Consider the following 72,089-nt stretch of genomic DNA (forward strand, 5'->3'; position numbering starts at 1 on the left):
AACTCCACCAAAATCTACGAGATCACCCTTTCATTATCAGGTGACGGAGAGATCATACCATTCAAGTAAATGTATAAATTATTACATAAAATACTATGTAAAACATTGTTATCAAGATCTTATCTAACGAAATCTTTTTATGTCATTGTCTTAATAGATTCTGTTTTACCAAGAAACGCTCACGTAATAATCGAATAAAATATGGAAAGTGGTAAAGTGCTATCCTTTTGACAACTTCATATATGGATTGAATTGTAAGATTCCTCCTTTATATAAAAAGAATTTATACTTCTATATGCTTCTTTCACTTATAATATAGAAAGCCTTATATTCTGGTCTTAATCCGACCGGATGCTAATTTTCTTTGACTTAGTCCAACTTCCAAGCTGGTTAATAAATCGATTCGATTTGGCCCAAAATTCAGTTTTGTGCACCTCTATTTGCTATATACCTAAAAAATGTGTTGGCTAGAAATTCTTTGTTTAGATTTGTAGATAGAAAACATTAGAATTTCTTATGTTTTGTAAGTTATATTCGTGTGTCGAATATAAAAGTGTGACAATGAATACTAAGAGTTTGTACAATGTTGATCAACTTAAGTTATCCACTTATGTTCTAAAAAAACTTTATGTCACAAACTTAAGATTAACTGGGATGATGGCATTTGAGTTGTGTACTTGTGTTAGATTGTCCTTAATTGTTTAGTTGATGGTTCTCCATATTATTTTGGTCCTCAACATTTTCATTGATGTTCTCGTAATTGGAAGCCAAGTCACAAGGTTCTCGTCTCCCTTCGTATCCACTTAATTGAACCGTGATCAAGAAGCTCTTGAAGGTATCAGAGATTGTTGAGACACTTGCGCAGCTCAATCGAGACACTTGTTGTTATAATGCAGGTGTCAACTCACTTTTGCATTGAATTCCGTCCGGGCTACCTTGGTGTCCAAGATTCCCAAGTGGATTATGTGTTTTGGTTGGGTTTTTTTTGTTATATATTTTACCGAGTTTTTGGTCAAACATGCCTATTTTGATATCGTTCACTTTAAAATACGATGTGAAATCCAACCCTACCCCAATCACCATCATCCAGAGTTCAGGCCTACACCTTGCATATGATCAGAACTCATGTCGGATGCCTGGCGTGGCCTCAGTAGGCAGCGTTCATGTCAAAACGAGTTGTTTTAAAAAAAAAGGTATCAGTTTAGTTGAGTCAAAATGGGTTTATAGTCATGTGATACAATTGTTTTCCATTGGATGTGAACAAAACAACAAAAATGATAAATTTTCAATACATAGTTATATACATGTACATGATTTGAAGACACATTATTATCTCCACATGCTCTTTTCTGGCTCTAAGTTGTACATATCCTAGTCACAATATTACCTATATATATTCTGCATAATGCTTTAACCTACATTCTTCTCTAAACCACTGTATATAATCATATTAACACATAGCCTATATCTACACTCCTATAGTATGTATGACATGTTAATATATGGGCTATAACTACTTCTTTAATAAGTCAGAGACATCTTTTCTAGACCTGACTGGAATCGGCGTAGCAGAAAGCCCGTTTTGCCTATCTGAAATAAGTGTGACACCATCTGTTTTACTAGAACCATCAGATGAACTAGGAGAAGAAGCCCCGAATATCTGCACCATTAAACTTCCACCTGCAGACATCAGTTTAAAACTATTATAACTATTACTATTAGTCCATTATTATTATTACTATTTTACTTCAAAAACAAGATAGAAAATGAATGGTGACCTAGTACAAGAGCAGCACCAAACCACCCGGGGAGACCCCATCTTTCACCAAGGAGAAACCATGCAAAACCGGCTCCCCAAACGGGCTCCAACCCGTAAATAAGTGCAGTTTCTGTGGCTGATATATCGCGCATTGCTGTCATCTGTTTCAATTGAGCATAATATATTAGCTCAATATGTAAAGAAGGCATTAACAGGATTTAAAGTTAATACATGTTACCTCTATCCACAAGCATGCACCAGTTGAAAAGGCACCGGTATATAAAGCGGGTATCCAAGGGAACTCCACGACCCAATTCATAAACATTTCCCATGTCCAAGACGATGGATGATACTCGAGGTTACCATCAATCAAATACCAGATAATAGATGACAAAGCAACAACACACACCTATGAATTACAAGGTTAAGCTTTATACTGGTAAGAAAATTGTAAAAATACTTTAGTTATGAGAAACTTTTTCCATGAGTTTCCCATCATTGTGTGTAGACGGTACCCTCAGTTAGGGGTGTGCGTGGTGCAGTTCGGTGCGGTTTTTAACTAAAACCGAACCGAAAACCAAACTTTCGGTTTTATGATTTTTTAAAACCGTTCGGTTCGGTTTAGGATGCGGTTTTTTTGGTTTTGCTAATCAAGCCAAAAGTTTTTGGGTAAACAACAAAACTTGACCCAAGATATTGAAATTGGGCATGATATATTTTTTTTCTTTAAACTAATAATTAATAGAATATTGAATATTTGGACGTCAAATATTAAAAGCTAATAAAAGATGCATTTAAAAACAAAATTCAAAATCAAAACTAAAAATACCAATATTATTAGTTATTAACCATATGCAGAAACTATATATATTTTTTATTAACCATATGTTAACAGTAAACAAATAGTCATTGACAGATTTTGTTTTAATAGTTACGGTTACGATATTTGGGTTATTTTTATTTTGTTATTTCGGTTCGGTTCGGTTCGGTTTTTTTAGTTCTTTACAAAATACAAAACCAACCAAAACCATTATTTCGTTTTTTTCTAAAGTTCAAAACCGAACCGCCGGTTTCTAATTCGGTTTGGTTTTTTCGGTTCGCTTTTTTTGGTTTTTTTCGGTTTCGGTTCGGTCCTTTTGGTTTTGTGCACACCCCTACCCTCAGTCTGGGGCTCTAGGCTGGGTCCATGGGGCTCCAACCCATTAATAATTGACCCGTTATTAGGTTTCGGACCAACCACTTCCCCTATAACATGGACTTAAACCACATAACTTATGAATGAATTAACTGACTGACCTCATATCCAAGGACTGGCAAGAAGTTTGCTTTGTCTGTTTGTCTTGATATATGCTCGGTTCTTAGCATGTGTATGCCAAAGAATAACGCGCTTAGAAAGGTAAACAAATCACCAACCTAACAGATTTAACAAAAGATTCATTAACAATAATAATAATGATAATAAATCTTTGAAAATGAAAATAATTATTACACATGGAGGTGAGCCACTGCATTCCAGCATTCCAACTCCAATAATGGACATGAGTGCACCAAACCAAGTTCTAGCCGGAATCACGGCTCCTAGCATACCATCAATCATTGGAACCACAATTACCTAATTTCATCATATTTTACCATATCAATATAAACACATCTTTATCATAAATAATACTTGTATCAACTATCAAGTACATCTTACAGTAAACATAGAAATAAAGGATGCTCGCCCGGCATCAGAAGTCAACAGCCCAAAAGACTGTGTGATATAGCCCAAACTGACCCAAAATCCCAACTCGATTCCTGAATTGCGCGTTTGAGCATCGCCCCAAGCTCTCCAAGCAAATGGGATAAACGGAATGGCGGAAACAGCGAATCTCACAACCGTGAATGTTGCAGGGTCCATGACTGCTTCAACCTCTTTTAACACCGGTATGTCACTAGCTATAACAATAAAAACAAATTATTTTCTTAGTATAATCAGATCACACGGGCCACATTATTGAAGATAACTTAAGTTAACGAATAATTGAATATAATAGAGCAAATTATATAGCACAATAGGCAGGTGATCATCTCATGGCACACTTGATTGATAGTTTAATCATGAGAAAAAATAAGGTTCAGTATTCTAATTTTTGACAAAAATGTGGACAGTACACTAATACTATAAAGTTATATGTAAAATAACAACCAATACAGCTTCTAACGGAGCCAAAAATCTTCTGATCAGGTGAAAATAACAATAAATTTGAGGCAAAACTACAGAACTCTATGGTTTTAGTCTTTTAGATTAAGATTCTGGTAAGAACACACCAATGCATCTCTTCTACAGGAACCGGAAAACCGCCTCTATTGATGTCGAAAACAGATTAGGAGAAAATATATTGCAGTTTAACAAATACACCTAGAGCTGGCAATATTAACACGACACAACATGACATGGAGATAAACAAGTTTGGATTTGAGCTTAACAGGTTTCGTGTCTTAAACAGGTCAACTTGTGTAAGACTTGTTTAAGTTGTTATCTAAACAGGTTAAAGACATGTTAACCTGTTAATCACCATTTTACACCCGCTTATATTTTAATTTTTATTTAAATAAAATAAATGCTCAACTTAGTGGATTTAATGATTTAATTTTAGACTTTTATGGATTTTTGTTTCAAATATGTTAAGGATTATATGTTATTTATTGAACTTTTATGAACTTTTGGCAACTTTTATTAAACTACATATATGATATTTATTGTGTACTAAAATAGGTCTTCTAAATAGGTTCATGTTCATGTTTGGAAAAAATTACACGGTTATTTATCGTGTCGTGTTCGTGTCTAGCACCGCGGGTAGTTTTGTCTTATTGTGTCGTGTTCGTGTCTAGCACCACATGTAACCGTGTCTTATCGTGCCGTGTCGTTTTCGTGTCTAGTACCACAGGTGATCGTGCCGTGTCATGTCGTGTTTGTGTCTAGCACCACAGGTAATTGTGTCCGGCACCACAGGTAATTGTGTCGTGTCGTGTTCGTGTTCGTGTCTAGCACCACAGGTAATTGTGTCTGGCACACCGTGTCGTGTCGTGTTCGTGTCTAGCACCACAGGTAATTGTATCGTGTCGTGTTTGTGTCTAGCCACACAGGTAATTGTGTCTTATCGCGTCGTGTTTGTGTCTAGCACCTCAGGTAATCATGTCTAGCCGACTAAGGCAAAATCTAATCGTGTCTTACCGTGTCGTCTAATTTAACATATACTCCTAATTTAGCAAAATCTAAGGCAAAAACTAATAACTACACATATCCAATCAGTCAATCATCTAATATCTATCAACACTATTTTATCAATTAACAAAAAAGCTGATAACAAGAGATTTAGATCTACCGTAAACTAGAGTCAGAACATTAAGCAACAAAACACTCCGAACTTTATTCGACGCAAAAAATATCCTCCGCCATAACGATTTATTACACTTCAACAAATCTAATCTCTTCTTCTTCCGCAATTGCTCAATTCTTCCACTTACATTAACATTAACATTAACATTAACATTAACATCATCACTACCAGAAACCTCTCCGATCGGAAGCTGTTTAAGTCTCCGGTTATCGGATTTAGCTCCGGTGTTGGAGATACAGTACGCCGGAGATTGAGGCTGGTGAAGATGAGGAAACGTGAAGGAAGTTCGCCGCCTGTGAACGGAGATCGGAAATGAGATTCCGGTGAAGTTAAACGGTGTCGTTTTGAGGGTTGACATGATCGGGGCTTGAGTTGAGCTAACTAACTGACGACGGTTATTGATTGTTATTGTTATAATATTATTATTAGGCTGAGGGTGTGGGGCTCTAACGGGGCTTTAGTGGGGGCTCCAGCCAATAATATTATGACGTGTGGCAGAGAGAGAAACTAGATAAGGGGGGTGTTGGAGTCCCCGTTGGAGCCCCTGACCCTGGTGTGGAGGGGCTCCAGCAGGGGCTCCAGCGGATTTTTTTTTTTTATTTTTTTATAAATATATTCAAAAAACGTATTATTAAAAAAACTCATAAATTATTAAAAAAACACACATGAATAAAAAAAACACATTAATATCTAAAAATAAAAAAACATTATTCTTATTCTTCGGCTTGGTCTTCTTCGATCAACCTCTTTCGGATACGTTCCTTTTGCTTTTCCATTAGCATTTGATCGACCGGATTTAGCTTACTGAAGTCTCTAGTAAGGAAGTCCAAATCTCTCATTCGACTTTTTTCCTTTTTGTCATTAGAGACCACCTCCATGGTTTTGTTGAATTTATTGAGGGATTCAACAAGATTGGCGATGTTTACGGCTTCCCCCTCAGCCGGTTTTTTCCCCTTGGCGTCCCTTCCCAATTGCCGCCTCCTCGGCGGTGAAGACGTTTCCTCCTCCGCAATGTTTAGGTCGAATCCAACGCGGCAATCCGACCCGATTGAAGTGCTATACGCTCCAGACGAACTAGTTTTAGTCCGTTTCGGCCGTACTTCAGCATCAACGTCCGGCGCCACCAGCTCAACCCACTTGGAACACCTTTTCAACCTCTCCCACAACTTTAAATCGTCTCACGTCTTCACCGTCCCATACCTCCGCAAACACTCCTGCTTCCACTCTTCGACCGTGAAATTGTAAACCGCCAAATCATCACTGCCACTTGGTCTCATACGACCGCTGTTCCTGTTGAAAAGATTAGTAAACAAGCCGACAAATTTTCTGATTTTGGACCACCGACCCGAAATCATATCGGCGTTCCGCTCTGTACTCCCAACGAGCGTATAGAACGTCTCCCTAACCTTTGTCCAAAAGATCTTGCTCTTTTGGTAGTCGGCTGCAAAATGAATAAATAAATTAGATTTCCATTTAACTTTTTTATTAAAAATCATTTTTAAAAACGTTAAAACAATTACCGCAACGTCGATCCTCAGAAATGACTATCCAAGCCCGACACAAGGCTTCCTTTTCATCCGATGACCACGGAGTGGTTTTCCGTTTCGTCCTCGGAGTCGAAGCCGGTCCCGACCCGTCCGTTGCAACTTGTTTTTTCCGGTGGACGCGTCTTCTTGGTCCCGTAGCTTCACCGTGTGATTCTTGTGTCTCCGGAACAACAAAGTTAGGAGACGGTTGTATGTTGGATGGTTGAAAGCCGGATGATTGTTACGGCTCCGAATAAAACATCGGTTGGTGCGGTGACGACCATAAATCGTCGTCAATATAATCTGAATCTAGGTTTGGGTACCAATTTCCAGCCATTTTTTTTTAAAAAAGTTGGGAATATAGGTTGATTTTGGGTTTTATTTTGAAGTTGTGGTGATTGTTTTATGTGAAATGGGTTTTATATAGGAAAAAAAACTTTTTTTTTAATTAAATAAGAGCCCAACTGCTCATTGTATATGTCCAACGGCTAGCAGCACACTCCCCTATGTCACTTTACGCTCTCCTCTGCCGCTAACCCCATCACGCCTGCTTTGTTTTTCGTGCTCACGCCCCGCTAGCGCTCCTCTCGCGCCCCGGTGGTGTGGTGCTAGCACCTGGGGGCGAGAGAGGAGGGGCTCTAGCGCCCCCGTTGAAGCCCCACACCCCTCAGCCTTAGCTATCTGGAGCATGAGTGTGAAAATGAGTGTATTGTCCTTGTATACACGTTTCTTTTGTTTTAAAGACACGTGAAAGATGAACTAGATTTTTTTTTTCTTTTTCCTTTTTAATGGGCTGAAGATTTTTATAAAATAAAACTAGCAAACAAATGGAGAATAAGCATATTTCTTTTATTGTTTTTGGGACTATTAGCATATGTCTTAACCGGGCTATTTGGGTTTTAGAGTTTGGCTTGGGCGTTTCACCAGGAAGTCATACCGTCTGCTACCACTTGATGGTCGTTATGGCACTACAAGAGCAGAACTATCCGGTATAACATATGGTGGGACGAAAACCCAGGTGGGCTCGGTATCCGAACTTACAATCTCGCAAGGTCTAACTCAAATCTTTCATATATCCACCCAAAGTAACATAAGTGGGTATTGAACTTAGGTCTACACTGAAAACCTCAAGTCTTCCTACCACTAGGGCACAAGTGAGAGATACGTTTATTTTGATTTAAGAAGATTTTATTTATTTTTTTTAACGAACCCAATGGCAAATTAGCAATAGACAATTTTATACACTTGCAATCACGGACAATAATGGATAATCTAAGCCCCATCATCTTTTGTTTCACGATAAATTTGTCGTTCAAAAGCCCATTGCAATAAATATAATTGGGATCAAATTCTAACTTTTGATTTTGCCGTTTCCAACTCATATATTCATTTCCTTCCGATGTCATAAGGGACAAGCTCATTAGCTTAAGACAAGTGAAGATGAAATAGATTTTTTTTTATTTGAACGGAGGATATTTTTATGAAATGAAAGTAGCAGATGGAGAATAAGTGTGACAAGTATAGATATTTATTTTTGGATAAACATTATGAAATAGATAAACATTGGGTTGTATTTTGGATTTTAATGGAATAAATTTTACGTTATAATAATTTCGATTCAACTATTGACAAATATTCTCTACCTCACAAAAACACCTATTATTATTGTGTTTTGTTTTTCTTTAACACGTTTATCATAAGGGGCGTGAACCATAACTCGTTGATATGTGTTAATTTAATTGTAATTTGGCACTAGAACGTCAAATCGGCATGCCATTTGCTAACTACTTGCTCTTTTTGCAAAAAATAATTTGGTCACAAATTAACGACTTGTGCAAAACTCAAAGACAAGCTACAACTCGGTAAAAGAAGCCTTAGCATTCCCGTTGTTACAAAATAAGTGGTCCATTGTTTTATAACCTCTAGAGACGGAAATGAAACTAGAACATGATGAGAGAACTTAACATTTGGGACGGATGATTCATGCCGGCATGTCGCATTAAAGTATTGGACGGGTTTGGATTACTTTTGAAATTTTTCATGGGTAATACCCGTTGTATGGGATTTTTAATATGTCTGATTACTCAATAACATTTACATAGCCTCGTTTACTCAATTATATACCCGAGTAACCCAACATAATTTTCATAATTATTATATTGTTATTATTATTATATATGGGTTAAGTTATTCTATAAATAAGAACAAAAATGAGAAAGATGAGAAGAAATTTGTAGCCACAAAAAAAACCCCTCAAAAAAATTAGAAAAAAGTAAATAACAAAATCATAACTTAAAATTTAATAAAAAAACAAAAAAAGTAAAAACAAAAAAATGTTTCCACCGTCTTTTCCGTTCTCATAAAAAAAACACAATGGTAAGTGAAAAAAGTCGTGTCTTTTTGTTTATCATTATATTTTGTGTTTATTTTCGTCATTGATTGTGTCTTTTTTTCCTTATGTTGAGTTATATTTCTCAACATTGTGCTATATTTTGTTCGAAATTGTGTTATATTTTGCGATATATTGTGTCTTTTTTCAGTTATAATTGTGTCTTTTGTTCATTTTCGTCATTGTGTATTTGATTTCGGCATTGTGTCTTTTCGTCAATTTTTTTTTATATTTTTGTAAAAAAAATTTTGAACGGGAATGATGGTGGAAACATTTTAGTTTTTAAATTTTTTTCGTTTTTTATATATATTTTGAGTGATTTTTTATTTTTATTTTTTGAATTTATTTTTAGGGAGTTTTTTATGTCGTCACAAATGCTTCTCACTTCTTATTTTCATCTCCTTTTTTTTTAACTTTACCATATCATATATGTCATTATTTATGTGTCAAAACACAAATTGTAATTGATTAGTTATTTGATATATTTTATATAGATATCGGACGAGTTTTGGGACGGGTATTTTTAAATAACTAACTAATGGGTATACCCAAAACCTGGGGGGGTGTTTATTAGATACTCGACAAGTAATTACTCGATAGAAATCCGATCGGTTTGGAACAAGATTTTGTAATTAGGTATGAGTTTGTATTACCTCTCACAAGTGGAGCGACAATGAACTTCTCCAAAACATGAAAATGATCATCTAATGAAGCTAAATGGGCTTATTCAAAACATAGAAATTGGGCCGGTAAGATCCCCTCCATGGCTCCCTTGCTTGCACCAACAAGGGTTCGTTGGAATAAATTGCTTCCTATCAAAACGAATATATGCTTAACTTAAATTAGAGCTAATCGGTTGGTGTTAATCTTGACGACAAAGGAATTGATGGTTTGACTTAAATTAAATAGATGCTTAACTAGTGATAGAATCAAGTATAGTGTATGGCCGTTAAATGAATCTGTATTGCCGTTTTATTCACGAGTAGCCACAAATCTCTCTCATTCACAACCAATGCACAGAAAACCTGTTGGTGTTAATCTTGATAAAAAGGGAATTGATGGTTGACTTAAACTAAATAGATGCTTAACTAGCTATGAAATCAAGTATAGCATATTATCGTTAAATGAATAAATATTGGCGTTTTATTCACAAGTAGCTAACAAATATCTCTCATTCACAACCAACGTATTGAAAACACGTTGGTGATATTGAGGTCATTCATTTCTTATAAACCCCTAATTTCTCATGTCCACATCTGGGATTTTAGTATGGTGTTACATCAAGAGAAGAAAAAAACCCTCTTGGAGTGATCCAACCATTTGTATGGTCTCATACTAAAATTCAATTTCAACTATTTTGTTTCACGAAACATCTTTGTATGGTATGGTATCACAATCATAAGACTTTATCGTACAAAATATTTTTTTTTCCTTTTAACTCTTTAGAAAGTTGTATATCATGTACACGTAGTTTTAAACAATATCATGGGTTGGCATGCTACTGAAGGGATCACTAAGTTTATCAATTACATTTATTCATAGTCAGAAAAAACATGTTTTTCAACTTTACACAAATGAAATAGATGGTCCATCCGCCATTACTTTTCTATGATACCACACATTTTCGTTGAAAGAACACCAAAACATTCTTCATAAGGAACCATATCAAATCTTTCTTCAAAGGAAATAAGAACCCAAATCATAAGTTTAAAAAACAACCTCTCAATCAATTAATGCTAGCCTTTATAAAGCCCAACCACCTTCTTGTGAGTATATAGGATATACATGTTGTCATCAAGATTCAAAAAGCATGTGAATTCTGGCCTCCAAGCATTAACAAGGTCATGTTTTGGTTGTTGATAGTATGGCTTTTATTTCCTAATGGTACGGCATCATTTTAATTGGACAAAGCCATGGTGGTTGTTGTTATTATTATTATTATTATTATTATTATTATTATTATTATTTCTTTTTTATTTGGATAATTCTAATATGAGTATAAGGTGCTGTTTGTTTTTGCAGACATAAACTGTCTGCAAGCTGATTTCATCTGTTTTCATGTCTGCAACTGAAGATGTGGTCTGAAGATCTGCAAGCTGAAAATATAAGACTGTTTGTTTTTATAAGCTGATACTGTCTGCATAACTGTCAAACTTATCTCACAAGATAGAAGTCATTTATTCAAGTTACATCTAGTTTTTAGTCTTTGCTTGCCATGCCGATTTGGTTTTGGTGGGTGGTGGAAGGTGGTGGTGGTGGATGGTGGTAGTGGCGGCGGACGGTGGGTAGTGGCGGTGGATGGTGGTGGTGGACAATGGGTGGTGGTGATGGATGGTTTTGGTTGGTGGTGGACGGTGGTGGTGATGGATGGTGGTGGTGGTGGGTGATGGATGGTGGTGGTGGCGGTGATGGATGGTGGTGGTGGTGATGGATGGTGGTGGTGATGGATGGTGGGTGGTGGACGGTGGTGGTGATGGATGGTGGTGGTGGTGGCGGACGGTGGTGGTGATGGATGGTGGGTGGTGGACGGTGGTGGTGATGGATGGTGGGTGGTGGACGGTGGTGGTGGCGGTGATGGATGGTGGTGGTGGTGGCGGTGATGGATGGTGGTGGTGGTGGGTGATGGATGGTGGTGGTGGCGGTGATGGATGGTGGTGGTGGTGGCAGACGGTGGTGGTGATGGATGGTGGGTGGTGGACGGTGGTGGTGATGGATGGTGGGTGGTGGACGGTGGTGGTGGCGGTGGATGGTGGTGGACGGTGGCGGCGGGGTACGGGGGTGGTGGTGGCGGCGTACGGTGGGTGGTGGTGTTGGCGGACGGTGGTAGGAGCAGTGGATGAGAGGGTGGCTGCAAAGGTTTTTTTGCGAAGATGTTTTAAGCAAGATTTCCTTGCTTTTCTTTTAAGATGAAAGAAGATAACTTCAGATCTGTTTTAAGAAAAAAAACAAACAGTCTTCAAGGGTAATGTCTGCGCGCCTGCAGACATTAGCTCCCTTGAAGATGTTTGAAGAAAAAACAAACACCCCCTAAGTTCCATCAAAATCAGTTATTAAAAAAAAGTAGCAATAATTTGTTTTTTGAAATAGATATTTTGAATGACAACGGGAAATTGAAAAGGATAGGCATTACTACTGACATGATGGATGGGACCGAATAAATCATGATTTTTATATAATGTGTTTTTGATTAACTTATGATAGAGACTAGCTAGGGAGATTGTGTGTGTGAGAGAGAGGGTAGTTGATATATCATAAAAACACACTATTTTAAGCATGTACTACACAATAACGTAGCTAGCTATCAATCCTATCATAAAAACACACCATTTTTGTTCCTAGGAATTGTGCAAGTCTACACAAATTTAAGTATTAAAGATATAAATCAAAGTGACAATGGGTTGATAGTTAAAATATATGTTAAAACCAATTGGATCATAAACATTTTGGTTTTAGGCTTTCATAAACTATATGAGGTTTGGTTATAAACAATTTAGTTAGTCGACTTATCAGAAAAGATGGTTTAGTTAACTCTTTCAACCGTTGACTTTAAACAGGAGTGAATTCAATTTGAGTTAATAAAAAAAAACTAAATTATCTCTTGAATTAAATAAATATTATTAATCATTTAAATTTATAAACAAAAGCGAGTTTTTATAACTCGTGCATTGTGTTGGGCTTATGACACAAAAAACAAACCAGTATGCATCTGAAAATCTAACGCTACTTGATACACAAATAAAAAGAAAGGACCTCGTCAGTTATGGATTGACCATTAATTGAGCAGAAAGTAGATGTAAATACATTAAACTGGCCACCGGGAATACACGTTAATTCGCCAATATTAAAACGAACTGTTGAACTGACAATTTACAGAGCAACAACAACAACCACTATACCCAGTAGAAATCATACCAATAGCAAAGCCGTCAGCAAGGTCTAGGGAGGGTGGGATGTAGGCAAACCGTACTTCCATCTCAAGAATAGAGAGGTTGTTTCCAGAGTCCAGAGAGACTCCCGGCTCGAAGACCATATGCATGAGACCAAGTAAAAGAAACACAAAGTTCAACACTAAACCTTTAGACAATTTACAGAGCAATAAATTGTTTTCGGCGGGACAGTTAAACCGGCAAAAAAATAAGCGTTAAAACGTTGAACCACATGCTCGCGTTGCGGTGTGTTAACTCGTAAAATTTTAACCGAAGTATTTATGCAAAAGATAAGGATAACCGATTGATTTTTCACTTGATCCTCTTAAAATGAACTTCCTAACTAATTATATTAAAGTAAATAATAAATCATATAATATTGCTCAAAACCGATCTCGACAAGATTCTTTCGATCAAACCGTTCAAATTAATATTTTGGTTCAAGAGTTTGTTTTTACCTAAATTTTCTAATATTTTACAATGGAGTTTATTGGCATGTGGTCATCGAACACAAGTCATTAATTCCAAGGAAGTTTCTACGGCATTTTCTAATACATCGAGATGCATGATCGATCACATGCCTACATCAAATGATAACATTAAAGAAACCTCAATACCTTATTATTGGTTTTATGATATTTGATGTGATTTAACTTTGTTAGTTCTCTAAAATATGTCTTCAAACTATAACCGACCAATAAATGATCACACCTATGAATCATAAAACTTTTGTTTATTGATCTTCAAGCACAATCCTTGAAGTCGTCGCCACCACATCCCCTTGATCGTATATTTCTAAACTTTAAAGGTGTCAAAGAAGCCGTGTTCTTGGGTTTGTAGGTGCAACCCGATATGATCATGGAAATTTGACTCAAACCTGACTACAAATTAACGTGACAAATACCTTGAAAATTTAACACAAACTCAAACAAGACACATAGTAGAGTGTTGACACAAACTTAAACATGATAGTCATCATCATCACGTCCCGTTGATCGCTCTTTTCAAAATTAACGGGGTGTCAAATTGGTCATGTGTGTGGGGTTACAACTCCTCAACTTGACATTAACCCAAAAATTTGACACAAACCTAAACCCCACAAAAATCTCAAAATTTTGACACGAATCCGAACATACACATATTCGAGAATTGACATTTCTGAAGTATATTTTATTTTTGGTTAATTAGACTAATTTAAAATAATAAAATTACAACAATAATCAAAACGCTTATAAAATTACGTTTAACATCTAAAATATGATAAAAGTTCTCTTAACTTCTTAGTTTCGGTGCGAAATAGCTAAACCATGTTTGTGATCCTAACATAAAAAACACATTTAAAAAATTCATAAAAAATAAGCGTTTTGATATGCGTACACATCAGGTTAAACCAAACCCGATCCGCTTAGGTAATCATGCTCATAGACTCAAAACTAACATAAATCTGTTTAAACTAAACTCAAGCACTCAAAACTAACATGAATCCGTTTATACTAAACTCAAACCTATAAACTTTTTATTAATTTCGTATAGTATTTCACTTCGTAAAATTCTCACACCCATAAAGTTTTCCTTTTCATGAGTCAACTCAAAAGGTCCGCAATTATTTTTGTACCAAATATTGACTGTATACGACTGTGTTACTTTTTTTTATTTAATATTTTAATCCATTTTTTGTCATGAAGTGGGGGATTATTATTTTACCTTATTTTGCAAGGGTGAAGCCTTGAGAAAGTGTGCAAATTAATTACGGAGACAGGCATCCCCTATGAGAAAGTTTCGAAGCATTGAAGTCGAGGCAAAACAAGGGAAAAAAAGAATTGGGTGTTTCTAGGAATAAATAATATTCTAAAAGTTGAAAACGATATATCTTATCCATGAAGGTAATAATATTACTTTTTCCCTTTTCTTATAATCTATAGAAGTACTGTAATAACAAAAAACTGTTACCAATCAAACGAATCAAATATAATTTATTTCTGTTATTCAATGTGACGAACTAAAACGATACCGTTCAAACAACTTTAATAGTGGTGTCAGTATTCATTTTTATGGTTTTCGATATAATTAAACATTAAGCTTCGTTCTATTCCAGCCAAACAAAGTTGAAAGCGAAGTTGTCTTCAAAATAAAATGTTTTAATGCATGGTAAGTTATAATAAGTGTCGGTAACTTACATGTGAGTATTTTTTTTTAGTATTTATAATATTGAACCGTCACCGATATTTATTTTAATGATTTTTTGAATGATGTAAATTAAGTAATTGCTAAATCGATACTACTCATTGAACTCTCGCCGCAATGCGCGGTGAAATCCACTATTTAAAGAACAAAAGAAGTTTTTTTTAGTAAAATTCCACTATTTAAAGAACAAAAGAACTTTTTTTGGTAAAAATATTTTTAGAAAGGAATAAGCAGTACAAACTAACTGAACATCAAAAGCTCTAATAACTTCCGCAACTAATGTACATTTAATTGACGGAAACAGACATGAAATATAGAAGGGGTACTGAGAGACGAGGAGAGTAGTAGACACGATGGGAGAGATAATCTTTGATTCATGAAGAGAGAATGTCGGTTTCCGAGAGCTGAGTGAGAGAAAGACAAGTGGCTTTGTGAACAATAGCGTTCGAAGAAGGGATTTGGTAGGGGACTCGTGAATCCCTCGATTGATATATGCTCTTACAATTGTAACTCGTAACTCCTACATTTCTTCAGATTCATCAATTAAACCGGTGTCCACATTTGGCAGTTGTTTATCATTTTAATCTATTTGTTTTCCAGTTTTCGCTTACTTAGATGACTTTTTATGATTTATGAAAATACACATGTACATAAAAGTATTTTCTTTGTAAAAAGCGTAGGAAAGATGTAAGTATGTGTAGAAAAGATGTAAGTATGTGAATGCATATGTAAGTTCAGGGAGATGGGTATTTTATCGGATTAGACATGCCATTGTTAAGATAGCGTTGGTACTCATATGAACTAAAACTCATTACAATAGCGATTTAGATATAGAAAGTTGGACATTGTTGTAATGGGTTGGTCTAGAACCGGTAATTTATAACATATCTCAACATAAAGTTAACTGAATTTGGTTTTGAGGTAAGCGAGTTCAGGTAAAAGACAGGTGACACGTTAATGACGTAGTTATAAACGTGTCCAAATGGACCCGCAAGACTCACCTTGAAGAGGGACGTCTGCGCAAGGACCAACTGGTTCCGCAGGACCCACCATGCTCAGAGATGAAGACCTTACGCGCAGTACGCCAGCTGTTCCCGCAGGGAAAGCCTCCCAATGGTGAAGTACCCCGCCTGTCCCCGCAGCTGCGGATACAAGCCATCAGGGAATGCTACCCGCACTAATAGCAAGGCTACACGCACAAGGCACTAACTCAATAATTCAGTGTCACCTGAAGGAATGAGCAAGGCGGGAATACTCCCGCCCAAATGAGCCAGTCCGTATGCTTCTGGAAGATCTTTTGTACTATACCTGCCAAGGTATGGACAAAATAGACAAGATCTGACCAAAGCAGCCCATGAACCAAACACAGGGTGACAGCTCACCGACAACAGTACGAGGAGGAGCATGCTCTAGTACTGTTTGTCACTATTAGCCGCTGCCTACTCACCAACCCTTGTCGTGGCACGCCCATAGCCTGCAGTTGGTGGAAAGGGAACAGTACACAGCCGGCCTTGTCACTATCAGCCGCTGCCTACCCACCAACCAGCATGGCACGTGCGTAGCCCATAGTTGGTAGAACAGGAATATTATACAGTTGGCTGCACCTGCTTGGAAACCTACCTTCGGCTATAAATACTCCAACACCTTGGAACGGTATGATCATCTTGTATCTTACCTTCATTAGCTATTTCTCTCAATATACACTTATATTCAGAGCAATCTAGTCTGATTCTCACGCCGGAGGGTGGTCACAAGGAGGAACCCCCCCCCCCTTCTCAGTGACGAGCTCACGGTGTCTGTTTTGCAGGTCATCTGAAGAGCATCCTTCTTTGCCGGACCTAACCCTCGTGGGAAACATTACTTAACCCCCAGATTATCCATAATCTGCCCGGGGTCACTTAGTGTTTCTTCAAATGGGTTGGTCTAGAACCGGTAATTTATAACATATCTCAACATAAAGTTAACTGAATTTGGTTTTGAGGTAAGCGAGTTCAGGTAAAAGACAGGTGACACGTTAATGACGTAGTTATAAACGTGTCCAAATGGATTCAACTAATTTGTGAGACATAAATGAACTCATCTTGTTAATAACATGTCTAAGAGTTTTGCATAACAAACTCAACTGATATCTTATTAAAACCAAAAATTTTCAATTAGTATATACTTGTGAATTAATAAGTTGAAACAATAAAAGAACTATTACTCCAAACACTAACCATCATTTGGAAAGTGATATAGGATTTGCCATATTTGACTTCCATCCATGTTTCTTTTTTAGTTCTTAAAAAGCACCTGCATGAATTAAATGGCAGTGTAGGGATTTAGGGTGTATTGCTTTTAGCAACCAAAAAGTATGCTCTCCCTTTGACAATATACAAAAGTATAGCAAAACCCTAAAGACTCCAAACTAAAAAAACAACAAACATGTCATTCAAAACCCAAATTTACCCCTAAAATAGGTCACAACAACATCAACCTACATATGATAATGTAAAGGATTAAAGTGTCTTTACACACAGTAACTTCAGGTCAATGCTATTTTTAGCTAAAAAAACTGAGCCACATAAAAGTAAAGCCAGTAATTGACAGCCATGTAACAACATAGAATTTAATGCACAACACAATAAATTCTTTGGCAGAAGGTTTCAGAGGGAACAACATGTTAATATAGATGTAAATCCTTGTAATCACTTGTACACTATGCATTACAACTTGTACATAGATTTTGACATTTCAGCCCTAGTAAACTCCTCTATAGAAACAACAGCAGTAAATTCCCTCTCTGAAAAAGCTAAAAGCTTTGCTACCATTAATTCTAATTCAGAAACCATCCAACAAAAAATTACAAAAATAAAAAATAATAATAAAAAAAAATACAAATAAGAATCAACATTAGCAAAGCTTGAATCTTGATGTATCTTGATGAATCTTGATGAAGAACCACTTTCATTAACTTCAACTTTTTATTATTAATTGTGAAGAGGATTTGGTCCTGTGTGAATTATTCTTTTATCTTCATCAAACACATTATTATTATTTTTATTATTATTATTACCTTCTTCTCCACTTACTCCTTGTGCATGTGTTGCTTTTAAGAACATGGCTTTCCTGCTAGAAGACACTGAACTATAGTGGTTATGGTGGTGGTGGTGATGGTTGCAAGATGACAATGGTAAATGAGCAAGAATTAACATGACCCATATGAAAAAGATACAAAATTTCTTATTAAAATGACAAGTTTTACTTCTTCTTCCATGTGAACTTGATGGTTTCTTTGAAGAACATGAAGCCATTTGAGAACTTGTTGTAGAAGACCAAGTGTAAAGTGAAGAGTGAGATCTTTGACTTGCACAAAGTGAGCAAAATGGGTGTCTTATTATTATGGGTCTAAGTCACATGATAATGACCCTTGTGAGGAGTGTGTGTTTTGAGGGTGGTTTGGTGTAAAGTGTAAACTGTAAAGCTTTGTATTTGTTCTTGTCTTCCTTATCTTATGGGTCTAAGTCACATGATAATGACCCTTGATTCCTGGAACCTTCTTATATATCTTATGTCTGGTTCTGAATCTTTGAACTTTGCACCTTTTATTGACCTGGTTAATAAATACACTACCTAAACTATTGTAGCAAAGTGGTTTGGCACTTTGGCATCTTTTAACTACAATTTAATATCATTAAGTTTAAGTTAGGGTTAAACTTGGTTAGGAGTTGGACTTTATAGGTGCTTTAACTATTATAAGTAATTAAAGTATTACATGATCAGTTCAACTTGATAAGTTGATATTCAAATTATATAACACTATTCAAATATTAATTTAGGTTTATAAAACTAACTCTATAAAAAAATATTTTCAAAACATTGTTAAATGAAAAATATCATTGAGAACTAAATACTAGTCTTCTAGGAACACGGAAATCAAAATGCACAAAGGTCATCTGTTGTGGCGGTGTAAAACGTGGAAAACAAAAGGTGTTGTCACGTAGGCGTCATGTGTACAGTAAGTGGTTTTACATTTCACACTTAAGAACATGTGTTGTGGTAGTGTAAACGTAAAATATGGTATGGATTGAGGTAACGCTAATGATTGTTTTGTATATTAAGTATTAATTAAAAGAACTAAAAAAGTGATCGTGAGCCCTTGTGCCCGGGAAGAACACCGCCCTCTTGAAGGCGACGCCCGTTACACTCATATATATTATATTTAAAATAAAGTACTTTTTGTACCATAAGATAGTGATATTTTTATTAAGTACCAGGGCTAATTATAGCGAACCAATACCAACCGAATGAAATTCGTATTCTTACCCGTATCCGTATGGTTGATTAAACATTATTTAGATAAAGTTTTTAATTCTATCTATTTTTAATTACAATTTTATGCATAAAAAACCTTCTTTGGGTGGAGTGGGCTGTACAATATTTAAAAAACAATATATAGCTCATGTCCACATGGAATATTAGAAAACCTGTAAAATATTTTAGTGATGTTTCTAAATGATATAATATTACCAAAAATTTTGAATCAGTGTACGAGTTTCAACTTTCAATACATTGATATCAGTTACTAGACGACCCATTTATTGTTGTAATTTCACAAACTTACAAATAATCTGTTTTATTTGGGTTTTTTTATCCTTCAACTATCAATACTTTACCATTAAATTCGAATACGATTACAATAAAGTGACAGGCAAACGGACAACAACGTGTGTCGTAACTCCGTTTTGAATAGTAAAGTCAATCCTACTAAAATCGAAGCTTTGGGACCTAGGAGCCGAAGAGGTACCATGTACGACACGCTTAACCCTACTCAAAAAACCCTCAGCCTGTGGGACCAGAAAACCAAATATATCAAAAGCAAATGTGAGAAACACATGTTGATTCAGCGTTGTCCGATTCAGCCTTCAACGCAGCCTGACCCACAATAAACCCACAGTCACTGAGCCCAACAAGAGAAGATACTCCTGTAAGATCCACATAGACGTATTTCTCCCATGCCCACCCGAACACAAGAATATCAGTTGGCCGTAAAGTAAACCTCCCTACAAGGACATCACACATAACAACCCTAATCAAATTGTGTCTGTATTTAAAGCTAGGCGATTCTTTACAAGGCACTGCATGGTCTCCGAAAGAATCCAAACAGACATTGCGACAAATTGGGATTTGGGATTCTCTCGTATTAGAGATAAGTCAAGCTTATCGAATGATATGCCAGGACGATGTACCTTGTTGATAGTGTTGGGGCTTGGGATTAAACAAGAATTCAAACGTTTATCTTACGGTAATCTACGTAACAATCAAATTCTATGAGTGAAAAAAATGTGTAATTTAAGCCGCTACAAAAAGAGGGAAAAAAACTAACGCTACCAATGTTTTTAAAATATCTAGAAAAAAAAATAATTTTCATTAATGGTGATTCAATCAAGAAAAAACAACAATTCTTGGATTTTAGCATCAAGGCAACCCAAAACCAATGTTTTAAAAACCGGTATTTTACTTGTACCGGATTAAGTTAAAAAATGGTACAATCGGTTGAACCGGGTTATGCCGGAAGGTTCAACCGGTTGAATAATTTACTTATAATTTTCTATAACTGTAACTTTAATCCAAAAGTAACCCAAAACTAAATGAATTCAGAACAAAAAATAATCAAAAAGTTAATCCATACTAAAAAATAATGCAAATACACTCAATTTTTTAAAAATAGTCAAACTTTACACGTTTGAATGTTAATTGTTGGGTTAAAAGTAATTTTGAAAAATATGGGCTGCGAATATAAAAAAATTCTCGGACTTAAAACCGGTTTGCTGGTAAAAACCGGTATTTTAGACAAAAACCGCCGGTACAATGTTCTAGCAAACCGGCCAAAAATACCGGACTCAAAATACCGGCCTGCTGTACGAAATCCGGTTTAACCGGTTCAACCGTCCGGTTTGAACCGGTTTTTAAAACACTGCCCAAAACACTATTTGTTTACAAATTTCATTTTGAGATGGTGTCATGATCTATGGCCATTGTGTTTCACAATTTTAATGGTTAATGATGAACAAATAAAAATTTGAAAATTGTTGTAAATATACAACTTCCACAAATATATAATTCTACTACACTAGCTGTTTTTTCCTCTGTCAAGTCAGTAATCCCCCAAGCTGCCTACATACAACTGCCCATACAAATCAATAGTCAAAAGATTGACTGGGCCCAATTGGTTTTTAAGAACACGAGGATATATACATATGAGAAAATAATAAAATCAATTTGAAAATAAATTGTAATACAATTATACACAGGGAGTAAAATAAAACTGAACCGGAATAATCAAACTGAATTTGAAATCGATAGGAAATTAAGAAGCAAGACTGAGTGACGGGGTTGATCTTCGGTAATTACCAATGGATCAACGACAAAACCCACCAAACTAAAAACATGAAAATAAAAAATACTCATCTATAAACACTGACCCGTGAAGTAGAGATTATTATTTATGGATTCTCAATAGACCATTGACGTGGGTAGGTCCAAACTTGGTCGTTGTGTGTTGGAATTTATCTCCAAGACTCCTAACGGACTATTTATTGGTAATTCGTATGTGTAAGATGAGAAAAGTTTCCGACGTTGATAACTATTGATGATCATACTTTTCATTCGATTGTAGGTTGGATCATTTGTAATGGGTAAATATATTGTTAATCCTTTAAATAATTTGTCCTACAAATAGCAACGAAAACTATGATCATAAATGGTAATGGAGCATCAACTTATTCAAGGCTATAATGTAACCAAAATACGAGTCTTTTGTTATCATTTGATACCTTTGATTTCTTCTTCTTTCATTATGATAACAGGCTTTAATGGCTCAGTTATTAACTTATTAGTCTATGTGTATAAATAACCAAATTCATCAAACCGATATCAAATGGAACGGTTCTCGAACTGATACTAAATTAGTGGTTCGGTTCGGTTTCAAACCAGTCTTTGCAACGGTTCATTCTTGCCTTGGTTTCGATTCAACAACCTGTTTGTTTTCACAACTATTAACCAGTAGAGGTGCAAAAAAAACTAGAACCCGGAACCGGATTCGGATCCGAAAACAAACCCGGAACCGTATCCGCTGGGTTATTTTATACCCGGATTTTTACTACCCGAACCCGTATCCAACCTTACCCGTGTAGGGTACGGATATGGTATGCATTTCAGTATTAAAACCCGTACCCGTAACTAGACCCGATTTATACCTGGTAATGCCCGAAAATCATAATCAAGTTTTCCCAATACCTGAAACCTTATTTTCAAATACCTGATATATATCCGCAATTTTTGAAAAAAAACCCAAAAAATATCCCAAAAAAGTGTAGTCCCTTAAAAAGCCCTATCTATACCCTGAAAAAAATCGAGAGAAAAAGCCCGAGAAAACTTAAAAGTATGGTTTTTTAAATGCCTGGAATTCGGGTATTCAAATACTCGGTTTTAGAGTCTTGTTCTATACCCGACCCGAACCCGATGCATAAGTATGGTTTTTACTTTTTAGAAACAATATTCGGACCCGAACCTGACCCGGGTATTCCCAATACCTGCTTTTAATACCTAGTTATACCCCAACCCGGTTCCATACCCAGAACCGGTATCCAAACAATTTGTGCACCTCTACTGACCAGTGTAACAAAAAAAAAGCCCTGTTAAAGTTTATTGGGCCAAAATTCGGGCTTTGACTTATAATCATATCACTAACAAAAGCCCAATCATCAATTAACAAGCCATTCAATAATATCAATTGTGGGCCCATGAAACATAACATGCCAACATCTTTTGACTGTCCTGGAAAACCAGACATCACATAATAAGCTCAATCAAAGTGCCAACTAATATGCCAAGATTCGTGTTTTAATTCAACTCTTACATCTTCTTGATTCATACCCACATAAGGTCTTCTAGTTCCAACAACAATTTGCAGGTAAATATGTGATTTTTAATATTTTTAATTGGATTTAAGCTTTAGAATTTGAGTTTATATGTGATTAGCTGATCAGATGCTTAAAGTTTAATACTTTAATGTTTATTACTTCTTTTGTTAACTGTAATTTAATATTTCTTGATAAATTTCAAGTTAATATTATAGAACACTACATGATCTAGGGTGTTGCACAGTTCGGTTTGGGTCGGTTTTGGGATAAAACCAAGTTTTTTTTAAAAAAAAAACGTTTGTTTTAATTTTTTCGGTTTTTGTTTGGGTTGGGTTCGGTTTTTTTAGCTTTGCCATTTTTGCGTGAAATTTTTGGGCCGAAAAAAAATTGGCCCAAAGCCCCAAAATAATAAATTTTGGTGTAATATTTTTTTTGTTAATTAATCTTTAGTTAATTATTATACATTTGAACTAAAATATTTCGGTTTGACTATTTATAAATTCTTATAAATTACTTAAAATTCGAAATAAAAATAAAATCTATAAATTCGGTTCGGTTTTTAAGGTTTCTGTTACATTCAATACCAAAACCGAACCAAAAGTTCAGTTTTTACAAAAATATAAAACCAAACTGTCGGTTTTTGTCTCGGTTCGGTTTTTAAGGTTTTATATTACACGGAAAGCCAAAAACCGAACCAAAAGATCTGTTTTTACAAAAACGTAAAACCAAACCGTCTGTTTTTGTTTTAGATCGGTTTTTTTCAGTTTTTATTACAAGCAAAAAAAAAACATAACCAAAAGTTCAGTTTTTACAAAAACATAAAACCAAACCGTCTGTTCAGTTTTTTCAGTTTCGGATCGTGTTTTTTTTTTTTGTTTCATGCACACCCCTAAGTCATGTTCCACCAAATACTCTAGTTCTCATGTTAATTAAAGATTGTTTTTTATAATAAAACTTTGATTTGATTTCAGGTTAATATTACAACTGCTATAACATTGTTGGCAATCAGTCAAGTGTTGACTGATTGCCTGTTGACTTATGGGACAACAAACTCAAGTCAACACAACAACAACTCTAGAACATGTTCATGGAGTTCATATTATTCAACATTCACCATTTGAGTTACAAGAACTCTCTCAAAACGGTAACTTTGACCAGCCAACGCACGGACGGTTGACCATAGGCATTACTCAGCTCTTAAGAGTCCATACTGTCCAGTTAGTAGCCTATAAACTTATTATCTTGTCACTAATATTATTAATGAATGTAAAATATTATTAACATTTTTTCTTGTTTTGTTAGGAGAGTGTGGGAGCAGAGACCGTCGTGTTTGAGACCGATTCATGGTTGTATGCATGGTATAAACAATTTATACAACAATGTATTTGTTTAATTAGTTATCGATGGACTTTAGCTAGGGGTGGTAAATGTGACCTATTGGGTTGAATGAGTTGTATTAAAATGTATATAATGTGTTAGAATGGGTCAAACTAAGAAAAGATAATGATTGAAATGAGTCAAAACGGGTTGACATTTCTCAAGGTTTTTTTTTTATTTTTTTATTTTATGGAACGAGAAAAACGAAGGAAACTTTTTAGTACTTTTACTTTTTTAGTTTTTGATTTATATATCGAGTTATGATTTTTTAATTATTTTTTTTTTGAATTTTTTAATGAAGGGTTTTTGAAATGGGTCAAAATGTGTTGAGATTTCAAAAACCCTTCATTAAAAAATTCAATAAAAATAATTAAAAAATTATAACTCAAAATATAAATCAAAATTTAAAAAGTAAAAATACTAAAAAGTTTTCTGCGTTTTTTCTCGTTCCATAGAAAAAAAACTCGAGAAATGTCAACCCGTTTTGACCCGTTTCAATCAAATTATTTTTTTAGTTTGACCCATTCTGACCCATTATATACATTTTAATACAACTCATTCAACCCAATTGGTCACATTTACCACCCCTAACTATAGTGTTTAACGTTTATTTTTTGTTTTAAATGTGGTAGGAGATAGACATCTTGGTGAGAGAATTGCAAATGTAGTTACTTCCATTCCTTTTATTGCTGTTGGTATCCAAGCTCCAAGGTATGTTGAATATAAAGTAGAAAAACGGACGGGTTGGCCCGTTTGGGTGACCGGTCAAATGGGTCATGGTCAGACAGTTATTTTGTATAGGTCTTTGATGAATTTTTATGAGGTTTTATTTATCAAAAGTATGCTTGGTTGAATTTTGACCTATTTGACCTATTTCTTTTTTATCTATATTTTTTGATTTTACGCGTTTACTTATACTCATGAATTATTAGGCCTGTAAACGAATCGAATGCACGCGAACGATGCATGTTCCTGTTCTTATTCATGATGTTCATTCAGAAAATGAATGTATTTGTGTTCATTTATGTTCGTTCGCTAATAGTACAAATGAACGGTTCACGAACGAACATAACTAAACATGGATGAACAAACATAAACAAATATAACTGAGCGAACACCAACAAAAGTAAACATGAACATCACTCTGTTGGGCCTAAAAAAATGAAACTAGAATAGCTTTTAAACTACTATTCATATTTTAATGTATATATAAACGTAGAAACTTAAATAAGCATAAACTAACGAACGCTCACGAACATAAATGAACTTACGAGGGATGTGCTCATGTTCGTTTATTTGTTTATTAAATAAATGAACTTCCCACCAAACAAATCATAAAGACTTCACTGAACGTTTGGTCCGTTTACAGAAAGAATTTAAATTCTAAGCTTTATGCGAATTCGTTGATCGGAGTCGGTATCACTTCGAGTTTGTACCATTCTTCTAAAGGGAGGTGGAGAAAGTATTTAAGATGGGCCGATTACACGATGATAGCTGCCGCCACAGTGGTTAGTTAAAAACTTAAAACACATTTATGTTACTACTAGACTGATATATATATATATATATATATATATCTGAACTTACTTCATTTGCTTTGAAATTTATTTATATTTAGTTATCCCTCATTTAGAGGATAATCTGTTGTACATTCTGTTTATATATATTGTACCAGTTTCAAACGAAACTAACTAACCATTTACCATGGTGTCATGAATCACATCGATGGCACTAGAGAGCCGGCTAAAACCGATCCTGCATACGCGTCATGGTCCTAAATTGATGCAGCCGTCCTTCTATGGATCTACGGGACGTTGTCAGATGACTTATAAGTTATAGGTACATATTTTAGATATGTATCTAAAACACGTACCAGTAAGTCATCCGTCAACGTTCCGTAGATCCATAGAAGGACGGCTGGGTCAATTTAGGACCATGACGCGTATGCAGGATCGGTTTTAGCCGGCTCTCTAGTGCCATCGATGTGATTCATGACACCATGGTAAATGGTTAGTTAGTTTCGTTTGAGACTGGTACAATATATATAAACAGAATGTACAACAGATTATCCTCTAAATGTTAAATAATTGTTGTTTTATTTTTGTTTGAAGTGCTTATCAAGGGCTCTTAGTGACGAAAACCCGAAACTATTAATGGCTGCATCCGCTTTGTGTCTTCCGATTCAACCGCTCATGGTTTCAGCTGTTCATACCGGGATGATGGAGGTAGGCTTGTAAACAAACCGAATGAACATTAATGGAGGATGTCCGTGCTTGTTCTTTAAGTTTAACCGAGCAAAGACGCACAGGGTTTTCTTATTTGTGTTGGTTCATTAAGAAAACGAGCATGGTCGTGTTCGATGATGTTTGTTCGTTTATAAACGAACGTTTCACGAACGGAAAAACATAACTAAATATAGATGAACAAGCATAATTGCGCTAAAACTGGTTTAAAGTAATGTGAGGAACAATGTGGTGGGACTAAATTGTTATTAAAACCATTCTAAGTTGTAATGCAACAAAAAGATATAAATGAATATATTCACGAGAACATAAACGAATAACTTAAACAAATGTCAACTAACAAATGAACATAAACAAGCGTTCACGAACATAAATGAACAAATGAGACATGTATTTATGTTTGTTCGTTTAACTAAATGAAGAAAAAATTTTATTCATGTTCATTCATTTTTTAAAGAGTAAACTGCAGTTTTCGTCAATGTGATTTGTCCAAACCTGCAGTTTTAGTCCAATAGTTTCAAATTTGCGATTTTCGTCCCTGTAGTTTCATTTCACTTGTAATTAAACCCAAGCCCACCAGCGTCGTTAAGTCTGGTCATTAAACTCATCAGTGTGCCCTCACGTGAGGGTCAGTTTTGTCCTTTTTTTTTCCAAATACACCCCAGCCCCTCACGTGAGGAGGGCTTGCGAATTAGGTTTGGGGTTTATTTGGAGAGAGAAAGGACAAAACTGCCCATCATGTGAGGGGCACGCTGATAGGTTTAACGACCATACTTAACGGGGTTAGTGGAGTCGGGTTTAATTGCAAGTGAAATGAAACCACATGGTCGAAAATCGCAAATTTGAAACTGTTGAACTAAAACCGCAGATTTGAACAAACCACAAGGACGAAAACTGCAGTTCACTCTTTTTTAAATTAGCAAACATAAACGAACTTCCTGCTGAACAGTTGACGAACCGTAACACTTTTTGGGCAATTTTTAAACCGTTTGTTAAAAGGAATTAGGGTCTTGAATTTGATAACGAAATAATATTATTTCAATAATAATTTTATTTTTCAGGTTGCATTTGCAAGGAGAGCGGTTAAAAATCCTGAACTTAAACTCGTGCATAACGTTCACAAAATGTCGGTCCTTTTAGGTGGTGCGTTTTTTGTGGCTGATGATTTGTTTCCTGAAATACCATATCTTCATGCTGGTTGGCATCTAGCCGCTGCTATAGGTGTTGGTGCTTGTAGCAAGCTTCTCGAGTAGCAGTATAATATCCTAATTTGTCGAAATGGCTCGTTTTCGTTTGTTATTTTTAGAGATGTTTTTCTCACTTATCGGTGGATCTGTAATGTTGATTTGCTACAGTGGTTTATCAGTGTGATTATGTTACCTAAATTTAGGTTTATAAGTGTAATTATGTTGTTAAATGCCAATGTAATACAATTGGATCCTTTTTATGTTACATTGACATGTCAGCATAGTGTGAGTGGCTAAGTTTACTTGTTGCTTTTGAATACTTGAATGCTACTATAAGATAGTTGATTTGCTATAATATGAAGCTTGTTATTCGTAGATAACTGTTATTCATTATTTAGTGTTTTACATATTATTGCAATTTATTTTGCATAAATGATATGGTATTCTTTCTTGCAACTTATAGAAAATTGAGGTTCAATTATTCATAAAATCAAGAACACAAACTTGATTAAGCTGGCTAACCTGTCAAACCCACAAATTTGTTTGATAAACAAGTCAATTTGGATTGACTTCAAACCCAATTAACACGTTTACAACTTGATTGCTATCCACCAACCCGTTATAAATAGTTTGTGATAACTTTTACACGATTTAATTGATGTTTTTGCTTAAATCAAGTCGTGTTCAAAGTTAACCCATCAACCAAGCAAAAATGACACCTCCACCAATTATTATTTAACAAAGTTGATCTACTTGAATATTTTGGTCAAAATCTAACCAAAATGATATCTCATGATTACATGATCAAGATCATTTTCATATGAAAACAGAGATCCTTAAAAACATTTAGACTTTTAGACTGAGTGTAGTAGGCGTTGAGCCCACTCCACATAAACTTGTATAGCGCTAAACACCAAAAAGGTTGAAGGTGGGGCGCCACAGGGCATCAACGCGGGCATCAACACTTTATGCGCTCTATTATTGATAAGCCCATCAATCATTACATGGTTTTGATTTTTAGACTTTTTAATTCGTTAGTTAAACCATGACATATGTTTACACATGACGTAACATACTTTTTGTTATTGTTAGTTAAAACGCCTTCACTACATATTGTCAAGACGAAATAAACATGGGCATAAAACAGAATGGATTGTAAATAATATATATAAGATGAAGTTTAATTTTTCACAAACAACAAATTTAAATGGTGTGTAAATAAATAAGATAGAAGTTTAATTTTTCACAAACAAAATGCTAAAGTTTTAATTCAATTCTAGACGTACAGGTATAGTAAAAAGAGACATGACAAAAGATGCAAACAAATTTAAATAGTTAGTATGGCACAAGAAACAAGCAAATATCTCATGTAAATGTTATTGCATTGCAATTATGAACTTGGAATATAACTATTTGTCAACAAAAGTTTAAGCTCATCAATCAGTCTAATATCTTAAACATAACATCAGAACATCCAGACATCAAGCAAAGCTTTCTCTTTGTGAATAATTAGTCATGCAAAGTTCCCAAAATGTCCTCATCCCTGAACAGATGATACCTGCATCAAACATTAAATCTTGTCAAACTAAAATTTTTAGCAAAAACAAAGCGAAGTCATAGTCAACTGCTTCGGTCAGGTAATAACCGAAAATGTAATAAAATGTAATGGCGTATGGAGGCGGGAATGTGAAGAAGAATACGAATCAAAGGTTGAAGAAAAGCGGAACTAAAAGTTCATACTTTCCTACAAACCGAGATTCGGAAAGCACAAGCCCGTACTATGAAGCCATCATTTATGTTCAATAAACATGAATATGTTCAAAATAAACATGAAAATTGATGTGAAGGGCGGTGAATGATAGGGCACCTTACAGAAAACCTGTAAGTATTTCAGAACCATTGATGCAAGATTCTCCCCTGTATGATATTCATGCCCAATTCAAACACGAAATTTACGTAAAGTACAGAATTAGGTATAGATATTGTTTATAAAAACACGACTAATTATCAACTTATACGGGTTAAAACTTAAAACCATCGTTTTGGATGCCATCTTTTGCGATAAATTCACAACCTTGATGAATTTTCAGCTTTCACGAGCAATTCAACACAAGATCAAATCTTTTAGCTCTCGGACAACAACTAGAACTTTTGTTCTCATGGAATCATGACACGAAACGACCTAACTTACTAACATTGACCCCAAATGTCTCTTTATTACCAAAACTAGGTTATTTACCACTTAGTTACACACTCACATTAATACTACAATACAGTTTTTCAAGGATTTTTTTAATTCATATTAACTTAACTACACAAATCTATCATCAATCAATTATGCAGTCAATATCAACGATATATCGGTTATCGGTCCCTTGGTGAAATATCAGTCAAAATATTCGTACCAATAATATCGGCGATATTAACCGATATATCACCGATATTGTCTTAAATTATCAACTTTTAATGTTCAATGTTAGTGTTTTAAATTCCTACTTGCTACGATTGTTAGTGTTTTGAGTAAACAGATATATTAGTGTAATTTTGCTATATATGAATTTTACATGATATTAACAGCATGTTTGGAATTAAAGTTGAAAAATGTTTATTGGCTTATTGGTGTCTTCAAAAAGCCAATAAGTTAAAATGTGTTTGGCAATCACAAAAATCTTTTTCATTTTAGCTTTTTAATAAAAGTGTTAAAAATATAGTTTTTCGAAAGCCGCAAATCCTGGCTTTTCAAAATGGCTTTTTGAAAAAGCCAATAGCCAATAAGCATTTTTCAAACTCAATCTCAAACATGCTCTAAAAATACCAACATCTCAACATAATAACCAATATCTCAAATATCGGTCATTGACCAATATCCAATATTTTCCCGCATTAACTACTTATCTCGGTTATCGGTCCTCATATGAAATATCAGTCATATATCACCAATATTCCTGGTATCAGTGTTTTAAGCATTAATTTTCAACTTTTAGCGTTTAATGTTGGTGTTCCTTGTCTTAATCAGTTCATACTTGCTACAACTGTTAGCGTTTTACAAGTTGCAAAAGAATAATAACTTGTCGTATACTGATTTGTTGTTACCGATATCCGATATTTTTCCGCATTTATATCTTATTTCTAGCAAAGTAAATAATAATATAAAAACACATACTCTTTTTCACCAAGCTTAACTTGAGTGCCACCATACTCCGGCAACAAAACAGTATCACCTTCCTTAACTCCCACCGGAACCATACCACCTTTAATATCACGACTTCCGGGACCCACCGCAATAACTTTAGCTGAATTCAACTACACAGTAAACAACTCAAATCAACTAACCAATCAAAACCCACATCCAAAACAAAACTAATATATGATGAATATTAATATTACCTTTGATGATGTTTCTGGTAAGAGGATACCGGCGGTGGTTTTGGACGGAGCTACGATCTTCTTGACTAGTACTCTGTTGAGGGTTGGGATTAAACGCTTCGCCATTGCTATTATTATTATTATTATTACTCCGGTGGGTTTTGGATTGTGTGTGCTGGAGATTTAATTTAAATTTAATAAAATGGTGGTGGTGGAAGGTTCTAGGCTAGGCTTGTGTTTGAGGGTTTAGGGTTTTTCAGTAAACTGTGGCCAATGGTGGAAGCCCAGCCCACTCTTGATTTGCAGGACTACTAGGCCCATGTAGAGGTGCTAAGAAAAACTAGTTCCGGACCCGACCCTACCCGACCCAGTAATCGATGATGAATGATCCCTACTTTGTATCAATCATTGTTACTAGTGGTGCAAACAAGTCAAGCTGCTCACAAGCTACTCAAGCTCGGATCAGTAAAAGGCTCGAAACAAGCCAAGTTTTTTTTTAGCTGGAGCCCAACCCGAGCCTCAAATAAAACTCGTTTAGTTATCGAGCATTATCTCAAGCCTTATGTAATTTTAAGTTTCGATTCTTTTGGACTTTTATGTATTAAGTTAACACTTCACAAGTTAGCTTAAGTTCGTTTAAGATTTTTCTCAATGTATACAAATAATTAAAAGAATGTATATAAATGAACTAATAAATGATAATTGAGCCAAAGTCCGAGCTTGCAAAACAACTATCAAGCTTTAGAAAAAGTGCTTGAAATAAGCCGAGCTCGAGCTCAAGTCTTTGTAAGTCAAAACTGTGGTTTTTCAAATAGCTCACCGTTCGAATCTCTGGGCTCGTTCGATAAAAACTCGAATAAAACTAGCAAAAATAAACTTGGTTTGAAACAACATGAGCTGCTGAGCTGACTCATTTTTGTTACTGAGTCAAACACGTCCCAAGATCGGATAGGGCCATGGCGTAGCTCGTTTAACTTCAAAATCAAGCTCGAGCCTACCTGAGCCGTCACGTTTAATTTCGAGCTCGATCTTGAACTCACCCTGACTCGACCGGTCAACAACCGTAGTCAAAACGAGCCGTGGGCTCGGAAATCCCTACTTTTTACTTTTTAACTAGTCTAAAAAAACTAGTAATCTAATTACTATTACTGCTATATATAAATAAAAACTTTGGTATCACAAGTGCCCTATTGGGTCACTTGGCGGCACTGTATTTGTAACACCCCGACCAAAGGCGGATTATACATCGGGGCGCCACATATTGTTTCATTACTCGTGACACTATTGGGTGTCAATATTTAATAAATACATTCACTCGCGCACACGCAAAGTAGACAGAAGATAACATAAATCAACATAAATCATTATATTATAAGGCAAAATATTCGAACAACAATAACATGTCTTGATACATTTTAATCTAGGTCCAAAAGTAAAAACGTCCTACGTGTCCACAAGCTCCAAATGTAGCTACAGCAAACCTGAACATGTGTTAAAATAAAACGTCAAACACTTGCGTGTTGGTGAGAAATCAAGTTTATTAGATAATAGATAACAATAAACACTGCGCGCAACACGTGTATGTCTGGTGTTTAACAAGGGTGCAATCAGATTGTGATCAAGCCTAAATAGATCATAGCTCATAGTTCATAGTTCAATCCGTGCTCCCAAATGAGCACAAAAACAAGAAAACATCTGTGCAAGTGTAAACAAAGAAAACCGTAAACGATAGGTCTCCCGTGTTCATCTAATGGATCCATGAAAACTTCGGAATAGGCCGAACAAAGCGGTTAATGATACACACATACAAATAAACAGCCAAGTAAACGTCCTCAACACATGGGATACTGCGCGACTAAAGTTCATAAACAAGTTTAAGACTCAAGTTTGTACGAACACATGAACATCCCAAAACATTAAAAATAAAAAGGGATTAGATACGAGATTACTCACTTGATAAACGGTGCGGTGTAAGATAAAGCAAGAACCAACTTTAAACAAGCACAAGTTAACCTATAATTAAAGATTATTGTTTTAACGATTGGTTTTAAGTCTTGAATATAAGTTAGCATAATTAATAAGTAAATTATTATATATAATATATATTACCGAAAAAGCAGGGCAGAACAGGGAGGAAGACGGAGGCAGAGAGGGAGGCGACAGAGGATCAACGGCAGAGAGCAAGGAAGAACAGGAGAGTTTAAGTGCTTTGTGTGTGTAGTGTTAGGAAATTAACATTATTATTTATAGGGAAACCCTAGGGAACACAATCCCTAGAAAAGGGGAAAAGATCTCAAAAAGCAAAAGATTCCAAAAGTAAAAGATATCAAAAGATATGGCAGCTGCAGGAAACAAGGAAAAGCTGACAGGTAACAGTAAACAGGCATGGGCGGGTCAGATAAAGGTACTGGTCAAGCATGGAAAAGCAGATCTCAAAAGATAATGTCAGTCACTTTTTCTGTCAACCAATGGGGTTGGTGCGCATGCTGCGCCAAAAGTGGCTTTTCAGACATAAAATAGGTCAGGTCAACAGCACAGAAGATAAGACAACACAAAAGCAAACAGGCTGGATAAAACAGAAGAAAAGATAAGTCTAGCGCGAGAAAGCTGCGCGCGAGAAGGCTAAGGCGCGCCGCGGGAAGAATCACATTTCTTAGCGCGCCGCGGGAAGAATCACATTTCTTAGCGCGCCGCGGGAGGAACTACAATTCCTAGCGCGCCGCGGGAAGAACTATAATTCTTCGCGCGTCGAGGGATGAACTACGATTCTTAGCGCGCTGCGAGAAGAACTACAAATCCTTAGCGCGTCGCGGGAAGAACTACCGTTCTTAGCGCGCTGCGAGAAGAATTAAAATTCTTAGCGTGCTGCGAGAAGAGTTCGTCTCGCGAATCGCTGGAACAGCTGGTCATCACGCAGGCTTCCTTGTAAGGAGTCTGGCGCGTGGAGCTGCGCAGACAACCTTAGGCGGGAAGAAACAAAGGACAAGGAGAGTTAGGAGAAAAAGAGGGAAACAAGGCTTAAGGGGTTAAACAGGAGGGCGGGACGGCGACAAGATAAAAGGAAGGCGAAAAGAAAGAGAGAGAGAGGCGGGAAGGAAAAATATATTATTATTATTAAAAGTAAAATATAAGTATAAATAAATATTAAATCATAAAAGAAAGAGATCGGATAAGGGAAACGGGTACCTGGGTCGGGTCGGATCGGGGCAGATGTCACAGTCTCCCCTACTTTAAGAAATTTCGTCCCGAAATTTATCTCGAAGTAGGTTGCGCAGAGAACAGGTGCGGGTACTTGATCTTCATTTGATCTTCCCTTTCCCATGTAAACTCGGCTCCGCGCTTGGACTCCCAGCGAACTTTCACGATAGGGATACGACCGCGCTTGGTTTGCTTAACCTCGCGATCCATAATCTCAATAGGCTTCTCAACGAAATGCATAGATTCGTCAACTTGAACTTCATCAAGTGGAATGTGAAGGTTCTCGTCAGCTAAACATTTCTTGAGATTGGAAACATGGAACGTTGGATGCACATTGCTGAGCGCGGGCGGCAGGTCAAGTCTGTAGGCAACTTTTCCCACACGCGCGAGAATCTTAAATGGTCCAACATATCGAGGAGCAAGCTTACCTTTCTTCCCAAAGCGGACAACACCTTTCCAGGGCGACACTTTGAGGAGAACAAGATCACCAACTTGAAATTCGAGAGGCTTTCGCCTGCGATCTGCGTAACTCTTCTGTCGGCTTCTGGCAGTCAGCAGATGATCACGGATCTTGGCGATTTTATCGGTTGTCTCTTGAACAAGTTCGGGTCCTGTGATTTGAGCTTCACCCACTTCGCTCCAACAAATCGGGGAGCGGCACTTACGACCGTAAAGTGCTTCAAATGGGGCCATACCAATACTGGAATGATAGCTGTTATTATAAGAGAACTCGATCAAAGGCAGGTGCGAATCCCAATTACCTCCAAAATCAAGAACACAAGATCGGAGCATATCCTCAAGAGTTTGAATAGTTCGCTCAGACTGACCGTCAGTCTGAGGATGATATGCCGTACTCATGTCCAAGCGAGTTCCTAGCGCAGATTGGAGAGATTTTCAAAAGCGAGATATAAAACGGCCATCGCGATCGGATATGATGCTCAAAGGAGTACCATGACGGCAGACAATTTCCTTGACATAAAGCTGCGCGAGTTGCTCAACACGGTAGTTTTCACGAATGGGCAGGAAGTGAGCAGACTTAGTCAAACGATCCACTATTACCCAAATGCTATCATGTTTGCTTGCTGTCAAAGGTAACTTGGTAATGAAGTCCATCGCTATACCTTCCCATTTCCACGTAGGAATTTCTGGTTGTTCGAGCAAACCAGATGGGCGTTGGTGTTCAGCTTTTACCTTAGAACAAGTCAGGCATCTAGCTACGAACACAGCAATATCCTTCTTCATACCGGGCCACCAATAAGTAATGCGCAAATCCTTGTACATCTTATCAGCGCCAGGATGAACGGAATACCGAGATTTGTGCGCTTCACTTAGGATATCAGCGCGAAGATTCTCATCAAAGGGAATCCAGATGCGATTAAGATAACAGACAATTCCACTCAAATTGGTCACAAAATGCGCTTCCGCGCCACACGCTAACTCGGCGCGAAGGTTACCATCACTGATGGATGCGCGCTGCGCGTCACGAATGCGCGATTCAAGGTTGCTTTGGATCGGCGCGAAGTGAAGCTGCGTGCGCGGCAAGATACAGTTAAGCTGGCTGGGTTTTCGGCTGAGCGCATCGGCTACCACATTAGCCTTACCAGGATGATACCGGATCTCACAATCGTAATCGCTGATGAGTTCGTTCCATCGGCGTTGCCTCATGTTGAGTTCCTTTTGATCAAAGATATGCTGAAGGCTTTTATGGTCAGTGTAGAGGATACACTTAGTACCATAAAGGTAGTGTCTCCAGATCTTCAAGGCAAAAACAACTGCACCTAGTTCGAGGTCGTGAGTTATATAATTCTTTTCATGATCCTTAAGTTGCCTTGATGCGTAAGCGATAACTTTGCCTCGTTGCATAAGAACACAACCGAGACCTTGGTTAGATGCATCGCAATACACGACAAAATCTTCATTACCCTCAGGTAGCGCAAGAACAGGAGCTTCACACAACAATCGCTTGAGCGTCAGAAAGGCTTCTTCTTGCTTCGAGCCCCAAATATACGGTTTACCTTTGTGCGTTAGAGCTGTTAAAGGCAATGCGATCTTTGAGAAGTTCGAAATGAATCGCCGGTAGTAACCAGCTAAGCCTAAAAAGGAACGGATTTCGGTAGGAGTGGATGGCGTAATCCAGTTCTTGATTGCTTCAATCTTGGATGGGTCGACATGGATACCCATCTTGTTAACAACATGACCAAGAAACTGTACTTCATCCGACCAAAATTCACACTTGGAGAGCTTGGCAAAGAGCTGCTCGGCTCTAAGCTTTTGCAACACCAACTGAAGATGTTGCTCATGCTCGGCCTTGGTCTTAGAATAAATCAGAACGTCATCGATAAATACAATCACGAATTTATCCAAGAAAGGCCTACACACCCGATTCATTAGATCCATGAAAACGGCGGGTGCGTTGGTTAAACCGAAGGACATGACCAAGAATTCAAAATGGCCATAACGAGTTCGAAAAGCAGTCTTGGGAATATCTTCATCGCGGATGCGCAACTGGTGATAGCCAGAGCGGAGATCAATCTTGGAGAAACAAGAGGCATCTTGGAGTTGATCAAAGAGGTCGTCAATACGCGGTAAGGGATACCGGTTCTTAATGGTGAGTTTGTTCAACTCGCGGTAATCAATACACATGCGAAACGATCCATCTTTCTTTTTAACGAACAACACCGGAGCACCCCAGGGCGAAGAGCTAGGGCGAATGAATCCTTTAGCAGTCAACTCTTGAAGTTGGCTTGCCAATTCTTGCATCTCAGCGGGTGCAAGACGGTAAGGAGATTTAGCTACGGGGGAAGCACCAGGGACAAGATCAATACGGAACTCGACTTCACGAGCGGGAGGGATACCAGGAAGATCATCAGGAAAAACTTCAGGGAAATCACGCACAACAGGGATATCGCGAAGCTTCTTCTTTCCTTCATCGGGTTTGACCACATGGGCTAAAAATGCAATACACTTCTTCCGCATGAGTCTTTGGGCTTCGGCGCAAGACATAAGTTTAAGACCGCGGGAGGGTTTCTCGCCGTAGATGTGAAGATCACCATTTTCTCGAGGTATGCGAATCATCTTCTTGGCGCAAATAACTTCGGCGCGATTATGCGTAAGCCAGTCCATACCAATGATAACATCAAAACTTCCAAGAGGCATGGGGATGAGGTCGATTAGAAAATCGTTTTCGTTAAGGTTAAGCGTGCAATATTTAATCACTGAGTTAATTAAAACAGTTTCGCCATTAGCCAATTCAACTGAAAAATTTTCTTTTAAATCGTTGCGCGGTCGCGCAAGCTTCTGCTCAAACGCGCGAGAAATAAAACTTCGATCGGCGCCAGTATCAAAAAGTACAGAAGCATAAAATCCGTTAAGCAAAAATGTACCATTAACTACGTCATTATTCGCTTGCGCTTGGTGCGCGGTTATGTTAAAAGCTCGTCCGCGTGTCACTTGGTTCGAAATCTGGTTCACCGGATTCGCTTGCGTGATTTGCACTTGTAGTCTCGGGCACGCGTTCCGGAAATGACTGGGATCACCGCAGTTGAAGCACGATCTGGGTCGTGGGTTTTGGTAGGTTAGTTGTGGGTTCTGCGGGTAGACTGGTGGTGTTGGCGCGATTGGGTTGGCGGAAGGGACTCTACAGAACTCGGCAGAGTGACCAACGCGGCCACACCGGCTACATTGTCGACACGGAGTTTGGGTTGGGTGGTGAAGTCTACAGGTTGGGCAAAAGGGTTGGGTTCCTGTGTAAGGTTTCTTAGGTGGCGGGGCAGGGAGTGCGGGATTGGTTAGGGCATAGTTGTGGACTATAGGGGGAGTTGGGTAGGCTGATAGTGGGTTAAGCGTGTAAACTGGAGGTTGGTAGATGGGTTGCTGGACAATGGGCGGGTTGGTAAGCGCATAGGCTTTGCGCCTGCGCTTGAGGTTGTTACGGTTAGAGGGTTCAGGTTTGGTTTCTGTTGGTTCTGGGACAGTCTTGGTGGGTTTGGTCTTTTCTGTTCCCCGCAGGAACAGGGTTCCTGCTCTGACATGGTTGTCGCTGAGCACAGCGGCCAACTCAATGGCGTCAGAGAGGGTTACTGGGTTTCTGGCCCAAACAGAATCTTGAATTTCCATGGGGAGACCCCCAAGGAATTTCTCTATGGCTCGGCGGGAAGGGGTAACAAGGTGAGGGACAAGCAGGCTTAGTTCATGGAAGCGCGTCGCGTACTCGCGCGCTTCGCCACTGTACTGCTTAAGATTCCAAAATTCTTCCTCCAGGCGCTTAACTTCGTTGGGAGGGCAGAATTCTCGCGTCAAGAGATCCTTAAATTCCTCCAGAGCATGCTGGAAGCAGCTTCTGCGCCACGCGCATGAGCTACTACATTCCACCATGTAAGCGCTCTAGATTCCAGGACACTGGAAGCATATAGGGTTCGTCTGTCAGGAGGGCATTGGGTGTGGAGGAAAGTGTTTTCTATTTTCTCAAGCCACTGGAGCATCACGGTGGCTCCTTCAAGACCTGTAAACTTTGGAGGGTTACCCGCGTTAAAGGACTTAATGTTGTAGCCGGAGGTATTGTTTTGACTCAAAGCTTGGGCTATTACGGCGGCCATTTCCTGGGAACGTTGCTGCGATCGTCTGCGCGAGGCTTCTCTCCTCTGATGGCGACGGGATAACGGAGGCATTCTATAAAAGTTTTAATTTTAGTTAACATCTTAGCGCAAAGTATAACCTCGAAAAGCTTGGTTTCGCGGAGTCAGTTACTGTCAAAAGTTAAAGTAAAATAAATGACCCTAAATGCAGACTTAATAAAGGTAACAAATTCGAATCAAGAATCGACAATTCATGTATCACCATGACTTTCCGAATTCCCAATTTAAAATATACGAGCAAACGAGTATTGGGGATTGACGATTCATGTATCACCATGACTTTTCAATCTTCAATATAAAATATACAAGAAAATGAGTATTGGAGGTTGACAATTCATGTATCACCATGACTTTTCAAGTCTCCAACCTCAGAACATAATCGTAAATGGAAATTGAAAATCAACTAATCATGTATCACCATGACTTTTCGGATTTTCAAATCAAACAAACGAATATGTAAGAAAAATCAATAAAAATCGAAATTCAACAAAAATCGAAATATCGCGGAATAAAACATAAAATCATATACTGCGTCTGCGCAAGCATATTTATAAACAACGAGTAATTAACAATAAGCGCGCAAACATGAGATTTCCCTCATGCGCGAGAAGGGACTCTTAGGTATTCTAGGCCGTTACGTCTAACCACCTATCCTAAAGTCAACGAGCTCTGATACCAATCTGTAACACCCCGACCAAAGGCGGATTATACATCGGGGTGCCACATATTGTTTCATTACTCGTGACACTATTGGGTGTCAATATTTAATAAATACATTCACTCGCGCACACGCAAAGTAGACAGAAGATAACATAAATCAACATAAATCATTATATTATAAGGCAAAATATTCGAACAACAATAACATGTCTTGATACATTTTAATCTAGGTCCAAAAGTAAAAACGTCCTACGTGTCCACAAGCTCCAAATGTAGCTACAGCAAACCTGAACATGTGTTAAAATAAAACGTCAAACACTTGCGTGTTGGTGAGAAATCAAGTTTATTAGATAATAGATAACAATAAACACTGCGCGCAACACGTGTATGTCTGGTGTTTAACAAGGGTGCAATCAGATTGTGATCAAGCCTAAATAGATCATAGCTCATAGTTCATAGTTCAATCCGTGCTCCCAAATGAGCACAAAAACAAGAAAACATCTGTGCAAGTGTAAACAAAGAAAACCGTAAACGATAGGTCTCCCGTGTTCATCTAATGGATCCATGAAAACTTCGGAATAGGCCGAACAAAGCGGTTAATGATACACACATACAAATAAACAGCCAAGTAAACGTCCTCAACACATGGGATACTGCGCGACTAAAGTTCATAAACAAGTTTAAGACTCAAGTTTGTACGAACACATGAACATCCCAAAACATTAAAAATAAAAAGGGATTAGATACGAGATTACTCACTTGATAAACGGTGCGGTGTAAGATAAAGCAAGAACCAACTTTAAACAAGCACAAGTTAACCTATAATTAAAGATTATTGTTTTAACGATTGGTTTTAAGTCTTGAATATAAGTTAGCATAATTAATAAGTAAATTATTATATATAATATATATTACCGGAAAAGCAGGGCAGAACAGGGAGGAAGACGGAGGCAGAGAGGGAGGCGACAGAGGATCAACGGCAGAGAGCAAGGAAGAACAGGAGAGTTTAAGTGCTTTGTGTGTGTAGTGTTAGGAAATTAACATTATTATTTATAGGGAAACCCTAGGGAACACAATCCCTAGAAAAGGGGAAAAGATCTCAAAAAGCAAAAGATTCCAAAAGTAAAAGATATCAAAAGATATGGCAGCTGCAGGAAACAAGGAAAAGCTGACAGGTAACAGTAAACAGGCATGGGCGGGTCAGATAAAGGTACTGGTCAAGCATGGAAAAGCAGATCTCAAAAGATAATGTCAGTCACTTTTTCTGTCAACCAATGGGGTTGGTGCGCATGCTGCGCCAAAAGTGGCTTTTCAGACATAAAATAGGTCAGGTCAACAGCACAGAAGATAAGACAACACAAAAGCAAACAGGCTGGATAAAACAGAAGAAAAGATAAGTCTAGCGCGAGAAAGCTGCGCGCAAGAAGGCTAAGGCGCGCCGCGGGAAGAATCACATTTCTTAGCGCGCCGCGGGAAGAATCACATTTCTTAGCGCGCCGCGGGAGGAACTACAATTCCTAGCGCGCCGCGGGAAGAACTATAATTCTTCGCGCGTCGAGGGATGAACTACGATTCTTAGCGCGCTGCGAGAAGAACTACAAATCCTTAGCGCGTCGCGGGAAGAACTACCGTTCTTAGCGCGCTGCGAGAAGAATTAAAATTCTTAGCGTGCTGCGAGAAGAGTTCGTCTCGCGAATCGCTGGAACAGCTGGTCATCACGCAGGTTTCCTTGTAAGGAGTCTGGCGCGTGGAGCTGCGCAGACAACCTTAGGCGGGAAGAAACAAAGGACAAGGAGAGTTAGGAGAAAAAGAGGGAAACAAGGCTTAAGGGGTTAAACAGGAGGGCGGGACGGCGACAAGATAAAAGGAAGGCGGAAAGAAAGAGAGAGAGAGGCGGGAAGGAAAAATATATTATTATTATTAAAAGTAAAATATAAGTATAAATAAATATTAAATCATAAAAGAAAGAGATTGGATAAGGGAAACGGGTACCTGGGTCGGGTCGGATCGGGGCAGATGTCACAGTATTAATCTTTGAATTTGTTTTTTTTTATTTAGTTCGATTACCATCCGAACGTAAGGGAAACCAACCAAATGTAAATTTTTTATTGTTTTAGTTTCGGTACCATAACAGAACTGACGGAAACCAACCAAATTCAAGTAGACTCGTAGCTTCAACGCCTATGACGAACAACGTTCGGGTTTTACCAACGAGCAAGCTTATTGTCTTAAATATTTTGTTTTGAAATATTTTAATTTGACGAATATATTTTTTGGGCTTTAACGCTCAAACTTTACTAACGATGTCTATACCCTCAACGAACGTAACCTATACTGACTGAATTCGCGTCGACTAATCATCGTAATGCACGGGTTTTACCAACGCAAGAGTTTTGTTAGCTACCCGGTAGAAGTATTAGTTCTAAACAAAAACCGGAAATAACATTTTGCACACTCCGATCTCCGTTAGTTTACCGGAGACTCAGAACAGCCGGTTGTTTTCTGGTAAGTGATAATATCTCGATTATTAAACTCATCTAACTGCCAGTTGCTTTTAGGGTTTAATATTACTATCAACTTATTATCAAATTCTAGAACATATACACGCTTCAAATCAATTAATTTATAATCTCAATTTTCAATTCAACGTGCAATTGCAAATTAAGAACCTTTAGTTATCAATTTATTATTTCAATTCTTCAATTTGAAGATAATAAAAACCCTAAATTTGTTGTTTAAATGCCAAATCACTTACATTTGTTTATTCTTGTGATATGAATCTGGGTATATGACAAAACTTGCAAATGGGTTTTTTTTATTTATTTTTACCTAATCTTGTTGTGCACACCAAGTGTTCGATGAAATGCCTGACTGGGATTTGTTTGAGTTTACAGGAAATTTGGTAACTGTTTTATGATCAGTCGTCGAAGATGAGTAGGCTGTATGAAGGCTGGAATGAAATTCTAAAGATTCAGAAGTTTCGTAGAGCGGTCGGGAAAACAATATTTTTTTCGTTCTCAGCTCTCATTAGCTATGCGTACAACTCAAATACGTACGTTTACTGTTATCTGTTTTATATTTATTGTAATTACGGGTGTGCATGATACCGAAAAAAGTCAAAAAACCGAACCGTAACAAGAACCGGTGGTTTGGTTTTATGTTATTGTAGAAACCGAACTTACGATTCGGTTTCGGTTTTGCATGTAATGAAGGCCGAAAAACCAAACCGAAACACGAACCAGTGATCTGGTTTTATGTTTTTGTAAAAGCCAAACTTACGGTTCGGTTTTGGTTTCGCGTGTATTAAAAACTGAAAAAAACGAACTGAACCGAATTTATAGATTTTCAATTTTTTTTAGTTTAAGTAATTTATAAAATATTAATTAATATTTAACTCAAATAATTTAGCTCAGATGTATAATAATTAGTTATTTATTAATTAACAAAATGATTTAGGCCCAAAATCATTATTTTGGGCCATTTTTTTATGCGGCCCAAAATTTTCACGCTCAAATGGTAAAACCGAAAAAACATAAACTAAACGGTTTTCAAAAATTAAAAAATCGAAGTTTCAGTTTTTGGCTTGGTTTAAGCCCAAAACCGACCAAACCATGCACAGTCCACACTCTATTTATTATTATTATTATTATTATTATTATTATTATTATTATTATTATTATTATTATGTTTTTAATAAATTTGTTATTGCAGGACCCGAGCTGGTTACTCAAGAGGTGATCAGTTTTTCGCTTCATATCCTGCAGGGAGTGAGCTTTTGACTGATACCACTAAGGTGAGATTATGCAAAAGGGCTAAATGTTAATTGTTTGTTAATTGAAGTTATGAATAAAGGACTGAGCTTTCGGTTTGCTTTTAGTTGTATAAATCTGCACTCGGGAATTGCTTTGAAGTAGAAGAATGGGGCCCGATCGAGTGGTCGATAATGGCTAAGCATTTTGAGCGTCAAGGGAAATCACCATACGCGTATCATGCTGTAAGTTGAGCTACCTTGACAAGTAACAACAACAACAATAATAATACCTGTAATAATAATATTAAGAGTAAATTGCGGTTTTCGTCCCCGTGGTTTGTCCAAACCTGCGGTTTTAGTCCAATAGTTTTATATTTGCGATTTTCATCCTTGTGGTTTCAATTTACTTGCAATTAAACCCGAATTCAGTAACCCCGTTAAGTCTTGTCGTTAAAACCATCAACGTGCCCCTCACGTGAGGGGCAGTCTTGTCCTTTTTCTCCCAAAATAAACCCCAGTCCTAATTCACAAGCCCCCTCACGTGAGGGGTTTGGTTGTATTTGGGGAGAAAAAGGACAAAATTGCCCCTCACGTGAGGGGCATGCTGATGGGTTTTAACAACCAAAGTTAACGGGTTAGTGAAATGAAACCACAGGGACGAAAATCACAAATTTAAAATGAAACCACAGGGACGAAAATCACAAATTTAAAACTATTTGACTAAAACCGTAAATTTAGACAAACCACAGGGACGAAAACCGCAGTTTACTCTAATAATAATAATGTTGATGATGATGATTCTATTGTGTTTTTGCAGCAATATCAGGCTCACCTTGCCTCTAATGGAAATTGAAGAAACACTAAGTGAACCCTGGACAGATTATAGATAATCTGGGGGTTAAGTAATGTTTCCCACGAGAATGAGGTCCAACAGAGACGGTTGTTCTTCAGGGGACCTGCAAAACAAACACCGTAAGCTCGTCACTGAGAAGGGGGGGTTCCTCCTTGTGACCACCCTCCGGCGTGAGAATCAGACTAGATTGCTCTGAATATAAGTGTATATTAAGAGATTGCTAGATAACAGGATAGCAGATGATCTTACCATTCCAAGATGTTGGAGTATTTATAGCCGAAGGTAAGTTTCCAAGCAGGTACAGCCGGCTGAATAGTATTCCTGTTCTACCAACAGTGGACTATGCACAGGCCATACTGGTTGGTGGATAGGTCACTGCCAACAGTAACAAAGTCGGCTGCACTATTCCACCAACTGTAGATTATGCACGTCCCACCTACTGTGGATTATACGCAGGCCATGCTGGTTGGTGAATAGATTACGAACAATAGTAACACTATTCTACCAACTGTAGGCTGCGCACGCCCCTCAGTAAGAGTTGGTGAGTAGGCAGCGGCTAATAGTGACAAACAGTACTAGAGGGTGCTCCTCCTCGTACTGTTGTCGGTGAGCTGTCACCCTGTGATTGGCTCACGGGCTGTTCTGGTCAGATTGTCTGTCCTATCCATACCTTGGTAGGTATAGTACAAAAGATCTTTCAGAATCATACGGACTGGCTCATTTTGGCGGGATTGTTCCCGCCTTGCTCATTCCTTCATGTGACTACTGAAGTAGCTATTGTCTTGTGCGTGTAGCCCTGCTGTCTGCGGGTAGCCTTCCCTGATGGCTTGTATCCGCAACTGCGGGAACAGGCGGGGTACTTCACCATTGGGAGGCTTTCCCTGCGTGTACAGCTTGCGTACTGCGCGTAAGGTTCTCTGAGCATGGTGGGTCCTGCGGGAGCAGATGGCCTTTGCGCAGACGTCCCTTTTCAAGGTGAGTCTTGCGGGACCAACTGGGCTCTGCTGGGACCTACCTCTTCAAGTCCCCCCAGTCCAATGTTTTTCTCATGAATGTTTAATAAATTGAGGTGAACTTTTGGACTTTAAGCAAGGGGTTTTGAAAAAGGTTTTTAATTTTAAGGTTCTCCGTGGGGATTCTTCCCGCGGGTTTCCTAATGTCACTTGCAAAAATTCCCGATTTTTTTGCTTGATCTTTGGGTATGATGCGGGTAGGTATGTAACCTTCTCGCAAGTCAGGAGCGTTGAGTCTTACTTGTATATAGTCTTTATGGGGTTCTGGTGGTTTTCAACATAGTGATCAATTATGCTAAGACCACCAATTCCATCACGGAGTTTCAAACAATATAATTCTCGACGTTCCCGTTATGCGGGGGTGTTACTCCTCTATCCGCAAGCATTGCCCAGAAGATCCTTCTTGGTTTCAATTCTCTGCGGGGCGCTAGGTATGTGAAGGGTTTTGCCTTAACACCACCCGCGCTCGTCTTACGGTTACTTTACTTCCAAGGTATTGTTGGCTTCAATTCCCTGCGGGTGCTAGGTATGTGAAGGGTTTTGCCTTAACACTGTACCCGCACCCGGCTTATGGTTACTTGGTTGCCAAGGTATTCTTGGCTTTCAATTCCCTGCGGGTGCTAGGTATGTGAAGGGTTTTGCCTTAACACTGTACCCGCACCCGGCTTATGGTTACTTGTTTGCCAAGGTAAGGGGTGTTTTCCCGCTTACTTTTGAATCTTCTTTTTTTTTTTTAATTTTGAATTTCGAAATTCGAAGAGTTGGTGGAAAGATAGGAACAGTCCAAACATCTGAAACGTCGTGCGACGGTTTCTTCTGACTGTGTCAGGACGTGCAGGAAGTTATGGTGACGTGACAGTATATGGTCATTCCAGACGCTTTTTCAGGCGCGTGGGCGCGATTTTTCGGGCGCGTGGCTGCGAAATTAATGGTACGCGTCCTGTCAACAGCTGTTGCCAGCCTGCTTTTTGCCACGTGTCATAGTTTCATTGCACCTTCGATTTCTCTCTCCTCCGCATTAAATTCATCGCATTAATTGCGATTAGTATATAAAGGGGGAGAGGGCTCTTTGCAATCCACACCTTCACCCTTCTCTTCTTCTTCTTAGCGATTTCCGGCAAATACTCCCCTTTTCAGGCAAGCATTTTCCCGAAATCGCTTTCTTTCTGCAAAATGTCTTCTCGTGATCTTGAGTCTTCGGCCGATGATAAGAGTACTGCTGGTGAGTGCCAGTGTGCTCTGCCCGGCGATCAGTACCGGTATGTTGTTAGGAAGTTCATGCTCGATCCTTTCGAGCCTGAGTTTCCTGAACCCCATCAGACCGTGTACGATGCCCCCAAAGGCAAGATCGGGGTTTATGCAGCATTCTTTGTCTATGGGAATCTTAGGTTCCCATTGACAAAGTTTGTTTACCGTGTCCTTGAGAGGCATGGTGTTCATCTGACCGAGTTGCACCCCATGGCAGTCGCCAAGATTCGCCATTTCGAGTGGGTGTGCCGGATTCTGGGCATTGAGCCCTATGTGGACCGCCTGATGACCTTCTATACTTGGAGGTGCATCCAGGGGTGGTACACCCTGACAACCCGGATCAAGGGTTTGAAGATTTGCACGACTGAGCGCAGTCTCCGATCGTGGAAGCGGGAGTTCTTCTACATTTCTGCCCGCGCCATCCCCATTGCCATGAAGTTTAAAAATGGCCAAGCAATTCTGAGCCACCACGCCACCAACTACCAGGAGGCGGAATGGTTTGCGAAGATATCCCGGGTCCAATCTTCGGTTTACCGGTTTGCGGAGTCCGGGATGGTGATCCTGGGGATGAGCCGGGTATGGAAGGAGGCGTCTCAGGTTCCCATCCTTCTCGAATACGGTTTGAACTCTACTCCTTATGGTATGTCTTGTCTTTCTTGCTGATATGAGTTTGTCTTCTAACTGTTTCTTTTTTTCAGAGGGGAACGATTTGGAGTCGCTCCTGTACCCGCGGGAAGCTGACGGTCCCGTGCGGGTGGGTACTCGTGCTCTTGACGAGAACGAGTTGCCCATCCTGGAGCAAACAGCGGATCGGTTTGTGGAGGTCTATCCGCTGGGCCACGAGATCCTGAGCCACCGGCGGCCAGGTAAGGCGTTATTCTCTCCTCCCCCCCTCAGTGCTGTACCCGCTGCTGGAATTCCTGACATCCTGTCTTCTTCTGAGGAATCCGCAGATGGTCCTCCGTTAGTGCGGAAGAAGAGGGCTGCCGGCGGGAAAGGTAAGGAGAAGGCGGCCTCCACAGCCGATCCAGTGCTCCTATCTGACACTGAATCAAATAGTGAAGAGGTGGCGGGGAGTCCCGGTGGTGAGAAGACCACTGTTCCGGAGGCTACGACTGTTACCTCCGGAGGACCAATGACGACGACGGTGACCGGCATCAAGAGACCGGCTCCATCGGGTTCGTCCCCTCCCGTCCGTACGTTCAAGCTCAAGAAAACCCGTAAGTACAGCTCTCTTAGCTTTTATCTTCGTAGTTTAATCCTTGTCCTTTAACACTTTTCTTCTTTACGCAGGCGTGGATGTTGGCGCATTCCAGGGTCAGGGGCCGAGTATTACCTCTCCGCCGATGACGGTAGGCTTGGTCAGCCTACCTGAGGCGTCGACCCAGGCGCCTGCGCCTGCTTCCGCTGGTTCAGTTGCTCACTCCTTTGAGCCGACTGTTCCAGCCGAGATGACTTCGCCGCCGGTAGTAAGTGCGATTTTTACAGCATCTTTCACCGAGCCGGCGGTTACGATTGCCGCAGATTCTGCGGCGGCGACCGCAACGGCGACCACGGCGGCCGCTACTATGCCTCCGCCACCGGCAACGACGGCCGACCCATCAGGTACGCGTGGGGCTTCTCGCGTCTCTCCGCCACCTTCCCATCTGCCTGACCTCTTGGATGGATTTCCATTGGGTTCAGGTGATGGGTTCGGCGGCTATCGGCCTGTAATTGACCCTACAGGTGCGTAGGGTTCTTTTGGCCCATTTTTCTACATATATTTTTTTTATCATCTTTTCCTAACTGCTTTTTGTTTTCTGCAGTGTCGGATTCCAATGAAGTGTTTGTTCCGCGATGGAACATACGCCGAGGAACAACCCTTCGTACCCCTGTGGAGTGCGTGGAATGGGCTCGCCACGCTGCTCCCCATGGTGCGTTGGGGGAAGCCATGGCTAGCTACCAGGAGGTTAGGCTAACCAACGAGCTTCGGGTTCTCCAAGCCCGGATGCAGCCGCGCGTCGAGCTGCTTTGTCGTGAAAACGACAAGTTGAAAGCAGCTCGCGCCAAGGAAGTATCTCAAGCGCGGGCTCTTCGGGAGGAGAACCAAAAGCTGTCCGCAGCTGCTGCGGAGAAGGAGAAGGCCTTCAAGGCCCTCGAGGTTGAGGTTCAAGCGCGACTCGAGGCCCGCTCCAAGGCTGCCCAAGCTGTTAACGAACAGCTTCGGCTGGCTAAGGAGACTGCGAGGAACGCAACCGAGAGGGCCACCAAGGCTGAAGCCGTTGCTGAGCCTTTACGCGTGGAGAATGAGGAGCTCAAGGGCAAATTAGAGGCTCTCCAACGTGCTCATGATGCCTTGGCGATGGAAGATGCCAAGAAGGTCCAGGAGATCTTGGACCAGAGGGGCGTGCTTGACCATACCGAGCGGAAGCTTAAGGGCGTCGAAGAGGCTGCCGCAAAGGAAGTGCTACTTGCCAACCTTAACAAAAGCGAAGCCGAACGCGCCTGCACCCAAGCTCAAGCCGCCCTTAAAGAAGCTCTGGTTGCCAAGGAATGGCTTCTTCGAGAAGCGTTGTCTCAGGTATGTCTATCTTCATGTCTTCACGCTTTTCTTTGTAAATAAGGTGTTAACATTTGTATATTTTCTTATGTAGGTTGTGCATCGGGTCTTCTCAGAGACATCTTACGACGATGCAATGAGCGCAGCCCTCAACGCTTCTCACGAGGATGGGGAACGGGTCGGCTTCCTGCTTGGTCTAGGGTTTGTTGAGAAAGGCGTCCCGCCATCCAACTTCCCTTTGTACAATGTAGATACCGAAGCCATATATGACCAAGCAGTAAATCAATACGCCGCCTTCCCGCATCCGGTGGTGGAGAAGGTGAATGAAATTGCTGCTGCTGATGATGGGCTACCTATCCTTAAGGCTTACCTTGAACAGCCACGCTCTACTGACGGCGCTGGTCCAAGTGGAAGTGGCCCTGAAGCCTGATCCTGAAGATCCCTTCCCACTGCCAGGATAGATTTAGTTTGTATAGATTTACTTTCTTGTAGGCGGGTAGTTACCCGGTCATTCTTGTAACGAATATTTTTGAAATGTAATTCTTTGCGCGGCTAAGACCGCTTGATTCATTGGATTCCTTGCTTTATAAACGTTATATGACTCACATACTTTAGTTTAAATTAGCAATTTTCCAAGTGTTTAGAATAAGTTAACCTTTTAACGTGGTAGATAGGTGTGAAGTTTTGCTTCCTCCTTCGTGATTGTGCGGGTAGGACCGTCACTTGCACGTAGTAGGATGGCTAAACTTTACCATCTGACCTGCGTGTAGGTCTACCTTATCTTTGAAGATAAGTTAACCTTTGAACGTGGTAGATAATAGGTGTGAAGTTTTGCTTATCTTTCGTGATTGTGCGGGTATGACCGTCACTTGCACTTAGTAGGATGGCTAAACTTTACCCATATCTGACCTGCGTGTAGGTTTTCCTCATCTTTTTTTTTTTTTTTTTTTTTTTTAGGATAACCTTTGAACGTGGTAGATGATAGGTTGTAGTTTTGCTTCCTTGTTTGTGATTGTGCGGGTAAGACCGTCACTTGCACTTACAAGGATGGCTAAACTTTACTTACATCTGACCTGCGTGTAGGTTTCCCTTATTTTTAACGTTGTGTTTATGCGGGTTTTGCCGCCTTCCACACGTAACGACTTACTTCTTCCCGTTGATGCGGTAAATACCGGCACCAGTGGGAAGTTCATAAGTATAAAGGTAAACACATTATGAAAGGAGAATCATTTCCATTAGAAGTGGCTCTAGGCCTTTTCTTTACAAGTTTTGGAATTGATCTACATATAACATTTGCGTAATTGAGCTCCATTCCATGTTCTTGGGATGGGAGTGCCATCGAGCCTTTCGAGCCGGTATGCGCCCTTTCCCAGGACTTCTTTGATAATGTATGGCCCTTCCCAGACCGGGGCCAGTTTTCCAGGGCGTTCTTGGTTCGAAGCCTCGTTGTTACGCAGTATGTAGTCTCCTACATTGAAGTTGCAGAGTTTTACCCGCGTGTTGTAGTACTTTTGCATTTGTCGTTTGTAGTTCTCTTCACGCACTGCGGCTAAGTCTCTGCGTTCCTCGGTTAGCATAAGATCCAACCGTCTTTCCGCATCATTGTCTTCTGGCTGAATCAAGACCCTTGGTGAGGGTAAACCAATTTCGACCGGGACCATGGCTTCAGTGCCATAAGTGAGGCTGAACGGGGTTTCTCCCGTACTGGCCTTCTTCAGCGTTCTGTTTGCCCAAAGGACGTGCGGAAGCTCGTCCACCCAGCCGGATCTGTGTTCCAATAGTCTTTTCTTGATGCCTTCAACGATGCTCTTGTTTGCTCTTTCCACCTCACCATTACCTTGCGGGTGTGCCACTGAGGTAAAGGTGTGGGTGATTTGAAGTTCTTTCAGCCACTGTTGTAGCTTCCTGTCAGCAAAGTTGGTGCCGTTATCGCTTACCAAATTCTGTGGAAGTCCAAAACGACAAATAATAAATTCCCAAATAATTTTTTTGATATGTTTCGCGGTTGTTTGGGCTAAAGGTTTTGCTTCTATCCACTTGGTGAAGTAGTCGATGGCTACCACTAGGAACTGAACATTTCCTGCTGCCGTATGAAATGGGCCTGTCACGTCGATGGCCCACTTCTGAAATGGCCATGAAGAAGTGACTGGAACAAGTTCGTTCTTCGGGCGGTGCGTGTTGGGTGTGTAAAGCTGGCAAGATCTACATTTTCTGATGTATGCCAGTGCATCCGTATGCATCCCCGGCCAAAAGTATCCCGCGTTGTTTAGCTTGGCTACAACAGCGCGGGGTCCTGCGTGTACTCCACAGATGCCTTCGTGTACTTCCCTTAGGAGGTAGTCAGCATCTTGGTTGTCCACGCATCTTAAGAGTGGGCCAAGAAAGTTACGTCTGTAAAGGATGTCATTGACGAGTTGATAATTCAGTGCTTTACAGCGTAGTTTTCTTGCCTGCGTTTTTGACTCTGGTAGTGTTCCTGCTGCAAGGTAATTTATTATTGGTGTCATCCACGTTTCTGTACCGGTTTGGATGACACAAATTTCCTTGTGCGGGACTGATGGTGCTTCGAGGAGTTCAATGCGGATGTCCTTTCCCAAGTGGGTGAAGGCTAGTGATGCAAGCTTGCTTAACGCATCCGCAGATTTGTTTTCGCTGCGCTTGACGTGTATGACTTTACAATCATTAAAATCACGCATAAGGGTTTTTGCTTGTGCGAGGTACAGGGCCATTGTGTCGTTCACGGCCGTGTACACCCCGTTGATTTGGTTGGCCACCAGCATGGAATCCACGTGGGCTTCCAAGTTTTTCACTCCCATCTTACGCGCAATTCTCAATCCGGCCAAGAATGCTTCATATTCGGCTTCGTTATTCGTACTTGGAAAATCCAACCGAATAGCGTAAGTATATTCTTGGCCTGCTGGGCTGGTTAATTTTAACCCTGCGCCTGAACCCTCGTTACCGGCTGCTCCATCAGTGTAGAGTCGCCAGACATCATTGATGTCTTGTGCTGGGGAGGGTTGAGCCTCCTCCTGGCACTCTTTCTCCCGCGAAGCGGGGACTTCTGCAATAAAATCGGCCAGTACCTGGCCTTTTATGGCTGGTCTTGGCTTGTATTTAATTGCATATTCTCCCAATTCAATTGCCCATTTGGCTAGACGTCCCGATAATTCGGGTTTGCCTAGAACGTTTGAGAGTTTGAAGTTGGTGAGAATAGTGATTGGGTGGCCCTGGAAATATCGTCTTAACCTGCGTGAAGCGTGTATAAGTGCTAAGACTAATTTTTCGAGGGTAGAGTACCAGGTTTCTACGTCTGTTAGGACACGGCTAACATAGTAGATTGGCATCTGGATGCCTTTTCGTTCTACTAACAGGACTGCCCCGGTTGCTCTATCTGTTGCGGAAAGGTATAGAATTAACTCCTCTCCCGCTTGTGGTGCTGTAAGTGTTGGGAATTCGATCAGGCGTGACCGAATCTCTTGAAAAGCTGCTTCCGCTTCTGGTGTCCAGCGGAAGTGCGTTTTCTTTAAGCAGTTTCTCAATGTTGACACGAAAGGAAACGACTTATCCGCATGGTTTGCCAAAAAGCGATTAAGTGCGACTAGTCGTCCATTCAGTGTCTGAGCCTGTTTGATGGTGGTAGGTGATTCCATTTTAATAATGGCTTCGACCTTTTCAGGGTTCGCTCTGAAGCCATCTTTAGTTACAATGACTCCCAAGAACTTCCCTTCTTCCATCCCAAATGAACACTTGCTCGGGTTGAGCTTCATGTTTATCTTTCTTAGCGTGTTGAAAGTTTCTTCAATGTCTTTCAACATCGCTTCTGGCTCGGGGCTTTTGATGACCAAATCATCCATATAGACTTCCAAGTTTCTCCCAATTTGGGTATGAAACTCTTTGTCCATCAGTCGTTGGTACGTGGACCCTGCATTCTTAAGTCCGAATGGCATCATTTTATTACAAAATTTTCCATCGGGCGTCCGAAATGCGGTTTTGTCCTGGTCATCTACGGCCATGTGGATTTGATGGTACCCCTTATACGCATCCAAGAAGCATTTAAGGCGAAATGGTGCCAACGAATCCACCTTAAGATCAATTTCTGGTAACGGATAACAATCTTTGGGGCATGCTTTGTTCAAATCTTTGAAATCTATGCACATGCGCCATTGTTTGTCATTCTTCGGTACCATTACGGGATTTGCAACCCATGTTTGATATCTACTAACGCGTACGATGCCTGCGTCAAGGAGTTCCTTGACTTGGGTTCTACACGCGTTAGTTTGTTCAGGCCCCATTACTCTGCGCTTTTGTACGACTGGCGTAACAGCCGGATCGCACTTGAGCTTATGCTCCGCCTTACTTCGGGGTACACCAGTCATGTCAGCTGGTGCCCACGCAAAGATGTCAGCGTTTTTCTGCAGTAAGCGTTTGAGTAGGGTGCGGGTGGGATCAACGATTGTTGGTCCAATGGTAACGGCCTGGTCGGGGTATTTGCCATTGAAGGCCCATTTTTCCGGTTCGGTGATGGTTGGTTTAGCCATTTTCGGTTTGGGTTTAGATGAGACAGATGCGATGCATACCTGGGGAATGCCAGTGATCATCGCTACACCTCAGCTGTTGGCCATCCCATCATGCCGTGGACTGAAGATACCACGGCGTTGAATCTTGCCATCCCGTCTCTTCCGAATAGGATGTCGTACGTGTGGTGTGGCTTTCTCATCACGACAAAATCCACGTCTTCTGTGCGTGAATGATTCCCATCGGTAAGAGTAACGGGGAAAGATAGGATACCCAGGGGGGTTTCTGTACTGCCGTCAAACCCTTCCATTGAAGCGTAGACCGTTTCCAAGCATTCTTTGTCTTCATCATCCAGCTTGTCAAAGAACTGTCTGTACATCACTGTCGACGAAGCGCCGTTGTCAGCAAGAGTGCGGGAAGTGATGTAATGCCCCAGCTGGCTTTTGATGACGATGGGGCCTTCTTTGCTGGGGCCTCCTGGCACTCGCGGGAAGCGCACCTCAGCTTCCTTCCACGCGCATGGTTCTGTCACTCGTCTTTTTCTTCCTCTGACCTTGCCGTGAACCATGTTGATGCTGATGTCGACGGGCTTTCGTCCGTTACCTCTGTACCGGTTGTCATTCCTTCCTCCCTTCTTGATTGATGCCACGAGATGTGCAAGTCTTCCATCCTTGACAAATGTCTCAACAATATCCTTCAAGGATGTGCACTCTTCAGTACTATGACCCTTTGTCCCGTGGAAATCACAGGATTTGCTTTGATCCGCATTAGGTTTCTGCCGGATCAATGGGGCTTTTGGCCATGGCAATTTTTCCGTTGCAATTATCTCCGTGACGCTCTTGGTGAGTGGCGTCCACCGGTGTTTCCGGTTTGAAGGGTGTGTGTTGTCCCTTCCGCCAACAAGAGGGCGAGAGCTGGATGAGGTGTCAAAGTTTATCCTTGACTGCCAAATACCTAGCCGCCTCTTTTTGTTCTGCCGGGCGGTTCTAACGTTGTTCTCCCTTGTTCTCTGCGTGTTGAGGTGTGTACTCTGGGGAAGATCTCTTCCCAACTGCTTCTCCGTCTCGGCAAAGCGCTTGGCTGCCGTCATGATGGCATCCCATGTGGATGGCATGCCGTCCTTACCCGTCAATGTGCGGATAAGCTCTGGGTATTCGGCGCCCTGGATGAAAGCGGCGCGAACAAGATCTTCACTTATGTTGCCCAGACTCAGCTTCTTGGAGTTGAAGCGGGTGATGAAGTCTAGTAAAGATTCATCCTCCTCTCTAACGCAGTTGAGGATCGTCCACTGCTCTTCAGTATACTTCCTCTGCTGGCTGAAGTGCTGGCTGAACTTGTTCTGAAAGTCCGCCCAGTCATATATGCGGTGGACCGGTAAATGATCGAACCATGCCCTGGCTGCTCCGACCAGAGTCATCTGGAACATGTAACACCACGTGGGTTCCGTCCAGTTACTGACGGTAGCCCCCGCAATGAACCTGTTCAAATGGTCGTCTGGGTCGGATAGACCATCATAAGTGCCAATGTTGGACATTTGTTTGGCACTTCTCGGGGCGATTGCTTCCGCAATGTCCCTTGCAAATTTTGACTTTCCTGCATTCGTAGCAGTTGGTCTAAAGGTTTTGGAGAAGTCACGCGGGTTTCTCTCCGTATTTGTTGGTTTAAAGGCTTCCCCAAAATTTCTTTTTGGCTGGGAGTCCGTTTCCTTACGCTTCCCTTTCGCCTTATAGCGAGGGTTTGCGTCGGTATCGGACTCCTCCCTCTCGTCGTCTGAGTACTCGCCCTCGCTGTTCATAATGAGGTGTTGGCGAGTACTGCCGAATTCGTCAGCCTGTTGAACTGAACGCAAGCGTTCGTCCAATTCAGCTTGGAACTCTTTCTGACGTGCTTCGGCCCACGCCTTCACTTGATCTAGTGTTTGGCGAGGGACCCTCGTTCGTTTTTCCAGCTGGGTATCGGTGAACCCCAGTGGAATATTTACTGCACTTGCCCCGGCTTGGGTAGTCGGGGTAGTGTTCGTAAGGATTGTATAACCACCGGTGTCCCCCCCAGTTGCTGGGGTTGTTACCGGGGTTTCTTGGTCGGTTACTGGCCTTTGGACCGGAGTAACGTTAACCATTTCTTCAGAAGATTTGAAAAAACTAAATTAGTTCCAGCTTTTATGCACGGATGGCGCCAATGAAGAAACATTAAGTGAACCCTGGACAGATTATAGATAATCTGGGGGTTAAGTAATGTTTCCCACGAGAATGAGGTCCAACAGAGACGGTTGTTCTTCAGGGGACCTGCAAAACAAACACCGTAAGCTCGTCACTGAGAAGGGGGGGTTCCTCCTTGTGACCACCCTCCGGCGTGAGAATCAGACTAGATTGCTCTGAATATAAGTGTATATTAAGAGATTGCTAGATAACAGGATAGCAGATGATCTTACCATTCCAAGATGTTGGAGTATTTATAGCCGAAGGTAAGTTTCCAAGCAGGTACAGCCAGCTGAATAGTATTCCTGTTCTACCAACAGTGGACTATGCACAGGCCATACTGGTTGGTGGATAGGTCACTGCCAACAGTAACAAAGTCGGCTGCACTATTCCACCAACTGTAGATTATGCACGTCCCACCTACTATGGATTATACGCAGGCCATGCTGGTTGGTGAATAGGTTACGGCCAATAGTAACACTATTCTACCAACTGTAGGCTGCGCACGCCCCTCAATAAGAGTTGGTGAGTAGGCAGCGGCTAATAGTGACAAACAGTACTAGAGGGTGCTCCTCCTCGTACTGTTGTCGGTGAGCTGTCACCCTGTGATTGGCTCACGGGCTGTTCTGGTCAGATTGTCTGTCCTATCCATACCTTGGTAGGTATAGTACAAAAGATCTTTCAGAATCATACGGACTGGCTCATTTTGGCGGGATTGTTCCCGCCTTGCTCATTCCTTCATGTGACTACTGAAGTAGCTATTGTCTTGTGCGTGTAGCCCTGCTGTCTGCGGGTAGCCTTCCCTGATGGCTTGTATCCGCAACTGCGGGAACAGGCGGGGTACTTCACCATTGGGAGGCTTTCCCTGCGTGTACAGCTTGCGTACTGCGCGTAAGGTTCTCTGAGCATGGTGGGTCCTGCGGGAGCAGATGGCCTTTGCGCAGACGTCCCTTTTCAAGGTGAGTCTTGCGGGACCAACTGGGCTCTGCTGGGACCTACCTCTTCAGAAATCTTGACGGAAGTGGCTGATATTTGGATGGATATGATATGTTTTGCAGGTGAGTGTTAATTCATTATAGGTGTTATGTGATGTTGTAGGTGAACTGATTGATATTGTATGGACAAAATAAATACTTTTTTTTCTATAGAATGTAATTTAATGTTGAATGTTATGAGTTTAATTACTAGGGGTGTAAATTGTGTTGGGTTGTGAGGATGAAATGTTCCACCCAAACGTGAAACATATTTTTATTCGTGTATAAAGCATCATCTCTAACTATTATATACTTAAATCTGTGTAACCAAAACACGATTGCTTAACTTGTTATCTAAATGATTCAAACAGATTGACGTGTAATAATCAAGCTGTAAACATGTTATAAACATTGATGAGTTGTAAAGCTTCATTAAACGGGTTGGTTGTTTTAATTGACCGAGTTAAAAAGGTCAGATTGAATACAATTAGATATGACAACTTGGAACCTGATTAAACGGGTTAAAGTGACATTCCACCTGTTTTCTATCTTTAGAAATATTAAACATAAAAATTTCATGTTTGATTCTAAAAATTAAATGATATTATGTGGACTAATAAATAGCTCCTTTTATGCTGAATGTTACAAAGAAGGGCAATGCAAAGTTAGGGGTGCGAATTGTGTCACAGGTTGACCGGTTGGAATGTTTAAACCGGACACGACACATATTTTATTCGTGTAAAAAGCATTAACTCTAACTCACACAGACTTAAAGTCGTGTAACCTGAACACGATTTGTTTAACTATTTATCTAAACGTATTAAACGGATTGACTTGTAATAGTCGAGTGGTAAACATGTTAATTGTGTTGGTGAGTTGTAAAAACTGGATTAAATGGGTTAAAGTGACATTTTCAACCTGCTTTTAATCTTTAGAAATATTGTACATAAAATTTGGTGAGACTCTGAAGATAGAAAGAAAGTGGCATACTAACATATGTCACTTTACTGGCCCAACATGAACTTAAGCCCATTATACATTTAATGGGTTAATAGTTTACAGTGTTTACTGTCTTAACTAGAGGTGCACAAATCGGGTTTTCTAAATACCCGGGTTCGGGTATGACCGGGTACGGGTATGACCAGGAATTGGTAATAGTCGTGTAGGGTTCGGGTCGGGTATTGTCTCTAAAAATCATACCCTATGCATCGGGTTCGGGTAGGGTATAGAACCAGGTATTCTAAAACTGGGTATTTGAATACCCTATTATCGGGTATTGAAAAAACTCTATTTACGGGTTTTTTTCCGGTATTTTTTTTATATAGATTGGATTTTTTAAAAGTTGACACTTTTTAGGGTATTATTCGGGTATTTTTAAGGTATTTTTCGGGTATACATCGGGTATTTGAAATACCCGGTTTCGGGTATTGGAAAACCTCGGTTCCGGGTTCGGGTATTACCAGGTACAAATCGGGTTTTCGGGTATTACCGGGTACAAATCGGGTCCGGTTCGGGTTCGGGTTCGGGTTCGGGTTTTAGTGACAAAATGCATACCCTATCCGTACCCTACGGGTAGGGTCGGGTTCGGGTATTAAAAGCCCAGGTATTAGAAAAACCGGTTCTAGGTATTTATTTCGGGTCCGGTTCCAGGTTCGGGTTTTTTGTGCACCTCTAGTCTTAACCATTAACAGGCCCATCAATTATAGCCTATTTTTCTAACTTGAAGCCCACATAAGAGGAAAATCGAACTGAAGTGAAGATGACTCATTAAAAAAACTAATATATATAATTAAAGAATTAGGATAAAAACTCAAAATAAGTGTTTTGTAAAGTTTTTTATATTTTGGACGGCAAAATAATACATGAAATATAAATAAAAAGTAAATATCTTGCACTATTAGCAACTCCGAGAGAGTAAATATTTTTTTTAAACAACGAATTTATTTCAATTAATTCTGTTTCTGAGACTTTAATTTAAGACCTTTTAACTCAAAGTGTTCAAATGCTTTGTTTTTCTAATGAATCTAAACCCATTGGTCCAAGAGTAAATATTTAATGTGCAAGTAATATTAATTCATATAAAGGAAAATCCGTAAATTGAAAAGATTACTTTTTGTTTGAACGACATCAATCTCAAAGGAATGTTCATGTTTATCACATGGACGACTCCTTGAAACTCACATTCACACGTATTTCTATAGCCCATTTATATATTATTAGTTTTTGTTGTATTCTATATATTTTATTTTTTTATATATATATTTTTAATATTTCTTTTTATATATAACACAAATCGAGATACATCTGGATAATGGGTAAACGAGCAACAAGGCGCAGCTATCCCCTTTTGAATCGCAAAGCATATTCTACTAAATATAAATCCTTGGTTCATCGGGCTCTGCGAGTCACTATGGACCACCTTCTGCACCCGCTTCAAGAAGTGAACCGCCTCGGGAGCTAGGGATCCAAAAGTGTCGAAGGCAAATGGAATGAACACGTGCTGATTCTCCAAACACGCTGTCTCATGCTTAGCAACCTTCTTAAATTCCGCTCTCAAAACCGCTTGTCCCGGTACGAAGCCACTATCTCTCAGCCCCACCAACGAGGACACCCCGGTGAGGTCAACACATGCATGCTTACCCCCTGCCCAGCCAAACACAAGAACATCCGCAGGACGCAGGGTAGATCTTCCCTCTCGCGGATCAGTCAAAAAGTTGACAGGTGCCTCTTTCTTGGCTGAGATCCTGGCACGTCTAAGCACATCCCATAAGACATCTCTAACCCAGTTATGACAATACTTGAATCCCGACAATTCCTTACAGTGGAAGGCATGCTCACCAAATCTATCCAAACAAGCTTTTTTACAAATGGGACATGATTCATCTGGAAGGAAAAGAGGAATCATAAGCCGGTATTTAAGGATGACTCTGTATTCAACTGCCGACATCCGTTGCCCAAGACTTTCAATGGGCACAACAGTCCAAAAATCCTGGGCATGAGCCACCTTGAGACAAGCTAAAACTGTCTTTTGTCTCGGGGTCGTATCGAATCGTTCCTCCAAATCATGTACGTGTTTACCATAAAGAACACTCGCCAAGGTTTGTTGAGGTTTCTTAGGGGCGGTCTCCTTATCAGTAAAACCGCCTATATCAAGGTCCGGGAGAGTTGTTCCAATATTACCAAGTGCAAAAGAGTAGTCCGGATCTACCCCCATAACACCAGCGTTTCGCAGGATGTGGTCCTTCAATTTCCACGACTGAGACCTGGAAGTCACAAAGGCATATGCGGAGACGTCCTCAGCCGAGAAAATTCCTAAGCCTCCGCAACGCATAGGGAAGGAAGCCAACCTCCACTGGAGGTCCCCAAAATGCGGTCCTCCACACACAACAATATCTTCAATTGCCCCTCGCATGCCCGCATCAAAGATGGACACAGCCTTTTTGACATGTTCAGGTTGACAGGTCCGGAGCCCAAACACTAACTTAGAAACCCCCATGCACGAGCGCAATAAAAGGAGCTCACTTTGGGGGTCCCTTAGGTCCGGCAGGCGTTTCATAAGTTCAACCGCCCTCAAAGCTCTTTTAGTTGCCAAAGACCGAATAAACCCTGCATCTCGACTAACCGCTCCCCCCAGGAGTTTAACTCCCGTCACAGGCCTGCTAATCTCTCCAGGGAATAAACCCGACACTTTATTCGAATCATCACATGACGGCCAAAAAATCTCTGTTTTTCGAATATTAAGCCTAAGCCCTAGAGACACCCCCTTTGAGCGAATAATGCCCAACGCTCTAGCGACCTCCTCAGCCTTACCAATGATAGCGCCATCGTCTAAATACCAAGCATGGAAGGGCAAGGAACAGGTCCCCTGCACCCTAAGGATGAGCAGATGAAGGACCAACGCAAAAAGAAGAGGGCCAATGTGGTCCCCTTGCTGCACTCCAGTAAAAAGCCCCAATATGAGTATCCCCCACATATAAACGGGCAGGGCGGGCATATAAAAACTGGACCCATGGGAAGATGGATGGACATATGCAGCTAACTTTCCTAAGAAGGGTCGTCCGATCCACCTCGTTGAAGGCGTTAGAAAAATCAACAGTGAGCATAGCTAGGGACCCGTCAGAATGAAACGTGCTCAAAAATCTGTTAGCACTATGCAATACCGCTTCTGCCCCATTAGGGATCCCAAACCCAAATTGGAAATCCCCTAGATAAGCAGCCACCTTTTCCCCTATTTTATGCATAGCGACTTTCGACACAAATCTTCTGCAAATGGCCCCCACTGCGATGGGTCTAATTCCATTTTCAGGCTTCAACATGGGGGTCAACGGTGCCGAAGCAATGAACTCCGCTAGAACTTTTGGACAAAGCCCCCCAAGCCACAAGTTGACAACATCAGTGATGGCCTTTAAGAGCCCGGAGGCGGTCGGAGACCCCTGGCCACAGGAAGCGTCTAAAATATGTTGGGCCCGCAAACCATTCCTCCCACAAGATGTACCTTTCGGGAAGGTTTTAATACATTCCAGCACACAATCACCGTCCACCTGCAAGGCTGGTTCCGATGGCACGATGGAGGGCATAGTCGGGGGGTCCACCACAGGATGTTTATCTATCAATGCTCTCAATGTATCCCCCCCAGCAGGCGCGACCCCGGATGAACACAGGACTTTGATCGCCGCTGTGTAATGGCCATCCGCTACCTTCCGGAGGCACTGCTTGATATTGGCCCCTCCCTCTTCTTTATGTTGGCAATCCCACATCACAGGAAGTTCAAGGAGCGGTAGCACTAACTAAAATAATAGTTATTATGATATTCTTACTTTGATGAGATGGTAAGGTAGTTAAAGTATGAAATAAGATGTCATAAGTTTAATTTATGTTTATGTAACAATTAGCACTTTGATAGGGTGGTAAGATGGTTGAAGTGTGAAATAGCCGAATAAGATGTCATGAAATTAAACCCCAGAAAATATAGCATTTAACTAAAATGTTAAAAGAAAGGTACTAGGTTAAAAAAAATTAAATGACATAAAATATAAGTGAATTAAAGCATGAATATCCGAATTTATATATTTTACTTAAAAATAATCTATATAGGTAATATAACTATAGTACTAACACTTGAATATAGTTATTTGTATTTAAAAAATATATTTACGACATCTTATCTGCTATCATCAGGACATGTGTTATATTTTGTGAGTAATCTTCTGTCGATAAGGCAAGTGCTATACCTAATGAGTGATGAGAAATGAACATCGCCTCACACCCATTACATAAGAGGGAAGACACCGATACACTCACCATGCGTCACATCTATTGAGTAGTGAGTGGGTTTTTTCAACACGAATAATATTACCGAACTTTTAATAATTACTAAACTCATATTAAACAATTAATATTTTTTTAAATGAACGCCTCTAAGTTTGTGAGCACACTTACGAGTGTCAGATCGCCACTCATCGCTCACTACCACATTGTAGAGTTGCAGCGATTACGAGCCTAAGTGACTAACCTCCCCTCACCTTGCACAAAGCATAACACTTGCTCTTAGTTTCATCACGTTACTTTTTTTTTTTTTTTAATTATGTGAGCATGTAGAATTTATTTGTTTTCCTTCAAAAAGTTTTGCACTTAACCTTTCATAACAAATTGAAACTATAAATAAATATTATATTTTAATGGTAACAGTTTAGTTTTTGTCTTTTTGTGTGAGGAAACACATAATAAATTTCTGAAGATATCATATTTTAATTATATTGTGCTCTCTCTATTTTTGTTACTTCGATGTTTTCTAGTTTTGCAGAATGAATATCATCAACATTGAGGTGACTTAATAGATAACTTTAGGTAGGGAGATGGTGGTTGAAGGCGATACACTGTAATTTCTTTTAACTATCAGTAAATAAAGCATGGTTATGTGGAATAGTCTAAGGCTAAGAGTAATGGGGCTTGGTTGAGTCCCAGGTGAGCCAAGCAAAATCTGACACGTAGGCGATGACATGGCCATAGATCAAGCCCATCAACCAAGCCTTAGAGGGTGTAGTGGTCCAGGTGATCCGGGACTTGATTGATTTTTTTTATTTATTATTATTATTATTATTATTATTTTTAAAAACCAAAACCTCTTCAACGGCTAGTTAGCCCCGCGACCACAGCCACGCCGGCCGGCCGCGCCCTCGCTCACCGGAGGGGTGTAGCGGTGTTCACGAGCCATGTAGGCGGCCGCGTCCACCGATCACCCCCCACTACCCTCACTCTAATAGTAAAAGACAACTCTATACACCTAATATGCCTACGATCACAGACTGTGTTGGTAACTCAAGCCTACCACCTTCTGTTCTCGGAAAACTCGTTGTCAAAAAACTCATTACGTTAAAAACTAACTAGTTGAAATTTGATTCAAACTTGAGACCTTGTAGTCTTCACGCAAAATCTTCACTTCCCCTCTAATGCCAGTGATTTAAAATCACTAGTAGCACACTCTAGTTCTTGTGTTGATAGAAAAGAGCAAAATTGTTGATTTACTTTTAGTAACGGTGTTATTAATATAGATAATAAGTGGTGCTTTGGTGTTGCAAGTGGTCTATTGATTCAGTTGGGTCACCTGAAAAGGATAATCCATTGTGCTTTTAAACCTTTAATAACGGTACGTCTAACTAAAATATACCGCCTTACACAATGCATCTATCTTATATTTATTACCGTCAAAAGTTTACGTTCTTTGTTCATATCACCTTGTTGTATACTTTTCGCTTTATGAAGACTTCTCACATCTCTTATAATTTTATTTATTTTGGGATAACCATCACATGTATAGCAAAGTACTATTTGGACAAATTTCCATATATATTAAGATTTTTTTGTGGACTCATATAAAATTTAATATTTACTTAAAAACATACCTAAGCTTTCAACAATTTCAAGTGTGTGTAATTAGTATCACCTTTGAGCAAAAGACTGAGTTAATAATTAGAGTGAGTATTCTTTTTAACAAACATAGTGCATAAATAATGCTAAAAATTATTAAAAAGAGGAAAGATCTTGTTCATAAAAAGTAATTATTTTGCATAATTTGTGGTCCTAATTACACAAAGTTTGTGTCTTGGACCACACTTGAAGAAAGGGTTTGTGTAATCAAGAATGGCCCAATATATTAAATTATTAATTGGTATGGAGAGAGAGATCTTGATTGAAGCAATTGAAGTCCATGAACAAAAGTTTAAGATTAGGTAGGGATAAAGTGTTAAGGGTGTGTGTGTCTACATGTGGAAGTGCATGGGCTTGATGATTATGCCACATGAACAAGAACAAGTAGATGAATTTATGAATCATAATATGATTGAAGTTCTATACCATATGATTTGTTTTCCTTTATTATATGCAATTATTTTTGTATAAAAACATGAACATCAGGGTTTTTTCTCTTAATGATTTAAATAAGTGAATGCCTCTGAATTATATAGTATTAAAGGGTTGTTTGGTAACCTTTTAATGAATCTTGTTAGAGGTTACCTCTAAATAGTCAGATGCACGGTGCGTTTGGCAGACACTTTTTAATAGCTCCTGGAGTCTTTTAATGGTTAAGTTTAGCGACATGCTATGAATGATACATAGACTACCTACCTTTTAATCAGTCTAGCTGCTTAAAGATTCAACACAAGATTGCTAAACAACCCCTAAGTGTTTAGTTCATCAAAATGATACATCTGAATCAATCAACAAACATCTTACCTATTAAGCTTCAGGTGATGCTAAATGAAAATTTTACCCATTGTCTCTTCATATGTGTCAATAGCCGTCAATCTACCACTCACGAGAATTACCTCCTCAACCCACCACCATCAAACACCACCACATCAACATATTCATCACTTACTGGCTTTGACTTTCTTAATCATTCAAATCTATTATTGATTCAACACTTACTTGTGCAGAGGTTGTCAAACAGTCGATATTTTGGACATGAATCACAAGAGGTATAAAGCATGATGTATGTTTTAATTTTAGCCATCATATTTTTAAAGTCTGTCTGCAAAAATTATATAATTTAGCCTTTGATACTTATAATTTAGTTTTGGCACTTCTACAATGTGATAGCACTTATTTTGTACTTTCTAAAGTTTTAGTGTTTTGTTTCAAAAAAATTATAATAACCATGCTTAAAAACTTAAAGTGATTGCATTAATTCAAAACACAAACTTGTTAAAAACAAAAACACCATATATATCACACAATGTAGCAAGGACACTATTCCATATCCCGAATATGATATTGGTGTTGCCGATTTACCCATCGACAAATCCATCTCGACCCTAAAACCTTAAAACAATACTAAACATTCTAATATCTTTTAAAATCTTGAAAATGCAAGTAAAACATGTAATGTTCAATAAACTGTGTACATCCTATCAAATTATGTAGACAAACATGATTTAGGGGTCAAAACCCGAGCCCTTAGACATGCGATCGACTTGGAAATGCAAAACATCATTGAGCGATGCAGTGAAGGTGGTCGTTTGTGATGGTTATGGTGGTGCTAGGTTGACAAGAGGATGGTCAATAAGGCGACAAGGTTCACCTCTTTTGGCCCACTTGTATCCTCACACTTGACCCCAAGACTCATGTCAAACCATTGAACTTGAACCATTTTCACATCTTCTCGTGAAACACCCATTTTGACCCTCCAATCACATTCATTATATTCAACTTTTTTTAATTATAAATTTTAATTTAATTTATTCTTTTTTTTATTGGATTTCATAATTTTCATTATTTTTGAAATATCATCGACCAAACCAAGAAAAGCATGCACGTGACTTCGCTCAAACATGCATGTTCAAGTTTCAACACTCCAACACCCATATTTTGTGAATATTTTTTATTTGTTTTTCATAGAGTGTTGTATATATAAAAACATATTTAATAAAGTGGTGTTTTCTTATACATAAAATTGGTGCAGTTTAGTTATTAAATTTGTTTATTTTTTGATACTTTTTTTTTTTATTTTTCATTCAAACAATATATCATGCTCTCTTTTTCTTTTTAAACTTTTTTTCTAAAGTCAACTTATATAATTCTTTATATCTTTTACGGATGCTTATATTTGATAATTAAATTATAATATTCTAAAAATATATACTTGATAGTTTAACTAATAATTTTAACATTTTAATAGGATCATATCTATATGTTTTGAAGTTAACTTTAAAAAAATGTATAAGTAGTTGCTTAAAGAAAAACAAGAAAAGAAAATTAAGTGTTGATCGAATGAAAAGATAAAAGAAATATCAAATAATTTTTCCTTTTAAGTTTTAAAGAAATAAAAAAAAACTCTCATCTCTTTCTCAGTGTTAGCATTTAGCATTAAAGTATTAAACATATTGTTGGAGAATTTCTGAATTAAGAACTTATACGGCTGAAATTATTCGGTGATTCTTTAAATAATCAACCGAATAAAACTCGGATGAGGCTATAGATCGTATGGTGATAAAACTCCATCGGAATCCCCGTTCTTTAGGGGTCTCGCCCCTAACATTATAATAATCTCAAACAAGTATTCATTCACGCATCATGATGACTTGTTTAATGTATATTATGATCTAACATATATTTTTGAAATATTCTCAAATACTTCTAATTTAAAGGCGTAACAAAAGATAAAAACAAAGAGTTATGATAACTACTGTCGATTGCACGAATGCACCATGATCTACTCGAACATGAAATATATATCCAAACAAACAACTAAAATCCATAAAACTTAGCATGTGCAATAGTTACAGAATTTTCTTACAACTTGTTTGTTTTAACAGCGTTGGGTCCTTTTCCTTTATAATTTTCGAACACATATCACCGGGCCGTTCTAAATAAGATTTTGGTTTTGGTGAGAGTTTATACATAGAATTACTTGCGAATCAACAAAACAAGGATTAATTGAACTGACTTAAAAGGGTTTTCCCAAAGTAGTGAGTTTTCTCTTTGATTGTGTTTTTGGGTGAGTCAGACCTCAGCTGACATCTCGTCTCAGTATGGCTTACTCGAATGTTGGGGGTAGTTCCAAACGTTTTAAAGAAAACATTGTTTTTATTTTAATATAATGTTTAAACAAAATTGTTTTCTATTTAATCTTTTATTGTAATTTGTATGAAGGACAAGTAGAAGAACCTTAACGAATGAAACCAAACAATGGCCCCTCGTAGCACATGTTATGGTACATTAGTACAAGCTACAATGAAGGTAGACTAACTAGTTAACTTCCCATTTGCCTTTTAATTTGGCAACTCCATTATCATCAATTTTTTATTTATATATTTTTTATTTTTGTTAGTTTTCTCCTTACGGCATGAGAACACATATCCTACAAGACTCCATATTTAGGTACACTATAATCTTTAACATCATGGTCCATACGGTCCTGCCTCATGAAGTTGTGTGACAACTTTAAGCGTACAGAAGAACAAACTCGCGGTGTCTTTATACCTCAATCCATCTATAGTCGATATATAACACATCCGCATCTTTTTATAATAATTGAAACAAAATGGTGTCAAAATGTTGTTCGTTTGGAATAATTAATTAATATAGAGTTTGGTGGTTTTGTTAGGACTTGTGAGTATTCATCTAAGGCATCTCCTATATTTAAACGTGGTTGATGATTATGTATATATGTTAGTTATGATAATGTGAGTCAAGCATGCATATGTCCAAAAGGACAATGATATTTTAGGTTCTTGGATGTGACATGTGTTTGTAACTCCAATTTATTTTGTTTTGATTAATTGATGGTATCATTATTTTATGTGTTATGTCACCATAACATTTGAAGTTGTATAGAATTCATTATACAATATATAAAGTTATAAACCATAAAGGCATAAACCACTCCCATGTAAAAAGGTACCCGTGGGTCAACCATGAATGGATGTTAGTCGTTAGATGAGGTTTTTGTTAATATGAAAGGAAATATCTATATGATTATTAGAGATTATTAAGAAAAAAATTGTTAGAGAAAATCACTAAAAATAGTGTTTATGCGTTAATAAGTGTGATATATTAAGGGAGTGTTTGAGATTCCTTATTTTACCTCATAATAACTTTTCATTAAGTTAATAAGTTACAACATTGTAAATTATAGTGTAACAACTCTGGGTTTTCAAACTTATAACTTATATACGTTACCCGACCCGCTATATATTAGGGAGACTTTATCAATAAAATTATCGCGTTTATTGAGTAATCTAATTATTATAATATTATTGTTTATTTATAATTATTTAATATATAACTTTTAAATGTAGCAAAAATTACCCAAACTATAAACTATAACCACTTTGTGTTCCCATCTTCAAACTATAGGGGCTAAAATGCAAATTATGTTATTTTTATCAATGAACCCGTTTACCCATATTTTAAACCCACACCAGTGACCCGTATACCCGTGTTTTTTTCTTGATCCTTAATCTTCTCATTATAACTAGAATTGATTATACAAAATCGTTTATATCTATAAAAAGAACTCACCGACGAACTTAATTAGGAAACAAAGATCAAACGGATTCGTAATGCTTAATATACTAGCCGACATACCTTGTTCTTCAATCGATACCATAAAGTGATTTATAATACAATTAAACTTAGAAACTCGACCCTCTACCAGACGCCAATAGAACCCTCAGGTTAATTACGTTCTACGAATCTGCAAGACCTTGATTTGAACTCGTCAATGGCCGCGGCTGTGCAGTCACCATTCACCATCATCTGATCGTTTTATCTGGTAATTCGTTTATGATATACGATCGTTTAAACATGCATAACATTAACCCTAAACTTAATTGGTTGAACAATGTACAGATTAAGGGATTGTAATTCTAGGGTTGGTTTGGAATTTGGGGATGAACATGTTACTGATTTTAAAATGTTATTCTAAATCAAAACCAGATGACACCCCCAGCGCAGCTGGTCGGTGCGTGTGTGGTTAACTTGTTGAACCGGCCAGGGCACGGGTTTGAGCCCCCAGATGCGGTTTTTTTTTATTTGTGCTTTTATTGGTTTTAAAACATTTATTAATTACTTATTATTAATTTTAATATCAAATAAATGTTATTTTATGTAAGGCCCCGTTCCCGGTAGCCCTACTTTAGCGTCGGATTTACTCATAAACACAGTTCTACAAATCAGAGTTTATTAAAACTTTCGCGGAATATAAAACTTTAACCGTTTATTACAAACCATTAAATTTTCTCTTTAAAACCATAGCATAAATCATCATATTAAAACATCATTTCTTCCATCATCAAATGTCAGCCGTTCGATCCATGCCATGTACCAACCTCATGCTAGCTCTTTAATCATATTCACCTGCGTGCATACTAAAAGTCAGCTACGCTGAGTGAGTTCTAGTTAATCAGACGACATACAATACATACACATATCTATAAATATCCATAAGAGGACGTCACATAGTATCTATTAAAAGAACTATTACTATTACCCTACTATTTATATTCTCCATAGAAGGAACATCCTATATACTTCCATAGAAGGAACACTATGCTTTCCATTAAAGGAACACTATGCTTTCCATCAAAGGAACACTGGGTTTTCCATTAAAGGAACACTGGACTTTCCATTAAAGGAACACTATGCTTTCCATCAAAGGAACACGGAGCTTTCCATTAAAGGAACACTATGCTTTCCATTTAAGGAACACTCTATATATTATCCGTAGAGGGAACTCAATATGTAAGTTATCATATAATATCCATATAAGGAGACAATCATCGCTATTATTGGCAATACATGCAATATCCGAAGATCGTTCACGTATCGACAAGTAATCATCCCTGCATTACATACAATATCCATATCTTTATTTATAACCTAACGATACATGCAATATCCGAAGATCGTTCACGTACCGACAAGCAATCAATCGTATCTAACACATATATCGTACATGGCATAAACTTACCATTTAAGTAAGTGTATTAACTGTCACATCGAATATGCACACAGCCCCGAAAACATAACAAGGAAGTGGGGCTAGAAACTCACCTGAATGCGGTTACGTTCACCGTTTATAGTTATTCCTTTCTTGAGCTGTGCACGACTAACTGTATAACAATTACACGTATCAATTAACTATCACTATCTATATCGCGTTTCTAGTTTATTCATAACCCACAACGAACGGGGGTCCGGGAGCAGCGCCCCTGGCAGCGGGGTTTAGGGGCGGCAGCCCCTAGCAGGGTCCAAGGGGCAGAGCCCCTGGCTGGGGTCGAGCTGCCAGGTCAGCTTGGAAAAATTTTATTTCCATTAACTGTCGTAACACATTTTCCATTAGGATTTTAATTTATTTTCAAATTTGTGAACTCATTCTTCATAACGAGTTAAGTCAGATTCGCTATCCGAGTTAAGCGAACTTAACTTAAGCGAACCTACTTAAGCGAACTTGACCGGTAGCGAACTTAACTATCAGGCGAAGTTAACAGTTGGCGAACTTGCTCAGCGAACTTATCAAGAGGCGAAGTTAAACGTTTAGCGAACATGTCAGTAAACGAACTTAACCATCAGCGAACATAATCAACAGCGAAGTTGACCTCAGCGAACTTATGCGGCGAACTTGCTTGGCGAGCTTGCTGCGGGCGAAGTTGCCCAGCAGCAGCTACGGCTCATCCCAAAACCCCTATAATCATTCCGTTTAACGTGTAATACTTTGATAAGATGTTAATAATTCTCGTAAACGTTCCCGTGGTCAATTTTGGATAAAACACGACCTGAAAACACATAAAGTTTGGACCTTTAAGATTGAAACGTTCAATACTAAGTCTAGGGTTTATTTTAAACGAGTCGCAAGCAGCCGTGAGTTCGTTAAGTTCGTTTCTACATCAAGTTTGCTACTTTACATTTCATTTACACCCGATCTAATCTCGTTCTAAGTTTCAAGGTTAAACGTTTATAAAAACGTGAACTTTAAGGTAAAAGACATACCTTTACGGGTTCATTTGGTTAGCTTGTCTTAGGAACTCTAGATATTGTATAAGACTCGAATAATAAAGATCTAACACAACTAACGTTCGCTTGCTCTTGGATCTCGCTCGTTTCTCTCTCGGCCGAATATGTGGTAGCATGTGTGTGTGTTTTGAGTGTGTAGAGAATAAGATGGAAAGAAATGAGTATCTAGGGTTTTGTGGTGGTTTAAGGGAGTATTTATACTCCTAAGGCCCATGGACCCTAAGCCCATCTTATCCATAATCCCATCTTAATCAATCTAAGTCCATGGCTATTTCTTTATTTAATACTAGTTAATTATTTTCGCCCAATAACTAAACGCGACTTTTTTTATTAAATATGAAAATTTAGGATGTTACATTTTATTAAGACCGGCGTCGTTAAGTTATGCCTTTTGTCCATAAATCTCTTTAGAAGTGTTCGTTTATGTGTGTGTGTGTATATATATATGTATATGTATTATAATTATACTTAATAATAAACTTTATTTTATCAAAACCCGACACTTCTAATTCATATTTTCTTGTTATTGAACGTTTTTATAAAGTTGTTTATATTAATTTTATATGTAAATATCTATATATATATATATATATCATTGTTTAAAAGATTGTAACGATCGTATCTTAAACGTATTTATTATATTTATATTTGTAAAATACAATTAGATTTTTGTTAAATATTTCAAGATACATATTGTATTGATAAATATATATTTTAACGTTGGTATTAAGGTATCTAAAATAGTACAAATTATATTTTGTATATGTACACCTTTATAATTTCCTTATATTTAATTAAATATTATTTAAATAATTAAGTAATTGTTTAACTCGTTTTTATTTATTGACATTAATAATGAAGAATTCACAATAACTATTAACCGTAGAGATCAGTCATTCAAATTTATAATATTATATTCTCAATCATAACTTAAATCATATCGAGATCTTAATTCATTAAATTATGTTATATTTTAAAATTAATTCATATTAGTATTATTTAACTAGGAATCCTTGACGGTATATCCCGAAGGGTTTACTTTTCTCATCATCCTCATTGTATTTCGTTCATCTGATCAGGTGAGTATCTCACTCCCCCTTTTAACTCATTTTTAACCTTTTTGGGGACACATGCGTTCTATTAATTTTATTACTATATATTACTCAACTTGCAACTGTTGTCACTTGTGTTTAACAATTTATACCTTACTTGTTTATGTGCTTATTTGCTTTATATGCTTCCGCATTCG

At 38.9% G+C, this 72,089-nt stretch overlaps 4 protein-coding genes across 5 annotated transcripts; 2 read left to right on the forward strand and 2 right to left on the reverse strand.

The window, feature by feature from the left end:
• Positions 1-1,264: 1,264 nt before the first annotated feature.
• On the reverse strand, positions 1,265-5,500 carry LOC143561024 (uncharacterized). The gene is made up of 7 exons (XM_077049184.1): positions 5,128-5,500; positions 3,456-3,697; positions 3,249-3,371; positions 3,056-3,172; positions 1,998-2,168; positions 1,779-1,920; positions 1,265-1,680 (listed from the first exon to the last, which is right to left on the reverse strand). Exons 1-7 carry the CDS (start codon positions 5,498-5,500, stop codon positions 1,514-1,516), a joined length of 1,335 nt encoding a protein of 444 aa, XP_076905299.1. The 3' UTR covers positions 1,265-1,513.
• A 17,501-nt stretch (positions 5,501-23,001) lies between these two features.
• On the forward strand, positions 23,002-28,009 carry LOC143561025 (uncharacterized). 2 transcript variants are annotated; one of them, XM_077049185.1, is made up of 7 exons: positions 23,002-23,121; positions 24,043-24,288; positions 24,374-24,429; positions 25,081-25,159; positions 25,818-25,956; positions 26,560-26,673; positions 27,753-28,008. In XM_077049185.1, the coding sequence occupies exons 2-7, from the start codon at positions 24,110-24,112 to the stop codon at positions 27,942-27,944; spliced, it is 759 nt and encodes a 252-aa protein (XP_076905300.1). In that variant the 5' UTR covers positions 23,002-23,121; positions 24,043-24,109; the 3' UTR covers positions 27,945-28,008. The 2 variants fall into 2 exon arrangements, with proteins under 2 accessions (XP_076905300.1, XP_076905301.1); XM_077049186.1 differs by lacking the exon at positions 26,560-26,673 and having other exon boundaries at positions 27,753-28,009.
• Positions 28,010-29,241: 1,232 nt separating this feature from the next.
• LOC143561026 (10 kDa chaperonin, mitochondrial-like) lies at positions 29,242-31,426 on the reverse strand. Its single transcript, XM_077049187.1, has 3 exons — positions 31,266-31,426; positions 31,042-31,181; positions 29,242-29,436 (listed from the first exon to the last, which is right to left on the reverse strand). The coding sequence occupies exons 1-3, from the start codon at positions 31,368-31,370 to the stop codon at positions 29,388-29,390; spliced, it is 294 nt and encodes a 97-aa protein (XP_076905302.1). The 5' UTR covers positions 31,371-31,426; the 3' UTR covers positions 29,242-29,387.
• A 10,745-nt stretch (positions 31,427-42,171) lies between these two features.
• LOC143561034 (uncharacterized) lies at positions 42,172-44,340 on the forward strand. Its single transcript, XM_077049194.1, has 5 exons — positions 42,172-42,241; positions 42,624-42,788; positions 43,448-43,529; positions 43,614-43,730; positions 44,305-44,340. The coding sequence occupies exons 2-5, from the start codon at positions 42,667-42,669 to the stop codon at positions 44,338-44,340; spliced, it is 357 nt and encodes a 118-aa protein (XP_076905309.1). The 5' UTR covers positions 42,172-42,241; positions 42,624-42,666.
• The last annotated feature ends 27,749 nt before the right edge of the window (positions 44,341-72,089 follow it).

This window comes from Bidens hawaiensis, unplaced genomic scaffold (genome assembly GCF_021521415.1).
Source record: "Bidens hawaiensis isolate Kalapana, Puna unplaced genomic scaffold, B.hawaiensis_p1.1 tig00020525_1, whole genome shotgun sequence".
In the NCBI taxonomy this organism is placed as follows: domain Eukaryota; kingdom Viridiplantae; phylum Streptophyta; class Magnoliopsida; order Asterales; family Asteraceae; genus Bidens; species Bidens hawaiensis.

Coding starts and splice junctions, on each gene's coding strand:
- LOC143561024 (XM_077049184.1), bottom strand. CDS start 5,500: ATGTCAACCCTCAAAACGACACCGTTTAACTTCACCGGAATCTCATTT. Junction 3,173..3,248: donor GCAGTGGCTCACCTCCATGT/GTAATAATTATT, acceptor TAAATCTGTTAG/GTTGGTGATTTGTTTACCTT. Junction 1,921..1,997: donor GTGCATGCTTGTGGATAGAG/GTAACATGTATT, acceptor CAATTGAAACAG/ATGACAGCAATGCGCGATAT.
- LOC143561025 (XM_077049185.1), top strand. CDS start 24,110: ATGGGACAACAAACTCAAGTCAACACAACAACAACTCTAGAACATGTT. Junction 24,289..24,373: donor TTAAGAGTCCATACTGTCCA/GTTAGTAGCCTA, acceptor TTGTTTTGTTAG/GAGAGTGTGGGAGCAGAGAC. Junction 24,430..25,080: donor GATTCATGGTTGTATGCATG/GTATAAACAATT, acceptor TAAATGTGGTAG/GAGATAGACATCTTGGTGAG.
- LOC143561026 (XM_077049187.1), bottom strand. CDS start 31,370: ATGGCGAAGCGTTTAATCCCAACCCTCAACAGAGTACTAGTCAAGAAG. Junction 31,182..31,265: donor TACCAGAAACATCATCAAAG/GTAATATTAATA, acceptor TTTACTGTGTAG/TTGAATTCAGCTAAAGTTAT. Junction 29,437..31,041: donor GTTAAGCTTGGTGAAAAAGA/GTATGTGTTTTT, acceptor TGTTTGATGCAG/GTATCATCTGTTCAGGGATG.
- LOC143561034 (XM_077049194.1), top strand. CDS start 42,667: ATGAGTAGGCTGTATGAAGGCTGGAATGAAATTCTAAAGATTCAGAAG. Junction 42,789..43,447: donor TATGCGTACAACTCAAATAC/GTACGTTTACTG, acceptor TTGTTATTGCAG/GACCCGAGCTGGTTACTCAA. Junction 43,731..44,304: donor CACCATACGCGTATCATGCT/GTAAGTTGAGCT, acceptor GTGTTTTTGCAG/CAATATCAGGCTCACCTTGC.